The 71,806-nt window shown below is 41.7% G+C and overlaps 3 protein-coding genes across 5 annotated transcripts in view; 2 read left to right on the top strand and 1 right to left on the bottom strand.

Moving 5' to 3' along the window:
* Positions 1 to 33,927: 33,927 nt before the first annotated feature.
* THNSL1 (threonine synthase like 1) lies at positions 33,928 to 44,733 on the bottom strand. 2 transcript variants are annotated; one of them, XM_075143941.1, is made up of 4 exons: positions 44,657 to 44,733; positions 41,052 to 41,139; positions 37,428 to 40,582; positions 33,928 to 37,386 (listed from the first exon to the last, which is right to left on the bottom strand). In XM_075143941.1, the coding sequence occupies exon 3, from the start codon at positions 40,524 to 40,526 to the stop codon at positions 38,304 to 38,306; it is 2,223 nt and encodes a 740-aa protein (XP_075000042.1). In that variant the 5' UTR covers positions 40,527 to 40,582; positions 41,052 to 41,139; positions 44,657 to 44,733; the 3' UTR covers positions 33,928 to 37,386; positions 37,428 to 38,303. The 2 variants fall into 2 exon arrangements, with proteins under 2 accessions (XP_075000042.1, XP_075000041.1); XM_075143940.1 differs by lacking the exon at positions 44,657 to 44,733 and adding an exon at positions 41,697 to 41,729.
* A 364-nt stretch (positions 44,734 to 45,097) lies between these two features.
* On the top strand, positions 45,098 to 57,885 carry ENKUR (enkurin, TRPC channel interacting protein). Its single transcript, XM_075143939.1, has 6 exons — positions 45,098 to 45,130; positions 45,167 to 45,282; positions 47,823 to 47,968; positions 51,147 to 51,373; positions 53,220 to 53,366; positions 57,471 to 57,885. The coding sequence occupies exons 2-6, from the start codon at positions 45,206 to 45,208 to the stop codon at positions 57,642 to 57,644; spliced, it is 771 nt and encodes a 256-aa protein (XP_075000040.1). The 5' UTR covers positions 45,098 to 45,130; positions 45,167 to 45,205; the 3' UTR covers positions 57,645 to 57,885.
* Positions 57,886 to 68,585: 10,700 nt separating this feature from the next.
* Positions 68,586 to 71,806, top strand: part of PRTFDC1 (phosphoribosyl transferase domain containing 1) — a 47,003-nt gene continuing 43,782 nt past the window's right edge. For both annotated transcript variants that reach the window (XM_075140802.1, XM_075140801.1), the window contains exon 1: positions 68,586 to 68,657. In XM_075140802.1, the coding sequence (XP_074996903.1) occupies positions 68,598 to 68,657 (60 nt within the window). In that variant the 5' untranslated portion in view covers positions 68,586 to 68,597. The remainder of the gene's footprint in view (positions 68,658 to 71,806) is intronic.

Here is a 71,806-nt window from a genome sequence, read left to right as displayed (position 1 = left end):
ATGCCAATGCTGATGACAAAAGACAAATTTCAAGATTTGCCAAAGCTTATGTGCCTCCTACTCAAACAGAAACCTTCTTCAGCAGAGAAGGTGGCCAGGTGAATAAAACTAGCTGGTGTCTACTCCACAGATCCCCCGTTGTGAAGACTTTAAACATCTGGTGACGTTGATCAGGGGTTAGATGATAGGCGAAAGTGATACCCCAAAGCCCTAAAACTGTGAAGCCTTATTACTGTATCTGTGCAAATGAAGTAGTGGTGTGCTTGAGCGTATGACAGGCAAGCCATTAGATGTTACGCCTGTCTGTGATCCCTCAAAGAGCTGACAAAGGTTGAGGCAAGACAGCTGTGGTACTGCCTTGAGCAGGACACGCAAACCAGGGAATGGCTACGTGTGGCATTAAAAGGCATGCAGCATGAACTGCACACGCTGTGGTATAAACTTCTTGAATAATCTTAATTATTCAATGTATTTCAATATGCAATATTATTGTGGGCCTTGGCATGTCAAATCGTGTAAAATAACCTAGAAGTAGTTTAAAGCAAAAGAGGTAGAAGAACATGACCGAATGTTACCACAAGCCTCAGCCTGGCTTCAATCATGCGAATTTAGGTTAATAGGAAATAAAGTAACAGGAAAGCATTAGAGGCAAAGAGTGTCAGACGTGAGAGATAAGCTGTGACATCCTATCCGCTGGATTAACAGAAAGAAACTGGACTGCAAACAGCAAGGAGGTATATCTGTTGGCCTTAAAAAGACAGATAATTTCATATTAGAGATAAGCTATTAAATGAAGAACTCAACCCGTATCTGAGCTCATGTTCAAGGAAAGATTCCTATCTGCTCATGGCTTGGGAGCTTCCTTAGAGCTCAGGTAAGTTTAGGTAAGATTTCTCCCCTGCCAGAGAACTGTCCCCCCATCAGTGAGTGATCTTTAAGGCAGGGCTCAGAGCTTTCAGCTGTAATTCCCACTCCTGTACCTGTCATCAGAAATTTAGTACTGAAGCCTTGTAGAAACTCTTTTGCCTTAGCAATATTGCATTGTCCTTTTTCTACTCTTTTTATCATGTGTTCAAAAATAAAAGTAAAACTCTCTTCCATCCACAACAGTGAGCGCATCATTTCAGTGGAGTGCATTCCTTGGACTTTCTTCCTTTCAGCTCAGGTTTACAGATCAACAGCTGCTAATGACAGGATCCCACTTAGCACATGCTTAGCGTATGAATAATATAATTAAGCCATTAGAAAAATGCATCGTAGGAATAGGAAAACTAATAAAAGGATGTGTGCTGCAATGTATAGGGAAGCAACTGAATTGTATGAAGGATGATCACCGGCTGCACCTCCTGGCTGATCAGCTTTCTGTTCACACCAGGTAAAGAAATCTGCATAACAAATCTGAAGGAAGGCAGAGGCAGTTTGGTCCTAGAAAGAGGTGGCTTTAGCGCAGGCTCCAGCGCAGCTGCTCGTGCCCGTGGGTGAGCAGTGCTAATGGTGACCAGGGCTCACTGTCACCAGCGGCTGATAGGGGACTCAGCCCTGGAAGCGGCATTCGACGCTCAAGATGATGAGAGGAGGCTCCTTCACCTCCTCAGCTGGTACCTGGCAGCCAGGTAAGCGTTTCCATTGACACTGTGAAGACAAACTAAACCACCCAGAAGTTGGAGCTCTGGGAAGAGATGCGCCATGAAATGTGTGAGGTGGAGAGTTTGTCCCCTGGAAACCTGCAGCCAGGCCAAGCAGACATCAGGCTGGGGCTGCCCTGCTGCTGCAAGGAAGGCAAATCTCATTATGAAACGCAGCCGTCAGGTCAGCGTCTGCGCAGGGCGCTGAGAGAGGACCACCTGACGGTGTGCAAACCTCTGGTGGGTGCAGGAGTGCAGGGGCGTTGCTCCAGCGTGCCCTGGGGAGCACTGCAGAAATCCCTGCGCCTATCAAGATCTGAGCAAGCGTTTCCAGCAGCTTGCACAGTGCGGGTTGGGCCAGGGTGGCTTGATCCCATTTATGTTGTGCTCCATTTGAGCAAGGAAACTAATATGTCTCTCAGTGGAATTTATTAGCTCAGATGAAGCCTGATGTCTGTGTTGGGGGGACGGGGAGCAGGAGTTTGTCATGGAACACTGCTGTAGCGCCCATCTAAAGGTGCATGCGCTGCATTAAGCTGCTTCCCCCATAACTGCTTTGGCCTGTCTGCAGTTGCGTGGCACAGCCCGGCCACAGCTCGCCAACTGTCATGTCCTTGTCATTGCAGGGAAAAGCTTTAGCATACGAATTGGGTGAATCCACAGCTTGCAAGACAAACAAAAATGAACATATATTACATAGAAAATCTTGTGATTTTAAGTCAATCTGTTCCCTGGGGATCAGGGCCAGTGGTATAAATACAGCTACATTAATTTTACCTATCCTGATTCTGGTCTATACAGCATCTACCCACTTTTCACTGCATGGCCTAAAAATCCAAGCAAGAAATTTTCCCCAGCCACTGGCACTGGCCACCTCTCTGGCCAACTGCATGTTGCCGTGCTCATGGAGCCACTGCCTTCTCCACAGTCACTCTCACGGCAATGGCCTCCCGTGATTTTTACCCATCCTTTTTTTTTTGTCTTTCCCAACCTCCCCTCTCTTCCTCATCTTTCTCAACATCTCTGTCATGCTGGCATTATCAGTCTCACTGTCTTGCTTGATTAGAAACCAGTTCGGTTAGGTTGCATGAAGGGTGTTATACAAAGTAGAGCCATGACAGATAGGTCTTCTTTCCTTCTCCTGGAGTCTGCCTACATACCACACCAAGCATCCAGCTTCCAGGCCCAACGTGCAGCTGGGCGTCCCAGCTGCTGACAGTCACATTTCGTTCACTTGAAGTGGGGCTAGTTTCTGGCAACATTGGAGCTAATTAAAACCCTTCACAAGATCAGCTGATTAATCGAGACAACAGAAACATTGATCAGCAGGAACCAGCACATCATGAATATTCAGGAGGCCCTAGAGTAAAATTTCTTTAATAAACGACACCCCCTCTTTTCATGACGTCTGGAAGTGCCTCATTCATGACTACTGAGCTAGCAGCTTCCCCTCCGGCCTCCTTGCACAGCAGAGTCTGTTCACTATCGTGCTCAGGAAATACGCTGAAAATACTCAAAAAGAGTGACAGAGATTTGTCATGCACTGATTACCTGTCCCAAGAGAAAGGAATAAGCTAACTGTAGTAGAAGAAAGAAATTTTTTTACAGTGAGAACAACCATTCACTGGAACAATCTTCCCAAGGACGTGGTGGAGTCCCCATCGCTGGAGGTTTTCAAGATGGGCCAATCCCAGGGTGCTAGATAATGAGCTCCCTTTCCCACAAAAGGTTGGACCAGATGATCTTTGGAGGTCCCTTCCAACCTGGGCTGTTCTATGATTCTGTAATAAAAGTGAACGTGAGCTCCTGAAAATATAAAGCAAGTGATCACGCTCTGCAGGTCTCTGTTTCTCTGTTGGCTTTGACCAACTGTACCTCTGAACCCACTGCAGCCTGGGAGAGCGGGCAAGGGCAACCTCGGAGTCCCCTTGGCCACAGCGTCTCTCTTTCCCAGGCAGCAGCAGCAGCAGCCAGGATTTTGCAGGAGCTGGGAGTTTTGCAGCGTGCCGGCACCCCAGCCCCGTGCAGAGCAGCTCTGCAGAGACGGGGGTGACATCTCTAAGGCTGAAGTCCTCTTCTCTCCCATTATCGTGAGGTTAGATACAGGTATATGGCATATTTCTGTATACAGAGAAATCTAATTGGATTCATTATAGCAGCATTTGCATACATTAGCATCACCGCTGACACAGAGCAGAGTTATTATTATATAACTGTCCCCATTTGGAAGGGCCGTCCGTCAGCCACCTACGGCGCTGGCTGGAGGCGCTTTGTTGGCGGAGAGACTGCTGCAACCCGCTTTCCGTGCCATTTGTTTGACAAACAGTATTGTATCTGCCAGGAGACTTGGCTATCTGTCACCATGATGACACATCTCCGGTCTATCATTAAAAGGGAAATCTCTCTAAATTTATATATGTGTAAATTAAAAAGGTATTGTTTCAGCAACTTCTTAAACAAACTAAATTCTGAGCAAAGTGAAATTTTCCATTAGACTTTTTGTCATGTTTTATACATCATAACAGAAACTGTGAGCCCTTTCATATATGACTTTAACCGGAAGCACATGCTCAAGCAAAATTTCTTACATCATCAGTTATTCACAACTTTTTGTAATGTATAGAAAATTATAAGCTCTGTAGCACAGTCAATAAGTAGTTGGTGTATTCTGAACTAGAAGACCCTTCATAGAATCATTCAGGTTGGAAAAGACCTTTAAAATCATCAAGTCCACTGTTAACCTAACACTGCCAAGTCCACCACTAAACCATGTCCCTAAGCACCACGTCTACATGTCTTTCAAATACCTCCAGGGATGATCGCACAACCAATTGCCTGTTCCAATGCTGGATAACCCTTTCCGTGAAGAAATTTTTCCTAATGTCCAATCTAAACCTCCCCTGGCGCAACTTGAGACCATTTCTTCTCGTCCTATCACTAGTTGAACATGAGCCAGCAGTGTGCTCAGGTGGCCAAGCAGGCCAACGGCATCCTGGCCTGTATCAGAAATAGTGTGGCCAGCAGGAGCAGGGAGGTGATCGTGCCCCTGTACTCGGCACTGGTGAGGCCGCACCTTGAATACTGTGTTCAGTTTTGGGCCCCTCACTACAAGAAGGACATGGAGGTGCTGGAGCGTGTCCAGAGGAGGGCAACGAAGCTGGTGAAGGGCCTGGAGCACAAGTCTTGTGAGGAGCGGCTGAGGGAACTGGGGTTGTTTAGCCTGGAGAAGAGGAGGCTCAGGGGAGACCTCATCGCGCTCTACAACTACCTGAAAGGAGGTTGTAGCGAGGTGGGTGTTGGTCTCTTCTGCCAAGTAACTAGCGATAGGACGAGAGGAAATGGCCTCAAGTTGCACCAAGGGAGGTTTAGATTGGACATTAGGAGAAATTTCTTTACTGAAAGAGTGGTCAGGCCTTGGAACAGGCTGCCCAGGGAAGTGGTGGAGTCACCATCCCTGGAGGTATTTAAAAGACGTGTAGATGAGGCCCTTAGGGACATGGTGTAGAGGGCATGGTGGTGTTGGGTTGACGGTTGGACACGATGATCTTAGAGGTCTTTTCCAACCTGTATGATTCTATGATTCTATGATTCTAGTTACTTGGCAGAAGAGACCAACACCCACCTCACTACAACCTCCTTTCAGGTAGTTGGAGAGCGCGATGAGGTCTCCCCTCAGCCTCCTCTTCTCCAGACTAAACAACCCCAGTTCCCTCAGCCGCTCCTCATAAGACTTGTGCTCCAGGCCCTTCACCAGCTTCGTTGTCCTCCTCTGGACATGCTCCAGCACCTCCATGTCCTTCTTGTAGTGAGGGGCTTGATGGGATTGGAGTAAATACTCTGATTTCTAAAAGGTTTTAATGCACTTTTTTCTGTTTGTCTTTCACTGGAAAACAAACATACAGGACGACACTCTTAGGAACCTGATGTTAATCTCAGCCCCTGATAATGACATCATCCCCTCTGTGTGCCCATATGAGGTCAATTCTGTTGACGGAAGAAGAAACAGAAAATTTCTGAAACAAAAATTGTAATTACTTTTTTGATACAGAATTTGCCTGGAATGTTTTAGAAACAAGACAGATACTAAATTTAAAATCATTTTTATTTTTGCAAGTAATGCTATGTATTTAGTATGCGAATACATGTCTCATGAAAAAAAAAAGTTATCAGCCTGGGAGGTGCACTCTTTTATCACGTAAGTGTCCTAACAAACAGGACTGAAGATCACAGAAAAGGAGCAAAACCTGAGCCATTAATGCCTGTGTGGATAATACAGCTAATGAAAATAACAGAGCAGCTCTTCAACCTGCAGAAGCCAGGGCTTTGCAGAGACGCATCTTCCTGCTGCACTGGAGGACTTTGCTGATGATTAGAGTCCCACGGTGCTAGAGAGACTAATCAGTGACAGACACGTAAATTGGGTGCTGATGGGTCCCTTCCAAGAAGCTGGGGATAAGTATATTTGTGACAATCTCTGTGATAAGTGCAAAGCAGCCCCTATTCTCAGCCTCATTACGGATAAAACTTGTGAGGGGGAAATAATGGGAAAGGTGGTGAGATACTGTCAAACGCCTGTCAAGGCAAAAGCCAAATGTCATTTCCTAGACAATGCTGCTGTATTAAAGAGGTGCTGTAACAGAGTGCATTATGCAAAGGAGGTGCAAGACCGACAGTTTGGCAGCAATTCAGTTACTTCGGACGGGCAGATCACTGCCAGTTTTTCTGGAGGACAAGTATTTTGCTAATTGGTAGGAAATGCCAATGAAGGAACCTATGAACCACAGACCAAACTCAAAACTTTGTTTGATTGAAGAGATCTACCTGTTACACTGAAATACAAGATGACACTATACTTCTTGCTAGGAGAGGTTTGGAGCAAGGCTGTTTCCTTCTTTTTGCAGATATATGAGGATTAAAGAGAGAAGGCAGAGTGATGTTCTCACATTCCCATTTAGGACACCTCTTCTGACAAGACCGGTTTGGTACAGCCCCAGCCGTTTCCCAACACCGGATTGTGTTACATATAACGTGTTCAATACGCTCTCTGGAGACTCGCTCATCGCCACAGAAAAGGAGCCACAACACAGTCAAGTTTCGAAAGAATGTGAGAAACCATATTAAAACCTGAGAGGAAGTGCTTCCAAGGGTGAAATGCAGCTACCAAAGCAAATTCGACCATGATGTTCTTCAAAATGTGTTCTGGGCACTGTCATGCCCACAAACAGAGAGGACCACGCTTTTGCAGAGCGAGGATAACTCCTGCCAGACATCTGGAGTCTGCTGCAAAGCTCTCTCACACACAGAGCCAGGTCATCTGTCAGGGGAAACACTGAGCTCCATCTATTTGCCAAAAAAAAAAAAAAAAATCCATGTCAGACTTCATTAGAAAAATACAGGGGCGTTTATTAGTCACAACTTGTTAAAAATAAATAGCTTTTAAAAACAAAGCTGTGATTTGGAGAGCGTAGAGCTCGCACTTTAGAAACAAACCGTTCCGCCCTTTGCTCTCCTTGAAGGAAGGTGGGTGGCAGGTCCCTACCACACAGCGTCCCCACAGCCCTCCCGGAGAACATGGCGCCACAGAGATAACGAAGCTGTTAGAGCAGCCGTCGCTTCCCTCCCAGATAAGGATGACTAATAACTCACTCAGCAGGCCCCTCTTTTTTGGGAGTGCCATTCTTAAAGGCTTACAATTAGTCAAGTCTGACTGAAGAAAATAATGTTTCCCGGGGAGCGGGAACCAGCTGAGAAAGCTGGTGGCCCAAGATGAATCAATTAATCCTCGTCAGCCAGTCCCCAGAGCAGCAGATCGGCGGAGGTCACCGTGGCTCTGCACAAAAGCCCGCTTCTACTGAAGTGGGGCCGGCGTGCACTGGTACCCCGGGCATTTTTAGAGAATGGGTACCCACCCATCCACCAGCATAAAATCCCGGTATGACTAACCCACCTGCAGGAGAGACCCCCGAGCTTGCTGAGCCCTGATGTGAGACTGTTTTGACGGGTGCCTCAGTCACATTTTTGCTCAAAGCTGAACCTGCCATTCGCGGGACTGGACCGGAGGAACGCCGGCTGGCGCCTGCCGGAGCCAGCGTGCTCTGGGAGAAGGGGGGGCAAAAGCATCTTCACCCCAGGGGCTGCTGCCTGGAGCCGCACGTTCACGGGTACTAAAGAGCGGCAGCATCTCAGCGGCTCTCACTGATGTTTCCCCAAATGTGTGCCCCATACAGCGACATAGCGGCACTTTTTAACCCCCTGGTGCCTTCAGCTGCTGTTCCCCAGCGCTGCCGCTAACGCACATAGAGGAGGTTCGAGTGCCCAGAGAAATCTCAGCAGCAACGGCTGGGGCTGGGGATGCCTGTTAGGAGGAAAGCAGTGCTTTTCCCATTGCTGCAGAGAGCTCTTGCTGCGAGCAAATTCCTCAGGGAAGCGATGCCAAAATCTAAAGGCACGAAAGCAAAGAGGGTTTGTGCAACCATAAGGCAGCGTTGGATGCATCTGATTGATAAAGAAAGCAGGACGGTACGGCTGCAGGTGTGATATCGAGGGGCCTCAGCTCCCCCACTGCAATGATCCAGGCACAGTCACTGCCGTGCAAGAAGAGAGAGGAGCAAGCACACCGTTTCCCGCCCGTCAGCAAAGGGAAACAACGGTCGGATTAAACCCTGCAGACTTCAGTCAGCAACTGCTGCTTACACTGAGAATTTCGGGCTGCAGATAGAGGTCGTGTAGATGTTTCCATACAACACTTTAAATCCCTTCCTGTGACTCATCATAATACAAATATTTTCCTCACTGAATGTAGGCATATAAAGATTACCTGTGGAACTGCAGCTGCATTTAACTACTGCCATGTTGTAAATATCAATAATGGAATAGTAACCGTTCTGAAGATTGCAGGAGGAGACAACGGTCTAAACTTACGATGCTGTGAGAAAAGGATATTTTCCTATAATAACTCTGAGAATATCTTAAAAAACCATCTCGTGAGACTGCGTATTTTCCATAATGTATCTAGCAACTCTTCAGCTTTCGAGTGAAAGCAATATAAAGGATTAAACCAACTGTAATTTTAAAAATTCAATTAAGATAAAAAACCTCATGGAACGGCACTTTAATTCTGCAAGTACATGCTCTCTCCTGCTTTACCCAGCCACATTTCCCACCCAAAACAATTGATTTGCCAGCCCCATGAAGGCACTAAAGCACACGAGAGCAGCAGAGTCTGTCTGCCCTTTGCACCATCGGGAAAACTGAATGCTGCCTTCTACCTTTCAGCTACCGATGTGCGCGCACTGCAGAAAACCAGGCTGGCTTTCCAGCATACAGGTTATGTCTAAAAGAACTGGGATGAAAAAATGTCAATTATAAGCCAAGCAAATAGTCTATGGTGTTTATTAAAAAGATAATAGGCCGCCCCACAATTGATAACTACCGTTATGGCTCTAATACTGCTTGTTTTACAGGACAGAAGGAGGATTGGAGAATGGTCCTGAAACACAAAACCAGGCAGGCCACCATTTCAAGGCAGATTAGGCAGCTACATAATGATCTGTATGAAAAGAGCTGGTAATATCACCCCACTTTTGGAGGCAGTAGATACTCCCATTAGAAAAATCGTCATCAAAGCTATCATCTTTCTTACCGGAGGCAGATAATTCAGTCCCAGGCCTCCGTCCGTTCCCAGAAATGGTCCTTCTGCGCAGCATACGGACAGGCAGGGGTGCAGATGCCCAGGCTGCGCTGCTCGGGCGCCGTCCCTGTGCCTCCCAGCAGGCAGGCGCAGGCATTTGCCTTCCCGGGGTCTCAGGGCGGCACTTCTGCCCAGGCAGCAGCTCTTGTGGGTGGGAGAGCTGTACCAGCACATGCTAACCTGGCACTGCAAACCGCTACAGCCATGTCAGTAAAACTCCCCCAGACATAGTCTTATTCCAGGATCAAGGTCTTTTTTCTTAACTTTAACACTGTGGACTAGAAATCAAAAATCCCCTGTTATTCTAGAGGTGGGGTTTCCCCCTGGGGATTTATACCCGTGCATCTATATTGGCTTACGTGTACTAGAATAAACATACTGGTAAATAACCCTAAGCTGTTTGGAAGTCTAATGGAGACAAAAAAGCCTGGGGAAAGGGGAGAGAAAGGGAAGGAGGGAGAAGGAGAGGAGGCAAAGGGCTGGTCTGTTTAACTGCTCTCCAAACTAAGAAATCTTGGAGCTACATCTTTAAAGTGAGGTTTTCAGGGGATGCAGACATCCCTTTCACATGTGCTTTATCAATTCTGGGAAAGCTGATGAGACTCTCTTTCTGAGAAAGCAGGTGGCTCTGCTCCATCCAGCTCTTTGAAGTCACCTAATGAGATCATCGCATCCAGGAGACAACGCAAGATCCCGCGCTGCACAGCAGCCCCCGAGCGGCAGAGCAGTCTGAGAGTGAAGGGCGTTCAAGGTTTCAAAACCACATCCTCCCTCATCTCAACATGATCAAATCAGTGATGAGATGGTGCCTGCAACAGCCCTTGTCAGCTGTGAAGACAGAGTGACCGGTCCGTCAGTCAGCGATCGGCGGGTGAAGCGGAGAGCACCCCGGTCCCGGGGAGAAAGTAATGAACCTTCATTTCCACTGCCGTCTGCTCCATGACAGATAAAAACTAGATTTTGCTGCTGAGTTTGTCAGGTGATAAATTCAGATTCGTTTAAGGCAGGAAATCTGGAAAACGCTTATGAATGTTGTCGGCTGTGAGTGCACGGCGGGGACCCTGGCAATGCCCTCCTGTCCACAGGAGCGACCTGAGCAACCACCACGCTGTAGAAGTGTAAAAGCCAAGCCGAGACCTCACACTTAATTACCTTAAAGTTCACGTAATGTCATACGGCAAATGTCATCCCTATCGTGTCAGGAGATCTGTTCTTTCAGCCACTGATCTTTTTATGCCCTTAAAGGAACAGCCCGTCTGCCTCCCCAGTCCGGCAGGATTTCTCCAGTGCATCTCCCTGGCTCTCGGGAAGCCAGCTGGAGTCCAAACCCTTTGCCTAGTTCGTCACTTGCCTAGTTCGTCACTTCAGGAAGGAGAGAGTGCCATGGCTGGTAAAACAAGCTCAAAATTCAGGTTCTGGATTTACAGCCCTTCCTTGGGGTCAGTCTTTGGCCGGGCAGGAGAGGGGGGAAATGTCTTCTGCTCTTATTCCTTAGTAGATGACTTATGCCATAAGCAGTGCTCTTGACGTAGCCCTCTTTTCTCTCCTCAGCTCTACAGCAGGACTTTGGGGGTTGGAGAGCTGGTTTCTGTCCTCAGCTACCGCTTCTCCTGGCTGCCCACAAGTGATCATCCAGGGCATGGAGAAGGTTGAGGTGGGAAGTGTGTCCCTGAGGCACTGGCGAGCATCTTCAAAGCATGAGATCCTGTGTTCGATAGAAGAGGCTTAATACAGTAGCTGTTTCCCTCTGAGCTACAAAAGACCAAGATAACACAAATACCAACTGTCTAAGTCAGTTGTCTTAGGTTGCTGTGCTGCAGCGAAATACTAATTTACTTGTTTTTGATGAGGATAATGCTTTTGCTTGTTATACAGATAGTGAGGATTTACACTCACTTGAGGATAAGCAAGTTTAGAAGTGCTGAGTATTTGAAAATGTGTTACTGGGGGGGGCAGAGAGGGAAGCTTTCCTTGAAGGCAGAGAAGAACAGAGACCCAGAGCAGACAGCCAGGTCACTAAGTCCCGTCCCCGGCTGTCACACAGCCCAGATTGTGTCATCCCCTCCAGACGCTGGCCACTTTGGCAAAATAGCAAAGCATTTGCTCTGTGAATAGCTTGGAGGGCTTATTACAAAACCTCAGTGTCTAGGGGGGTAGAAACTTTCTAATCTTAAATATATTCTATGTCCTCTCTGCATGCTGGTTTGTGGGCTAATACCGTCCTTTCAATAGATGCGTCTCTTCTTTCCCAATGTTTCCCCTTTGCTGTATCGGCAGGCAGGGACAGTGGTTTGCTGGACTTGTCCTGCAGCCACGCAGGACGCTGACAACCCGTAGGCAGGCTGGACACTGAGATCTAGTGCCAGAGCTCTGCAAGAAGCCCATGCAGTCATCCCTCAAATGGCAGAGCATCCTTGCTCTCCAGTCCCTGCCGCTGGGACCAAGTCTCCTGGGTCTCCCTGATGAAATTGCCCCAATGTAAAAGAGAGGAGAGCAGGAGCCAGAAGAGGGTCAGGACAGGGCCTGTGAGCCTGCATGGTGGCTGAGGCACCCTTTCCTTCTGCCCATCACTAAGCCTAATGGTGAGAAATGAGTAAGTTTTCTATTATGATTTCTTTTGTTGCCATTGTCATCTCCAAAATGTGCGGTGTTTAAAAGAGGTTCATACAAATACTTAGTTAACGTGCTTTAAACATCACTGCATGTTGTCCCAGTATGAAGAAATAATGTCAGGGCTCTGTTTTGATCAGGCTGTTCCCTTGTGGCACACCTTCTACTGTTCACTTGGGTCCTGTGTAGAATCCATCCCAATTAAAACCACACTGTAGAGCTTTGTGGCTATTCCTTCCCCTTCGAGAACAGCACCTGAGCCATCTTGAAAGGGGTGCAGTGACTCCATCCCTGTAACGTGTCCCCATGTCATTGCGCCCGGGGGAGGACCCCGCCGTGGCAGCAGGCGGGTGCAAACGGGGCAGCCTCGCTGGGGGGCACCCAGGCTTGGCACAAGTTTTTGTTGTTCCTGGTCTGCAAAGCTCCCCAAAGGCTCAAGGACATTCTTTAAATTCCTTTCTCCCAGCCCGTTGTTTGATAGCCCATAAATAGCTCCTCTTCAAACACAATGCTGAAAGCCCCAAGTAATGAGCCAAGAGTGAAAATGTTTCAGTATTTAAGCACTTTATTGTATTTGTGGAGGCCAAGAGCTTCAGTGCTCTGTTCAGCTTTAAATAAAAAAGAAAACATATTCAAGAAATGCTATCTCGTTCGTGAGATTCCCATAAAACAGGGCTGTGTTCCTTCAATCATCACAAATATATCTACCGAGCACAGAAGGTTGTGAAAATAGGAAGGGTGAGCTGAGCTGCAGCCGCTCTGCGTGCTTTCATGAAGTCGGCTTGGAGATCATGGCCGGGTTTTTCACATTCAGATACCTAAATATAGAGCTGTGCATACTCACCATGGCTGAATTGCCAGGAGCCTTTGTGTTCAGAGCTGGAACATGATCAACAATTTCTAAAAAATTCTCTGTGATGTCTAATTTTGGGTACCAAAAAGCAAATCTATTTCAGAACACAAGTTACTTATGGAAATATTGAGATTTTTTTTCTTTCATGTGTCATTCATGGGATTATTTTGTTCCATGACTGTGAAGGCAAGACCAGGGAGCAGCGACCTGAGCTTTCTTAGTATTAATGTCATATGATATTACTTTATAAATATCATACCAATACATACCAATAATAACCTGGTTATCCTGTCCTGTTCATTCAGCACTTTCTCATAGCAACATGAAGTCAATTTTCTGGCTTTAAGGCAAAGCAGCGCTTTTGGAGAAAGCACTTTCCAAAGGGAAAGAAAAATGTTTTGCCTTCCTGAAGACTTTTTGCCTGTGCCACCGTGCGTTGTGTTAACTGCCCCATTCAGCAGTCCTGCAGCCGTCGCTGGGGTGCACTTCTGCTGTACATGCATGCGCAATGCAGCGTTCTTGAACTCCGTGCTGCTGGTTAGCATTACCGGGAGTAATTTGATGTCATTAGATGATAATCCATAGATTATAACAGAGTAAAATATCTGTTATCAGCTTGCCTCTGGAATCTAGAAATGCTGGCTAGTCTTTTTTATCCTGCCAAATCTGACCTCTCTGTAACACAATTAACATTTCACATTAAGCAGCCCTTAGTATCAGGGATGTTTATTTAGCCCCTAACCTAGCCTTACTCTGAAGATGTGTTTACCTTTCCACCTGGGAGTATTCTTTTTAAATGATAGGACCTCTGTGATTAGTTTCAGTGCATGCTAAATTGCCGCAGTAGACGAGGGTCTCCAGGAGAAACACCCTCCCCTTCCCTGCTTCGCTGCTGAAGACCTCTGCATCCCATCCATCCTGGAGCAGACTAAGAGACTGAAGACGTATTGCACTCATTTTGGTGATAGCTGCTATAAATGTTAAGTGGACTGTGAGGCTGGGAATATCCTGCGGAAAGCATCCATGATGATAAGTCATGATAAAAGTATTAGAAATGCCTCACAGTCTGTCAGCTAATGTGTCTTTGCAGAGGAAATAAGCATGAGGAGCAGAAAACTCACCTCCAGTCCGGTCACTCTCAAATAATGTTCTTGCATTGCCAGAGGTGGTTGAAGGTGCAGTTAGGTCTCCTTGTGACCGTTTGGCTCCCTGCCCTGGACATGGTACTGACCTCTGCAGTCCACTGAAACGCAGCCCGGGAATTCAGAGGTGGGACAGTCCCATCCCCACTTTGTTGAAAAAATACCATCTGTCTCCCCTGCTTAGGATGCTGCCGTCACTCCTGCTTCCCGGCCCGGGAGAGACTTGTGCCTCCCCGAGGTCTCCGCTCCCGCCTGCCCCAGCAGTGCTGCGTGGTCATGGACCGATGGATGGAGGAGCTTGTTCTTCTCCCGGACTGGCTCTGCCTCCTGGTTCTCCCCTAATAAAATGACTTGCTGGTTTAAGATGAAGCTGTCTCTCAAGTTCTCTTCCAATTTTAGGAAATTAGAGGATTTGTTTTTCAACTTGATCTGTAACTCTGACAGTTTGGCCAGTTACTCAATCAAATGCAAGACCAAACATTATGACATTATTCTTCCTCCTGTAGGGTGTGGATTCAACTTCTTCCAAACATCTTGCTACTTTTATCTAATCATTCACTCCCACATGATTTAGGAAACAAAAATGGGCAGGAGCTGTGGAAGATGTGGCCCCTAAAGATTGGAAGGAAGACCTTCCTCTGGTACAAATGGCATTTCTGCAGCTGGACAGTGGAGTGCTGCAGCTGTAGAGCAGCCGAGCAGCCAACCCTCGTGGTGCCTGGGCCACGGGGACCTGGCACGGTGCATATCACAGCGCCCGGGCTGGAGAGGGAGGCGGTGGAGGCATCCTCAGCCAGAGGAATCCAGTGGCAAGACAAACCCAGGCTTTGAAGGAATGCCAAAAACTACTCCTAAACCTACAGAAAAATGGATGCACCTTAATGCACTTTGAACATTAGGTCCCTAAACACAAGAAAACTGCAGGCCCTTTTATAAGCCGCAGGACAGACAAACTCCATAAAGACCACTAGGCGCTTCCCTGTTGCTGAGCTGGTTGCTCAGGGGGTGACCTCTGGTGACAGTGGTGGGGATCTGTCAAGTATCGAATCACGGTTTCACACATTCTTAAGTAATGCAAATGAGAGTGGTTTTGGTTTAACGTATAGAACTACTTCTGCCTCCTTCTCCCAAACTGTATCTGGTGATACCCAAACCTAAAAGCCAAATAGGGATTTGGATTCATTTATAGAATAATATTAAGGAGTCAGAGATAAAAGATATGTTTTGCCGTTTGGGGGGATAAAATCTAATATATGACAGTCTCATCCTCAGCAGTAAGATTGCTCCAGGAGAGCAGCCATAAAGCCCCAGCTGTACCGAAAGGGGAAAGTGATGCTGGCAACCATTTGACTATCAGTTCAAGAAAGGGAATCCCCTCCAGGCTAATGTGGAAATGATGGGTGAAGAGGAAGTATCTTTGCTGTGGTGATATTAATAGCTCGTTTGCAAATTTTTACTCAAATCTATTCGCTTCAAAAGCTCAGCTTGGGGACTGAGAGAGAGATTTTTCAACAAAACATTAGTCTCAATTAACTAAATGTAATTAAGATAAACGAGCTGAAAAAAAAAATGAAGCCGATAAAACTGGTGAGGCCATTAAATCCAAAAAGGGAAGATGCTGAAACTTGGAAGGCACCTGAATACAACCCTGCAAGTATTCCAAGGCAGGGTCAGAAAGGGCTACGGGGCCCTCCCAGGCCGGAGATGCTGAGCGGCCAGACGGTATTGACACAGACAGTCAAATAACAGTGGAGCCCACAGCAAACACTGTGCACTAAGGTGGGAAGGAATTTTAATGAGCAATTTCAGTCTCATAGATGGCATAAAAAAACGACTTGGCGTCGTTCCCAGTGACAGTGCCCTCCAGATTAGAGTCTAAGTCACAGCATCCGCAAGGGAGGATGAAAAGAGACAGCAACAGAGTTTCTTTCTTTCTTTCTTTGGTCCTGATATACTAATAGTAACATGTGTGCATAAGAGGTATGTTGGAGCAAAAAGTAAAAGAATAGAATAGAATAGAATAGAATAGAATAGAATAGAATAAACCACAATAAAATGTTAACTGATTTTAAGGCATTAATCCAAAGTTTCATGAACACCTATAGCAGGTCATGCACTCTTAGGTAAACAGTAATTTATTTAACCAATAGCGCCCCTTTAAAGGCTGATTTTCTGATGTCTTCAGAAGGAGCAACATCCCAATTCTCTCAGACGAGGCAGATGTACAAAAGCAGGCAATATCTTCTGGGATGACGGGTTCTGCCCTCAGAAACACAATGGAGGAACCACCGTGTGCAGTGAAGGCAAAAGGAACAAAACGCTCTTCAGGCATCAGGGGGCATCAAAAAGCTCAGCTGTCTTCTGCAAAATATCTGCAATATGTTATTAGCCCGGGGTAAATGAGTCAGATGCTTCCCCCAGGAGCCATTACACCCCGGCCGGGCCGGGGGCGGGGGGCCAGCAGATGGCTGCTGGGGATGCCTTTCTGTCCGGAAAACTGGGAATGAAAAGAGCCCCTGAGCACAGCTGATCTCTTAATGACAGACTCATTGCTGCTCCGTCCCCAAGCCCGGCGTGCCGCGGGAGCTCTCTCACCCCGGGCAGTGTCAACACTAGGGTTGTCTTTGCTCTCCCAAGCAGAACGCAGGCTGCTGAGGCGTCTTCGTGGCCTTGATCCTGCTTTAGGCTAAAAAGGTATGATATGATAAGTCAGCAAAACTCATGAAAAAGCCTACTAATACCATTGTAAGGCTGAAAGAGCAACGTGCATGTTATTTCCCCAGCTCTGCACCATGATGTGCCATGCAAGCCCTCCAGGAAAGCAGCATTTTTAGTTTTTTGAGCGATTGTGCTGCCACGCTATTGTGGGCTCGGCCCCCTCGTGAGAGCAATTTCCCAGCCAAGCCGCGGAGCCAGGGAAGGCCAGTTTGCTTCATCTGTTACTGCCACCGCTTGTTAAAAGGACGGATCCTCTCACTGCCATGCCATTCATTTCCATTTGATCCTGTTCATTATTTCTAACCAGCTTTTTATAAATCAGTGTCCTGCAAAAAACCCCAAAATTGAGCATAATGGAGACCTAGGCACGTATGGTGCTTATATCCAGATAAAGAAATACCGGTTAAACTGTGGATGGCTCTGTGTGCCGCTGAATGTGCAACCTCGTTGCTATTGACGTGGCTTCAAATGTAGGTCTTCAGCAATCCTGAGCCAGCGCACGCAGCCAGGACCACCCTGAGCGTCACCTGGACGTTGGAGAGACACATTCATCCTTTCCAACTTTCCCTTTGAAAAAAATCAGGAACTAGAACACTTGAAAGCAAATAAAAGGAAAGATATGCAAACTCTTTGTTCCCCCACAAACTTGTGAGTAGTGCCATTTTTCTATCTATTTGGAGAGGTTAACATTACTTTTGAAAACATAAGGCAAATCTTCTACAGAAAAGGCTTTAAACTATTGGGTTTTTTCCTTTTCTTTTTCCCCAGGTAGAGCCAAAAATCTTCAGTGTTTTCTACATCAGTGCTTCCCTCAGGTTTTTCCACTTAAAAATCAGAAAGGTACAATTTTGCCTCAGTAGATTATTTCTATTATTTATTTGTGCATTTTCCTGTAAACAAGACTGACTGCTTAATGGAAAGTCATCTCCTGTGTTTCTCAAATAAGAAAGTAGCTGCTGTCCCAGAGGCAGACATGAGTAATTGCTTGGTAACAGCCAGTGCAGGGCTTTGCTTTTCACCACGAGCCTATTCCCTACGCAGAGACTCATTAGCTACTGCCGAAAGGAAAAGGGAGACTTGCAGAGCTGCTCGGCCGCTCTCGTTCCCAGCGATTTGCAAGGTGTTTCTTACACCTCCTGGTCTCAGACCAGCCACGGCCCAAGTCCAAACCCCTCCTTAGCATGCTTGGCCACCTGCTCTGTACCCTTCCTCTGTGATAGGATTTAAAACCACGCTGCATTTTTCCTGTCTCTGGAGCGAAATAAAATCCTCAACCCTCAGGTAGCAAGGATGAGCTCTTCCAACCGGGCAAGGGGCTTTTGGTTACTCAGGGGGCGGTGGGGCAGCATTGCTGGGGAGGCACTGGGCCGTCACTTTAGCCACTGTATTTCCAGCGAAATATAAGGGAGAAGCGGATGGGACAAACAGACACGTGGCTCCACTCTCTCCTCTGTGGGGCCCCCACAGCTATCCTCACCCGGCTGTCATGCCAGGTTGACTTCGCCTTTGAAACTTCAGGAAATCAAGAGTTTAGATCAAATCTCTTTCTGTTGGGTTCTAATGCAATGCCCTCTGTGAGACATGAAGACCCAGCTTATAGGGCTACATAAATACATGTATGCTCAGAGTAGATATTAGAGGAAATTTCAGGAGGAAATTATCTGTGACAATGTAATTAAATACTGTATTGTAAAGGGTATATGTGGGGACACTGAGGTAAGACTGCCTGGGAAGTTATGACATGGTTACGTCCTAGCAGCTGAATGTTTGACCTTGGAACTGTAGCATTTCTTTACCCAAGTTTTCACATGTCATACTAATAGGGAACTTCAGTAGCTTCAGTCACAGCCTTGACAAGTATCTCCAGTGACCATGTCCCTTGTTGTCTTTCAGCTTCATTACACACGGCAAGCATGAAGGAGATGGAAAAAGTGAATGAGATTTTTAATTGCTTTGGAAAGAATATGTCTGCTCATGTCCAAATTTATAGAGAGTCACTTGTTGGGGTATCTGGCTTTTAGCCTGTGTAAAACAATAATGAAAAGGTTAACAGGGAACATCACGGGTAATTATTTTAAAGTTAATAAATATGTAACTAATTTCCAGTTTGCATTTTGCAGTAATTCAATCTTGCTCCCACTGAACACCATGGTAGTTTTGTTATTCACTTTAAATTAATCAGGCTGCAGAGCTATCATGTAAGGTAAAATCCAGCACTTAAATAAACCCTTTATTCTGAAATTCCAGGGACTTCTTCAAAGATGCATAGTACTGTTACTCCCATTATACAGATGTAGATGCTGATATTACATAGAGTCACCCAGATGGTCAGGTGATGGACAAGAAAAGAATAATTCATAGCCTGCTTAAATAAATGAGCTTCAGTGAAGCTACAGATTGTATTTCCAATGGATAACTTATCATTTTTATTATTTACAAGGAAAATTCAGCTGCTTCTTGCAATCCATTTTTAAATGCAGTTTGGAAATTGTATTCCAAATATTTATTCCAAAGTAAAATATTACCTTATCTATTAACTGTTAAGAAATTTGTTCCTGTCTTCCCTAAATACACAAATCAGCTCAAGGGCTCTCAGCAGAGCAGGTAAAACCACTCACCGTGGGGGAGGACAGTGGCACCAGGCAGCTGCAGTACCGCAGTGAGGGGAGAGGGCGAAGGGAGCCGGGACAGGATGGGGCAGCCGGGATGGGGCAGCCGGCACTGGCAGCGCTGGGAAGCAGGACCCAGCCCTGCGCTCGCCCCAGGCTCCCCACAGCAGGGCAGTGACATTCCCCAATTCCCGCATCGGCGATGCTCTTAGGAGGCCACATTAGTTCTGCTGCTGCAACAGTCTCCACGGGCAGCATGTGGCCTCCCCTAGACCTCAAAGTCAGGCTTGGCATCTGCAGATTTGCAAAAGCCTTGGTGAATCAGGAGTGAATCTTCCCAGTTTTCTCTAAAAGTGCCTGGCAAACACAGAGAGTGCATTCACAGCTGCATCTTCCAACACAGCCTCCAAGCTACTGTTTGTTGGGTCTTTTTCCCATCAGGGCACTCATACCAGCAGTTTGAGTTTAGGCATCTTCCCAGCCCTCTAACACACTCTTATTCCCCTTGGACAGGCTGTATAAAGCAATGGGCATTTGCTTTGCATCATTGTTCTGTGTCCTGGTTCCCAGCTGAACATTGTTTGGACTTTTTGTGGCATAAAGGCACCTGGACTGCTTCCGAGAGCAAGATGCAGATTTCTGGTAGTCACTCCGTAGTAGGGACTGCTGATTTTGTCTCACAGAAATGCGTTATTGTCTGATAATTCAAAGTGTTTCTCTTGGAAATTATGTATTAAAAGACTCAGCAAATTGAAAATTAGCAGTGATTTTCTTTTTTTTTAATAATGAAAGCAACCAGCGTTTCCAAAAATACTCTTCTCGTTTATGTATCAATCACAAGGCAGAAACTGCTCTTGAATTATCATTGCTTGTAGGAAACTGCCTTAACTTTACAGATACCAGAACAAAGTGCTTATTTTTGTTATCATGAAACAAAAACTCATACGTCCTTCAGCTTACCTGTATTTCAAAGCCCAGATGAAGCAGAGCAGCAGGTGTAGCAGTTTCTCCCAGTCAGTTGAAAATACTGATGATGAATTGCATATATGCGCCCAGATCTCTGCCCCTCCTCCCAAAGCCAATCTCTCGGACCAGGCTGAATGCAAACAGGGCTGCACAGGACCACCTGCTCTCCCTTGTGCTACATAATACGTTCTCCAAGCCCAGACGCGTCTGGAAATGTAGTGAATCCAAGCTCAGAGGAGGCAACTAAGGATAGTGGGGTACAATGGAGTGGGCTGCAGAAGAGGATCATTTATTTTCCAGTTGCTGGATTGCTGCGAGTCTCTCTACAAAATGTGCCTTTTGCCTGTTCAGCAAATGCCCAGAAGTAAATGCTATTGTACACTGTGCAACAACCTTCCTGGCTTCAGCCTACACCAAACACAGACTGATTTGCTTAGAAGAGCTTGGGCAGCAGCAGTGCAACTACGAAGCCTTTCTTCCTGGACGCCTTCATCTCTTCCTTCTGTATGAAGTCCCACTTCTCCAGGTTCCCGAGTCATTTAATCAAGTCGGCAGGTTAGTTCATGGGATATCAAAAGATATCCCATCTTTTGCCTAAATCTACTTCACACTTTGTAGCTCTGGAGACCTCTCACCAGTATCACGTTTCACTGCTACTTTGCAGTTAACATTCATGGGTTTTTGTTGTACGGCTGCAGCGGGAAAATCATCCAAAACCAAAGTTTATAGGCCCAAATTGAGGTCACGTCTTTCTCTGTAATAAACAGCCTTCCAACATGACTGCTTAATTTCTTCCCAGATAAAAAAAGCTCCTTTTTACAGCTACCTTTTGTTTCCTGCTTTTTGCCCAATTATCAACCTAATGAGCCAACTTTCCACTTATTCCATTACTCTGCATCACAGACATTGTACTCTGATCTGAAATTTTGCCAAATGCTCTAAAAAGCTATTGCACTCCCCTTGTATACCATAACATTAATATCTTCAAACAATTCCACTACATTAATGAGTTATGACCTTTCTTCCTAACACTACAATCACTTTCCCGTCTTCTGCCTCTGCCTCTTGGTTGGTTTTCTATCACTTGTTTATTCTTCTCTTCAGTTAAAAATACACTGAAGAAATTTCTTAACCACTTCAAATACCAATTCATATCTCTAATTTCCTTGAATGTTTCTATTTTTAAACCTTTAAGTTTTTTCTTTAAATATCAGTTGGCAAGTAGCAAGCATTGTTCATGCATTTGAAGTTACAGCTGAAATCCACACAATGTCATTATATACTACAATAAAAATGTATCGATTGGTCTCATTGAAACAAGTGAATCACATGTCACTTTCACTATATGCCAAAATGAATACTCTCAGCAAAATAATTTCAAATCTGGTCTTCAGAACTGACATTTCGGGGGCAGCTAAATTGCCAACCATTTTGTGTTTGCATCTTAATTTAAAAAAAAAAACAAAACCAACCAAACAAAAAAAACCCCAAAATTAAAATGGATGGAACCATTGTATACTTTCAGTCCAGCTTAAATTATCCAGGTAGTCCTTTTTAGTCCAATGCCCTTCTGCTTGCTCAATCACCTGGTTTGAGAAGTGAGATGAAGAGATTGGCAATAAGAAATATGGTGCTGGCTGGAAGGAGCCTGTTATGAAAGACGTGCAGAGACACAGCATCTCCAGTTAGGTTTGAGGAGCTGCAGAGCACGTGCCAGGTGGCACGCACATTTCTTCTTTGTCCGAACCAAGTGAAAACCAACACAAGTTCAATAAGGCTTTGCTGCATCTGAATGCCATCTATTTATACATAGTACATCCAAACATTAAGCCTATAAAGGCTACTAGACACTCCCAAAATGAGATGATTTCTTTAATCAGAGAGCTCCAAAGGCAGCTGAGAGCCTACTTCTGCCATATATGAAACATGGTGTGCCTCTGGAGACAGCTGCTGGCTTTGGCTGTGGCAGCAAGGGTGGACCTATGCGAGGGCCCAGCAGCCCAGTGACCCCTGTGAACGGAAGATGAAGTTATTTTCACCTGGGCAGTTCCATGAGCAATAGTGCAGAGTCTCTTTTGCCCTTAGTCCCTACCCCAACCCTGGATACCCGCATCAGGTATGTTGTTCTTGCTCCTCCAGCCCTGATGCCAAGCTGGGTGCCCACATGGGTGGCCAGGGAGCTGGCTGGTCACCATAGCGCTCCAGGGCCACCACACCGTGCCCGCATGGACAGTGGGGTCAAGAGCAGTGAGAGCACAGTACCACTGCCACGTGTGCCTTGGGGGTTATATGATTCAAGCAATTTCGCTGAGTGAAATGAGAGCAAAGAGGTAAAGGGTATCAAGAGGCAGTTTTGACCAGAAGTTGATTGGAGAAGCATCGCTCAGACAGGTTGGGAGGGAGCAGACAAGAGGAAATGAGAAATAGTGCAGAAAAGATGTGGAAAAGGAAAAGGGAGAGGGGGAAAGAAGAGAAAAGCACATGAGGTGGTTTCTGTCGCTTTTTATTAGTGTTGCAGACTTATATTTCATAAGAAAAGCATATGAGGTGGTTTCTGTTGCTTTTTATTAGTGTAGCAGACTTCATATTTCATAAGAAAAGTATCTCAGTCATCTTACAATACCCCAGTAAATCAGTACATGTCCTCACAGTTGCAGAGATGCCATCTTCTAAGTCTCTGCTTTCTCCCTCAGGTTTTATAGATTCCATGTCAGTATTTTGTCCCTGATCCCCAATCCCCAGTCTTACCAGTTCAGCACTTTCAGTTCTGCCTGTTTTTACTCTTCTTACCTTGCACGGTTTCAGTTACATACTCTCACAGCTCAGCGACAGTTTTCTCAGTGACAGTGAACCAAGGTCAGGCAGTGATGCTGCACAAAACCAGCCAAGGGTCACGGCCAGCCGGAGTCCTGGGCCGCAGACCACGCTGCGTTCCTGAGCCTGACTGTACTGGCTCAGGAAGGTCGTGTGGTCCCTCTGTGACATCTCACACATGTTGTGTAGGAGGGACAACTGCATGGGCCAGATCCCACCTGGACCTGCTGGTATGGCAGACTGGTACCCACGGGGATGCACATCCCTTTCTACACATGATCTGAGATGCATCAATCAAGATGACTTTCACAATGATCCTATGAGCATGATATTCCGTGCACACAATAAACTGAAATACATATACAATCTATATGCATATACTTTATATATACATGTGCATATATGTAAATTCTCTCACGTTTTCTGTCTCTCAAAACATATAGTAAACTGAACAAGATACCCTGGGGACCTTCATAATCAGGAAGAAGTCATACAGCTTCAGTTAAACAGACTGCTAAAGTATAAATGCTCATCCCATGTTAAACACAATTTTTGAGGTTTAAAAAAAAAAATCAATGCTTTTTTCTTCCTTCACCTCAGAATTATTGTCAGACAAAAAGTAGAAACACACACTCCCCCATCCCCAAAAAGCTGTTTCCCTGGTATCTAGCCTCACTGCAGCAGGAATTTGTACAAATCTCTCAAGAAAACCACAGCTCCACTTTTATTGTAAGATTATTTTTGCCTCAGTCTTTAATAGTCAGAGCAGTTATCCTCAGGATACTCAGCCCCCTGAGCTGGAAGACAGGGATGGCGAGCAGGATAAACCCCCCATGATCCAAGAGGAAGCAGTTAATGACCACCTACACCACCTGGACGCTCACAAGTCTATGGGGCCGGATGGGATCCATCCGAGGGTACTGAGGGAGCTGGCGGAGGAGCTTGCTGAGCCGCTCTCCATCATTTACCAGCAGTCCTGGTTAACTGGGGAGGTCCCGGACAACTGGAGGCTTGCCAATGCAACGCTTATCTACAAGAAGGGGCGGAAAGAGGATCCGGGGAACTACAGGCTGGTCAGCCTGACCTCGGTGCCGAGGAAGATTATGGAGCGGTTCGTCTTGAGGGCGCTCACGAGCCATGCCCGGGACAACCAGGGGATCAGGCCCAGCCAGCACGGGTTCATGGAAGGCAGGTCCTGCTTGACCAACCTGATCTCCTTCTATGACCAGGTGACCCGCCTCGTGGATGAGGGAAAGGCTGTGGATGTGGTCTACCTGGACTTCAGTAAAACCTTTGACACTGTCTCCCACAGCATTCTCCTAGAGAAGCTGGCGGCTCACAGCTTAGACAGGTGCCCTCTTCGCTGGGTAAAACACTGGCTGGACGGCCGAGCCCAGAGAGTTGTGGTGAATGGAGTTAAATCCAGTTGGTGGCCGGTCACGAGTAGTGTTCCCCAGGGCTCAGTACTGAGGCCGGTCCTGTTCAACATCTCTATCAACGATCGAGTGCTCCCTCAGTAAGTTTGCAGATGACACCAAGCTGGGTGGGAGCGTTGATCTGCTGGAGGGTAGGAAGGCTCTGCAGAGGGACCTGGACAGGCTGGATCGATGGGCCGACGCCAACTGTATGAGGTTCAACAAGGCCAAGTGCCGGGTCCTGCACTTTGGCCACAACAACCCCAGGCTACGCTACAGGCTTGGGGAAGAGTGGCTGGAAAGCTGCCAGGAGGAAAAGGACCTGGGGGTGCTGGTTGACAGCCGGCTGAACATGAGCCGGCTGTGTGCCCAGGTGGCCAAGAAGGCCAATGGCATCCTGGCCTGTATCAGAAATAGTGTGGCCAGCAGGAGTAGGGATGTGATCGTGGCCCTGTACTCGGCACTGGTGAGGCCACACCTCGAATCCTGTGTTCAGTTTTGGGCCCCTCACTACAAGAAGGACATGGAGGTGCTGGAGCGTGTCCAGAGAAGGGCAACGAAGCTGGTGAAGGGCCTGGAGCCCAAGTCTTATGAGGAGCGGCTGAGGGAACTGGGGTTGTTTAGCCTGGAGAAGAGGAGGCTGAGGGGAGACCTCATCGCGCTCTACAACTACCTGAAAGGAGGTTGTAGCGAGGTGGGTGTTGGTCTCTTCTGCCAAGTAACTAGCGATAGGACGAGAGGAAATGGCCTCAAGTTGCGCCAAGGGAGGTTTAGGTTGGACATTAGGAGAAATTTCTTTACTGAAAGAGTGGTCAGGCCTTGGAACAGGCTGCCCAGGGAAGTGGTTGAGTCACCATCCCTGGAAGTATTTAAAAGACGTGTGGATGAGGCGCTTAGGGACATGGTGTAGTGGGTATGGTGGTGTTGGGTTGATGGTTGGACTTGATGATCTTAGAGGTCTTTTCCAACCTGTATGATTCTATGATTCTATGATTTTAAGGCTAGAGGTGGCCGGTTTTAGTCATGGCCATGTTTAAAGGAATTGTTTAAGGGGTCAGAATTTCAATCTTGGACATTAATTCACAGACACTCAGTGGAATTGTGTCCAGTTTCTGATTTTTGCTGCTGGTTTTCCCCCTTTTTTACTTTCTACATATTGAAGTCTGATTTTAAAAATAGCTCTTCATTTTTGTGTCGTTCATTTATGAATTTGGGGAGGAGGAACGCAGGAAAAACCCCCAACATCTAATTGATTTGAACAAAAGAAATGTTGCAAAAATCACCACTTTCAAGCTTTCTGAGAAAGAGATCAGCTTATCAAATATCAGCGCACTTGTGCATGTATGCCTCTTCCCCTCTTAGGTCAAGTTACAATAACAAAATAATGTCTTCTGGTTTTCCTCTCCACTGAAAATTGTTGCATACATACACTTTTCCTTCTGTTCAGAACTCATGGCAATTTGTAAAATCCTGCTGTCTGATAGAAGTAGAGTTAATGACAACACAGTTCACAGAACTTAAATATGAACATTTCAAAGGGTACCTGATTCCAGAAGGGAAATAAAACTCTTTATTTGCAGTCCAAGCATCAGCCTGAAAATGCTTATTACAAGATTATTATTTTTTTAATTTTACGATTCTGGTATTTTGAGTTGTAATATAGAGTTAAATTTAATTTATATATAGAGTTATATATATAGAGTTATATAGAGTTTATATATAGAGTTAAATTTAATTTAAAAGGATTAGAAAATTTAAAAATAGTTATGCTAAAAGGACTTTATGATAATGGGTGATGGTGAAAAATTTGAGTGCATTACACAGACATCTGCTTTGCAAACAAAAAAAAAATTATCAAGGTGGTCTCAATGACACTCCAAATGCTACTGTTATGTGGCTTTTTTCTTCTGTTTACCCTGTAAAAACAGATCTACAAACCGCATCATCACTAACAACATCTATTGCAGCTGTCAAAAAAGGAAAAAAAAGGAAAGGCAAAGGAAACACGGTGCATACAGAAGGGAATTTAGGAGCACGGGACTGGGCAATTGTTTCTGGGGAATTGGAGACAACCGCATAAAAAAATGGCTTTCATAAGCTGATCAAAAAACATCTTAAATTAAAGTGACAGGAAACTCATCAGGGGAAAGTTAAGGGACATTGGAGGTTAAAGAGACCAATTTTTGTCTTTTTGGTCCTTACCCCACAGCCACAGTAGCCATAAGGCACAATAACTCATCAGCTTCTCAGCTGCACAATTACTTTTAAGCTGTTCCATTTATATGTAATTTGATTTATGAAGCAGATCATGCAATTAATACAAAGAACAAAAACTCATCACTAAAGAAGATGATGCTTCTGCTGCCCCTGAACTGACTGAAGAGCCACCACCGTGGGAGGTGGGAGATCCACTCTTCACCCGTAGGCTTAGCACAACAAGCTAAGTGCTCACAGAAGGCAAATTTTATTTTGGATGGATTTAAAAAAAAAAGAAATGTAGTTTATTTTTCTTCATTTCCCCCTGTCAGCTGTCAGCTGTGCCTTGCGGAAATGAGTAACAATCTGTGATGTTGGGCACTACAGAGATCTTAGTAGTTTGTGAAGTAGTTTTCCATCTAGCTTTTGTTCCGGCTCTATACAGCATTGGAAAGTTCACTTTGCACTCAAGTTCTTCCGGCTCAGCTTCGCCACTCGGCGTTTTGAAAAGGGGTTGACTGTGTATTAGGTTTGATTCATCTTTAGTAAAGTAATTCTAGCATCAGGCAAAAGTAACACAGTGGATAATTCTGTCTGTTTTATATTCAGATGCCTTTGAGAAGGAAGGGACCTGTACTTATTAACCATTTTTTTTTCACAATAATATAATGAATAAGAAAGTAAGAGCTTTACCATCAGTGACCTAGGAGCACAAGGAATAGAGATGTTGGCAATTCAGATGCTGCACACATCCTGGAATCCGGACTTAAAAGCTAATTTTAATAGTTTGAAAATGTAACATCTTTTTGCTTTTTGTAAAGGAAGTGAGAGCTGGTTTTCTGTTTTCAGCAATCATCAGTGTATCTTCAGCATCCAATATGAATTCAGAGAATCCAACATGTTTTGATCACAGATGAAGTACAATCATACAATTTGGAAGTATATTAAATATTTAAGTATCTGATGATTTTCTAACATGCATATTTCTAGATTTCTGAGGCTGAGGAAATGAAAGCAAGAGAGTAAAAGATTATGTTACTAGCTTGGGGAAGCAAATCTCTATGTTGCATAATGACCCTTTGTATCCCACTTATTTAAAAACCTCATGGAAGTGCTTTATAAATCTAACTTCTTTTCAATAGGCAAACCTGGTCATCTATTGAAGGCAAACAACTCATTTCCTTTGAAGTACAATTATTCCAGAAAAATCTTTCATCAAAAAATGTAATCCGGAGTGATAAATCATTTAGAACAATAAAATCACTTGCATGAACAAACACAGCTTCTGTCAGTAATTGTGCTTGCTTGCCCTAGGCATAAGTTTGTTACATATGGGAAGTGATAATACTTGTGGTTACAGTTCCCAGTAACACATTTTCTTTTCCCAGTTCACACTTACTCATAGCTATGCTTATCCAGCAGCAGTTACATAAGATGCAATTCCAAACATTTATAATCCACCTCTTGCAAACAGTAAACCGCATCAAATTAGCCCCTGACGTGCCTTGTACTAGGAAAGCAATTTGCAGATCCGTCATAAAGTATCAGTACTGTTATTTGTCAGCAGTCAGTGTGGCCATCTTTTCTGACAGTGTTACCTGCAAGGGCTTGGTTCTGTGAACTTATAGTGGCTGTCAAGTAACCTCAGGCGAAAGGACAAATTCAGTCTCGTTTATTTCCCCCATTTCTGGGAGTTGGAGTACATATCCATCTGATTCGACATCATAAGATGTCCCAGAAGCAACATCAGCAATGGTTGAGACCGCTGATTTCCTCTGGTGGTGTCCATTGCACCCTACTCATTATGGCATTTTGGGGGACCCTGAACCCTGCCGTTGCCTTGACTAACCTGTTTCACTTGTTTAGCTGTGTATATATCTACTTACAGACTATCCTTCAGGATAAGACCTCCACATGCCAGCCATCAGCCCTTGAGGGCAGAGAATGCTTTTTTCCTCAGTACATTTGTTTTTCCTTTTTTTAAAAACTCCACCGTGGGACAGGCTTCTTGCTCTTCTCAGTGGAATCCTGTCCCCATCTACTCACCTAGTGCTATGCCTAATTACTACAAAGAAAATTCAGTGTGTAACTTAACTTGAAAGGTAACAGCAACAAATCATTTACTTCCTCATCAACATTTTGTAATTACTATGTATAACTTTCTTTGTACTGCCATTTCCACATCCTTGAAACAGTCATTTTCACTTCACCACATTTCTTTAAAATTTGCAGCAAGTGGGAGATGTTCAGGCCTTCAAATTTTACTGGTAGTCAACACGAGATACTATTAACTCAGGTTTGCCTCTGCAGTCCTTGTGCTAGATTCAACCAGCAGGTAGGTTTTACCAACCTGGTCATTCTGAAATGCCATTTTTTTGAATGGCAATTGCTTTCAGCGAACACAAATGCATAGCCACCTCTGAGAGATGGTAGAGGTCTAACAGCATGTTAGCAAAAAGAACATCTGCTTAATGTCAAAGTACTATCCGCTCACTCAGCAAAGACTGTCATCAGTGTCAGCGGCGGATGCAGGCCCTACTCCGTCCTCTCAGCTGTGTTAAATGATAGGAACCAAAACCAGAGTGTCCTGGTTTCGGCTGGGATAGAGTTAATTTTCTTCCTAGTAGCTGGTATAGTGCTGTGTTTTGGATTTAGTATGAGAGTAATGTTGATAACACACTGATGTTTCAGTTGTTGCTAAGTAGTGCTTACGCTAGTCAAGGACTTTTCAGCTTCCCATGCTCTGCCAGGTGCACAAGAAGCTGGGAGGGAGCACAGCCAGGGACCCAACTGACCAAAGGGATATTCCATACCATATGACATCATGCCCAGCCTATAAAGCTGGGGGAAGAAGAAGGAAGGGGGGACATTTGGAGTGATGCCGTTTGTCTTTCCAGGTAACCTTTACACGTGATGGAGCCCTGCTTTCCTGGAGATGGCTGAACACCTGCCTGCCCACGGGAAGTAGTGAACGAATTCCTTGTTTTGCTTTGCTTGCATGCGCGGCTTTACCTGTTCAACTGTCTTCATCTCAACCCACGAGTTTTCTCACTTTTACCCTTCCGATTCTCTCCCCTATCCCTCTGGGGGGTAGTGAGCAAGCGGCTGTGTGGGGCTTGGTTGCTGGCTGGGGTTAAACCACGACACTGAGGCATCAGCGGGGGGCGGCACATGGAACAGAAGGATTAGCAGGAAATGCACGCATGCATTAAAAAAGATGCCATGGAATTTCGCTACCACAAAACAATCAGGAAAAAAAAAAGAAAATTAGTCTATCATAAACCTTTCTGTTGATTTGAAATAGACCTGAAAAAAATTCCACAACTTACATTGGATTCCAGTTTAAGCACAAACTTAAGGTAATGTCTGTTTTTCCAAACCAAAATGCAACTAGGGCACTAGCTACAATGAAAATATAAACGATTACTTAGCTTAGGTCTGATCTTACAGAGTCAGCAAAAATAAGCAAAGTAAGATCCAGGACCTTAACCATGGGGAAAAAAAGCAAGTATAATATGCACATCTCTATGTTATATAAAATCTAGCACACTTGCATTGGTTTAGCAGGTTCTATTATGCTCCCTTCATGCTTGTATTTAAGGAAAAAGAATAACAAGATTTTAGCATGCAAAGATTACAAGAAACTGAAAAAGATATAAAGCCTGAAAGAAAGCAGGGCTGCCTGTGGGCTCTGTAACAACCTGGATAACAGGCATTTGAAAATATATTGCTTCGTCATTTTAACATTAAGCTATGAAAAATCCTCCCCTGCACAGCAAGACATATTATTTATCCTGTTTTTTCCTGCGAATATGTTATCTGCTTTTCTTTATCCCAAAACTCACTACATCATATGCTGCATCATATTCAAAACCCCAAAAACTTGGGTTTTGTATATAAGACCATGATATTATTTGTGCTTTTGATTTAAATATTAAAGACTTGAGGTTTTTATTTTAGATTCTTATATTAAAGCAAAATTGATTCAAGATTTACAGTTGAAAAGTCTGTAGCAGCATATAATGCCATGAATTAATGTGGTGTTTCTCTGACCTGGAACCATCACATATTTCTGGGTATTCCACATATCAATGAGTATTAACCTAATAATCATTAAGGTTTCTTACTTAAGTTTATGTTAATTACATTTTATAAAAATGAAAATATAAAAAGCTCATATAACATTACAAATGCTTACGATAGCCTTTCATTTAGAGCCCTTCAAAAACTGCAAGAAATTATCATGTCTAGCAAACTTCTGTTAGGAATGCCATCTTGTGGTTAAAAGCTGTATATAACAACGATTCGAGGTAATTTTAACTAAATTTTTACTTGCAAAATACCATTTTTGCAGAAATTAGCTATTCATATATGACCTTTCAGAATTGTATAGTATTCTTTTATTAACCATTCTGGATGAAAACAACTTAATATGGCTTTCCCATCCTCATCTGTATACAATGCTAATTAATTATGCAGGGAGCACTAGTTTCATTAGGAGATGGGATGCATTTATTAGCATTTTAAACAGAGCCAGATTGACACACATACTTAGTAAAAAAGTCCACTAAATGCCTACTCTATTTAGATATAATTTAGTGAATTAGTCTAGAATGTATTTTTCTCAAAATGTTTCTAGAGCAGAACCCTATGAGCACACTTTATGGAGCACCTTTGGTTGGTATACAAAAGGTCAAGTTTAACTGTAAAAAGGAAACATCGGATTTTTCAATTTATCTTATATAGATCTTATCGTGTGCTGAAAATGAATTGAAAATGGCCATTGGATCACATCTTGCTCATGAAAGCAGAGAGAAATGACAGGTAAACAAGAATGGAAAGAATGGGTCCAAAAGCACCTAATAAACTTTAAAAGATCTCTAACTTTTAAAAGCTTAGAAAAATGAATAATTAGCTGCATTCAATACAGCTGACATTTGCATAGGCACTTTCCTACTATGTTCACCTCATTTTCATAATTAAAGTATATCTTGCCCAAACCATCACAATATACATCGTATAATGAAATTTAAAACTAATGAGCCATATCCTAATAGCCATGAGTCAAGTCAGGGTGTGCATTAGTAGTCCATTTGCAATTCTCTAGAGACAGAAAGAACAAGGCTAAACATATCCAGTAGCCTATTTAGCGCACAACTTGTTCTGCGTACTGATAACACTATAGAAGAACTGAAATGAGTTCACAACCTCTAGCACTCAAACCTCTGTGAAATACTGCTCATACTTTTGTTAGCACGCAAGTTACTCCTGGGGCAGCCAAACAGGACTGCTGTGATTATTTAGTCTGACCTCTTGCATAACATGGATCTGACTTGCCTGAATTAGCCCTGTATCGAATCACATCTTTTCAGGAAATCATCTAACACATCCAGACTAGAGAAACCTTTACATTCTGCTATGTGCCTTTATCTGTTCTTGTAACGTGTCCAACTTCTACAGAAAATCACTGGATCACTCTTTCTCTGCTAGATGGAACAGATCTTTATTTTATTGTCAAATTTTTGCTCCAAAGATGGTTCTTCTAGGCTAACTCTCCTTTCACTAAACTAAGTAGATTCTGCGTATTGAGACTCTCATGCCAGTGCATCTCTTTAATCCTTCTATTGTTCTCATGACTGTTTTCTGTCTAATTTACCAGCATTACTGGAAATTGTGACTATTGGAGTTGGGCATAGCACTCTTCTAAAAGGTTACGCCAAAGTCAAATATAGACAGCAATATTAATTCCCTGACAGTATTTCCATTTCTAAACCTGAGGATCTCACTTATATCAGCATTTCCTACAGCAAATTGTTCTATTTAGTAAGTATGTCCTCAAACCTCTGCTCCTAGAGACACAAGTCCACTTTAGGCCACAGTGAAATGCGGATTGCTTACAGCTCCCAACCAAGTAATTCATCTTACTCTGTTTAAGTGGCTCCTTAGTATTTAAGTTTTGTGGCATCCATAGATTTGAGCAGTCATTGTATTTCTTTCTGTGTTCTTAACAAACTCATGGTTAAGAGCCAAATCCTCTGTGAACTCACGTAACAAATCTGTTCAGTCACAGCCATCCTTTCAGATTTACATTCTGAGATCTTTCAGGTTTGGAGTCAATTAGTGTTATGATGAATTTTAAATTTGGGGGTGATACTTTGCATGTTTCTATAGCAGTAACTTATTTAAAATAAAAGAAACTATTTGACAATCTAAGGGTATTCCAAATACCAGTCATGAAATATCTAAACAAAATGCTAGAGCAACAATTCATGTGCTATGTAACTGGTTTTGTAAAGTCTGAGATACAGCTTTTATAAAAAATGTGTTCCTCTGTTGCACAGGGAAAACACTGTGGTTTCTCTACTTGGTTAAATTTTATAAGGTATTGTACGTAAGCAAGTAAATCAGGTGTTTTCTTAATTCTGCTAAACAATTTTCCTATTAAACATTTTATTTCCTGTGCTGTCAAGAAAGTAGGCAGAGACCATCTTAAACAGCTACCAGGGAATAAAGTCTTCTCGAGTAAAAGGCACACAGAGATCTACCTCCATGTCAGGAGACCTTCAAAAGTTATACCTAAGTAGGAGAGCAAGACCAAGACTGATGTCTTTTAGATTGCTGCATTCTGAAAAATTGTTGAAGCAACAGCTTCCCAGTTCTGATAAGCATGCTGAGCACATTTATGACTACTATGAAAAAACACAGTAACATTTAAATCCTCCTCAAGCTGCTAATATATGTTCAGAATTAACTGCTTGTTCACATTAAGTCACTGAAATTAACTATTAATTTCTTATTGCTATTTTAACCATTCAAGTAATTTTTAAGCCCATGATGCTGAAATCATATTCCAAGCGAACCAAAGTTGCTCTGCAACTGTTAACAACCAGTTCATCCCTCCACTGAACTAAGCGTGAATAAGAAAGATTAAGCTGTCATAGATTTCCTTTTCCCTATTAATTCCTCAGAATACAGACTTTCCATGCAGCACCAGACAAGTCTGTGGTGCAACGTAAACAGAGTGTTTAGACATTTGCTATTTTTGATGTGGGTTTATTTTTTTATGCATACTTTCCCTACAGGATGATGCAAATTCTCTCACTAACATCTGTCAGTCTCAGCAAAGTGAATTACTAGATCATTTCCTATACACCTAACCTTCTAAAGGACAGAACATGTCTTTTAAGATTTAAGAATATCAAATTCTGAAATCACTTATTTTAGTGAATTTTCTTTACATCACATTGATAATGTTTTAAGAACATATTTGCAAAGAAAATGCTACAGAGTGGATCCCGCAGTATTTATTTAGAAAAAATATAGTGGATATAAATTACTAATGCATATTTCAGGCATGCCAAACACTATATACTTAATAACAATGTCTGTTCTTGATGTCCTTGAAGAGCAATAATAATAACAATGTCTGTTCTTGATGTCCTTGAAGACGTCTTGAAAAACAAGAATCTTCCCTTTGGAGTTCCATCTGATAAAATATTCCATCACCTCATAAACATAAATAGCAATTCTTTCTAAATCATAAGATACTAAGAAAACAGAATTGTCTTCTGAAGTCATCCCTATCTGCTCTATTCACCCTTTACCTCAAATCACTCTCTGTCACCCTGAGAAGCAGAACTGTGACTAAAGGCAAGTAATGAGCAGCTGGTAAGTCTGTAAGCCAAACAAAGTATTTTCCATATAAATATTCTTATAATAAAAAGTGTAAATATAGACATTACATTTGTCCTTACATTTGTTACATTTGTCCTTAAGATTTTTCATGTAGTATCAGTGTTCAGCAAAGATTTATCTATACAGAACAATAATAGCTTAACTAAAGCTATACTATTACTCCAGGTCAACAAAGCTAATGGAAGTGTGTATATATGCATGCTCACACTCTCTGTAAACCTGTCTTATATCGATTTAGACTGCAACGTCCAATCTTTAGACAAATAGGAGCAAACTGTGTATACACCAAGCCTAAATGGCTTAAAGAATCCTGCTAACCATCACAATGTAGATTTGCTTTTGTGCATCATTAGCATACCATTTTTGCCTTAAGACATTAATAGAAAATACTGCATGACAACATTCAGTGCGCACAATGTCTGCAAAAGCCAAAAAACCGGCACTTGTGTCCATTCTTAATCATTAATGCCCTTTGAATCTTTTATAATACTGACAGTGGAGAAAAAAAAAGTGCAATAACAGTTGCACAATGTTTGTTGAACCACAGTATTTTGCTGACTGATGTTTAGAAAAGCTGGGCTGGGAAAGCAGAAGGATTGCTTCCCTCACTATCCTATCCCCCGCAGTCAGCTATAGCAATGAGTACGCTGGAAATTCTTTCTCTTCCATTCCTCCAGGCCCAGCAGGACAAGGCAAGCCAGAAGACTGTACAGTACAGCTACCACAACACAGCATCAGCACCTGGTCACAAATACTGTGTACATCCGGGATCACAACACTACTGCAGCATTTTATAGTGCCCATTACTAGGGTCCACAAGCAGTTGAGGTGCACAAAAATAGTTCACTGAAGTTATAAGAAAGTCTAAAAATTAATTCATTATTTTAAAAAATGAGTAAATACTATCTTGTAAAAGCCTTTAGAAATTCTGAGAAATGTACTAATACCATACGTGCTCTTTAACCACTGCCTTTATACACCTTAACTTCACATTGAAAGCCCGTAACTAAGTACAACTGCTCATTTTTTTACTTATTCAATTCATGTAACCATATCAACTGTTATAATGGCTCATGTGATGTGAAAATAGCAACTAGGAATTTTACTTTGAAATATTAATTGAATCCTGCCAAAAAAAATCCTCTGTTAGTTTAGTTCTGACTGTTTTATCTAATAATCAGCTAATTTAAGGTAGGATGTCGGCTTCTAGCCTAATCTTGTTTAGAATCTCAGCTTTTCTCTTTTAGGTGCTTTCTATGAAAACAAGCTCTTCTTTGTAGACATTTCTATATCGTAACAGCATGTAACAAATTGCCCTATGATGTCAAATGGCATTAAGCCCCATGGAACCAGGTACTGCAGGATTTCCACAGAGTCCTTATGCTGAAACCAATTTCCGTTCTAGTAATTCAATCCAGGCAGTTGGGTTTGTTTGGGGGTTTTGGGGTTTTTTTAAGACTTAGAATTCTGGTTTTGTACTGAGCACATCCAGTGAAAGCGTTACATTTTTTCCACTTGGAACTACTGTGAGAATCAGACTGAAACATACAGAAATAGAAGGTGGATGTGCACTTACCACCTACACAAGCAATGCTTCTTTTTTGGCAATATGCTTATGCAGCTTTTGTTACAGAACTTGGCCTATTTTTTTACATTACGTATTTATGGTCTTTCTCATGCTGTGTCTGGAAAATGACAAAAATTCCTCTGCCCTATGAGAAGAGACTAAATGAGTTAGCTCTTTTCACCCTGGAGAAGAGGAGGCTCAGGGGGCACCTCATCACAGCTTTCCAGTACTTAAATGGCAGCTAGAAAGAGGACAGAGCCTCTCTCTTCACATGGAACGACGACAAGGGGAAATATGTACAAGTTGCACCACAAGAAGTTTCATCTTGATATAAGAAAGAAATTTTTCATAGTGAGAACACTGAATCACTGGAACAGCCTCCCCAGGGATGTGGTAGAGTTCCCATCGCTGGAGGTTTTAAGATGTGACTGGCCGGGGTGCTAGATAATCTCATCTAGGCTCCCCTTCCCATGAAAGGCTGGACCAGATGATGTTTTGAGGTCTTTTCCAACCTGGGCTGTTCTATGATTCTATGAAAATAAAAATAAAAAATTACTTTCCAAAGTTACTGCAGAAATCGTGAACGAGGACTGAGCAGAAAAAAGAACTAGAAAGCTTCTAAAAAGGCATCCAAGAATGGCAGAATCTAGAAAGCTAATGTGTTGTACCTTTGTTATCAGCTACATTTAATTTTATTGTATAATGTATTCACTGTGGCAAATGCACATTATGCTTGGGTCTTTTACCTTGCACTGGAAGAAATGACATTTTTTTAAAATAGTTTTCTAGTTCTTCACCTCTAATGTGGCAAAAAATACAAGCAGATACACAGAGGAAGCTGGGGGATATGGGAACAGTTCAAAGCCCCAAGAGAGTCCTGACATCTAGGAGATGTCGATTGTTGAAGAGGAAAAAAATGTTATCAATTACTACCTCTCCTGCCAATACCTTCCCTATTTGAATCTTGGTGCGAACCACAACCTCCCATAGCTATACATCCTCACATCCAATGACTCTTAGCTCTTTACCTGTAACTGCATACCACTCAAAACTTGCCAGTACATCATTTTACCATTTCTCTTAGTGTGAAATGTGGTTATAATTTACACCCTTGCCAAATATATTCTACAGTTAGCAGAATAAGTTTGTCCATAACCACATGATCTCCTAGGACAACCTGCTCTATTTTTTTTTTGATGCAAAAAACCAATAAATAGCCTGTCATTAGCAAAAACAGATTGCTAACATAGATCTATTTTAGGTTACACAATGAATACCTCTGATGCTATCACACTTTCCAGACACTGCAATTCATCCTTCACTTTCCTTGATGAGATGCCAAGCACCCTGGGAAGCTTCTTTCTTATACTAATTCATGCAAAGCATGAATTGAATAGAATGTCAAGGAAATTAATTTAAGAAAAATATGAAAACAGAAGTAATTAGAACAAGAAAGCTATATGACCTCTAAGATAAAACTTATAGTCTGAAACTTAGAATACAAGAAATGTAAATAGAATACATTACAATAAATGTAAATAGAATACATGTAAATGTAAATAAATGGTGAAGTCTGGTTCTTATTTACGGAGACTGCTGCTACTACTAGCAAATTCTTCTATAGCATTAAAAAAGGATTCTATAGTTGAAAGTTCAAATAGAAAAGATCTAGGAAAGAGACTACAACACACTGGAGGAAGAGTCACATCTCAAAAATTATTAAAAATATCAAATGAAAGATTCTATTTTACACAGGAAAATATCTGGGAGGAAAAAAACACCTGAAAAACAAAATAACCAGATTTTTTTACATAAATGCTGGCCTCACGATACAGAAAAAATATTATACAAGAAGATAACATACCACCAAACTGAATGGTTCAAGGATTAACAATACAAGTATACTTCAATCTTTGTAATGAAATCAACCCTCATTAGTAACATACGAACATCATTACAATATCTTATTATGTTTCAGTGCCGTAACTGAAGCGAGTTAAAATTTAACTAATCACCTACTGACCAAATGATCACAGAATTCTTGCAACTAAACAAGAGCTGTTAGTTTTGGAAAGGTCAGACTTCATTATCTTCCTCCCTCCATTGAGAACGCTTCAGGCTTGTGAAGGAGACAGCACTGCCCAGGAAAGCCGGCACTACTGCTATCTCTACTTATGTATGACCTGCAAAAAAGTATTCCAATCTTTTATACTCTCAATTCACAATCTTTCACCACTACTAGAAATCTCACATGTGTTGCAAATACTGTTGAAAACTTGACAACTGAGTATAAAACTGTGGATGCTATGCTGTGGACTGGACACAGGCCAGATGAACTTCATTAAAACATGCAGCTTGTTAAGAAGATATCACAATTGACACAGTGGACATGTGATCAGTTACTCAGAAAACTTTCATAAAATGATTTTGAATTAAGGTTTCTATTCGGGACATCAGCATACTCATATCAGCAGCACAGACCTGGTGGTCCTCATTCCCTTTCTTTTTCAGGGTCTCTAATAGGCCCCAGTGGACTGGAGGCAGAGGGCTGTAAGAACTCAGCAAGTGAAGCTGACTTAATGGATTCTGTTTTATTTCTGCAATCCTCAAGGCCCTCAAGATAGCAGGTGCAAACTTAGAATAATGAGCTGTAGATGAAATAATAACTGGGCAAGTTCTATCTTGTACTCGATCTGCAACTACTTTAGCAACAGCTGTGTGTGTATCCAAAATATATCCTGTAGTACTGTATACAGAGTGAATGGCAGCCAGGCAGTCCTCCTCAGAGCACCATCCAGCCACCAAGTCCTGCTGAAGCTTTTCAAGCAGATCTTTCCGTAGCTGGAAGTGACCCTGATTTTCCAGCTGGTTATATAATTGTGTCACCAGTTGTCCATCCTCATTAGCAATCAGGTGCAAGTATCGCTCAAGATTGGAGGACTTCAGAATATCTACTGCTGGTGAAAAAGTGGGAATTAATTTTCTTCCCCTCAAATCATAAACACCTGTTCTTATGAAGTCAGTCAAAACATTGTTTTCATTGGAAGCACAAATACATTTTCTAATAGGAATTCCCATCATTTTAGCATACAAAGCAGCTAATATGTTGCCGAAGTTTCCTGTAGGAATGCAAACATCTACAGGGCTTCCAAAAGGAAAAATATCTTGATGAACAAGATCAAGGTATGCAGAGGCATGATAAACTATCTGAGGAAGCAGTCGTGCCCAGTTTATGGAGTTTGCTGCAGCTAAAGCTGTTCCATATTCTACTGTAAGAAAGCCTGTATAATCAGAATTAGTTAATATTTGCTTTATAGCTGTCTGGCAAAAATCAAAATCAGATTTGACACCTACTGACCAGGCATTTTCTTTCTGACAGCCAATCATCTGTGATTTTTGAATTGGGCTTACTCCATCCTCAGGAAAAAAATTCATCACAGCAATTCTCTGTTTGTCAGTGTCATGGAGACGACTAAAGCCATCTAGGACAGCACTCCCTGTGTCACCAGAAGTAGCTACCAGAACCAAGTAATTGCAGCTTCTGGGAATGCAGTATGCAAATACATGTGGCACCATCTGTAATGCAAAATCTTTAAATGATGCTGTTGGTCCATGAAATAACTCAAGGAGAAACTGATTGCCTGCCAGATGCCTAACTGGGGCAATTTTAGAACAAGTAAAGTTTTCTCCATAAGCAGTTCCAATAATTTCTGCCAGCTTAGAAGCAGGAATATCAGCAGGATGTATGCATCTTTCTAGTATCACCTGGGCTCTTTCAATGTAAGTTGCTTCTATTAGGCTTTGCCATTCTCCAGCAGTGAATTTTGGAAGTCCTCTCTCAGGAACAAAGAGTCCTCCATCAGGGGCTAAGCCCTCAGTAACAACGTCACTGAAATATTTATGAGAGTAATTTTCCGTATTCCTTCCAGACCTACTAGACCTAGTAGAAATGAAAGTTTCCAGTTCTGAGTTTTGGTATCTCTTCACAGCATCAAGTACCTTTTCTGCTACAACGTCTGCTGCGATATCCCCTCCACAAAGAACACGGATGTCATACCACCTTTTGTAGAACTGCTTCCTAAACTGAAGTATGTCCTTGAGAGAAATACCAGGAGACTGGCCCATGATGCGATCCACTTTCATTGATTTCAGCCTGTTCATAATGACTGTTGTGGGCACATCCAGATATACAACTATTCCATTTTTCTGCATATGCTGCATGCCAGCAGAATGCATTGGATTGGACCCAGTAAGGGAAATGACACTTCCAGATGCTGAAAAGTTCAACAGGGCTTTTCCTTCCTCCTCTAAAAATTGTTCATTACCAACATCCTGCAGTTTTTCCGACACACTCATATTCCAGGTTGTTTCAAGGACATCGTCATCTATGTCTATGAAAGGGCAATCTAGTTTCTGACCTACTATTCTCCCAACCGTTGTTTTCCCAGCACCCGGAGGTCCCATCAGGATAATATTTTTGTTTCCAACAAGAGAATGGCTTGAGAACCATGACTTCCATAGCTGTGCAAGTGCAACAGGTCTTGAAAGCATGAGTTTAAAACACATGCTAGAAAGACTGTTTTGGGTTATTAGTCTTAAAGGCCGATACTGAACAACGTGAAACATCTTCTGCTGGGTTGTTGTTTCTTTTTTCCAAGCCAACTTGACAGTCCACTTAACGGCTTCAAAAAGAAAAAAACAGTAATTAATCCTTCAGCAAACATCTAGGAAAAAACCTAAAGGATATGAAATTCAGAACAGCAAGAATTCAAACATAAATCCAGTTATGACTTCATCAGTGCCAGGGAGGTACTTTTCCCCTCTCCTGCATAGCTCCAGCTCACTTCCACTGACAAGCCAACTTCAAACAGTCCACGTCCTCAGGGTGAACAAAGACATCCAAACCTAACACTACAATACTATTTGCAAATAATATTGTTTATAGGAATTCAAAACCAATTAGTTTTTCCACTAGTAGACTTACTTTTAAGTACGCATTTACAATAATGAAATTAACTAAATTACCGTCTTGTAATCAAAATGTTAACAAAATACGCATTTTTCCCACCTCCCAAGATGCCTTTGATTTCCTATATTGTCTTTCAAAAAAAAAAAAAAAGCAAGACCAACTTAAATACACAGAAAACTCACAGACTTGTGCAACAGCAAGGCTGGAAGAGTTGCATCCAATTCTCTTCTGAAGGGATGGCAAACCAAGCAAGTGATTTGTGAAGAACTCCTATAACAGAATTGTATTAAGTGTAGTTTGTGTAAACTAAGAGAGAGAGAAAACACGCCCTGAAGACACTCTACCCTCGGAAAAAAAAAAAATCACTAGGAAAGTTGGATCTCAGACCAAGATTAAGCAAGAAGCTCTCAACATAGTATTTTGTTTCCTTAGAGAAATCAACACCAGTATCAGGATGAATTGCAGCACATGATTTGTGCTTAGGGCGTGCTTAGGGCAAAGGGGGAAGAACTCTCAAAATCTCCATAAAGGGGCAATGAAGGGGCAGAAATCAGCATAAATTTGCACAGAAAATCCCTACAGAGTAACTTTTCATTTTAGGTAGGTGTCCTGGTTTCGGCTAGGATAGAGTTAAATTTCTTCCTAGGGCTGTTTTTTGGATTTAGTATGAGAAGAATGTTGATAACACACTGATGTTTTCAGTTGTTGTTAAGTATCCTGCTAGTTAAGGATATTCAGCTTAAAAAAAAAACCAAAAAAACCCACAAGCATTGGGAGGGAGCATAGCCAGGACAGCTGGCCCAGCTGGCCAACGGGGTATTCCATACCATGTGACGTCATGCTCAGTATATGAATGGTAGGCGTGTTCCAGGAAGTAGCGATCACTACTTGGTTATCGGTCAGCGCGGGTGGTGAGCAATTGCATTGTGCATCACTCATTTTGTATATTCTATCATTATTACTATTATTTTCCCTTTTCTGTTCTATTAAACTGTCTTTATCTCAACCCACGAGTTTTCCTCACTCTTACCCTTCCGATTCTCTCCCCATCCCGCTGCAGGGGGGGATGGGGGGGAGTGAGCAAGCTGCCTGCTGGAGTGTTTGGCTGCCTGCCAGGTTAAACCAGGACAGTAGGCAAACAAGTATCACTTTGTTATTGTTATTTATTCATTGTTCATGACTAAAAATGCTTAAAGAAAAGCAACACTGAACTTCCTTTTAGGAAATTAATGAAATTTTACTCATCAACTGTAAAAAAAAAATATTTTTTATATTTTTTTTTTATATATATATTTGCAATATATATAAAACCAGCATTTTTTAGAAATTATTACTTTTAGTTGCTATAGTATGCAGTACAAAGAGATGGTTGACTAAGCTGCAAGTTGTACTTTTTTTTTTTCTCCTGGCACTGCAACATGTAACCAAAATGGCAATCAGCAACTTCTAATAACTACATTTTAAAGACTCAATCTAGCTGCTAGCACCCCAGCATTTGCTTTGCAATGTTTATTAATTTTTTTTAGTTTATATGCTAGCTACTTTTACTAGTGGAAAAAAATTTAATGAGAAAGTGTTTTCCTACATTAATTAAGACAGACTAAACAAAACAATTAAAGGAATTCACTAAAGACTAAGTTTCCAAATCCTTCAATTGTTCAATGCCTTTTCTCTAGATGCTCTCCAGTCCAACAGCTTTTTATCACTGTGGAGAGCAAAAGAAGGCCTGGAATTGCAGTAAAAGGCAGCAAATGGGAACTGCATCATCTTCCAAAGACGTACTCATGATTAACCCATGTTTACAGTTATCACACCAGTCCTTTAAGACCCTGCTGTTCCCCATCAATGTGCATCATATCAAACGACACCAGAGACACAGGTCACAAACTTCAAAAGTTACACAGAAGCTCAAGTTTTGTAAGAGCAAACTGCAAAAACAAAGACTCTTCACTTCCAGATGCTCCTTGATCTAGATTCTGCTCTGTGTTCCCCGGTCTGTCTTTTACACTCTACTTTCTTTACCAAACTATTAGCATACCTCACAAAGTCAAAGTACTTCTAATTATTTAAATCTTTGCATTTGCTCACTTCTGTAAGGAGAGATGAGCTTGCAAACAGTAAGTCCCTGTATTTGCACCCAGTGCTGTGACATGATGAACATGCTGTAATTACAAGGCATAGATCAGAGTAAAGATGGGCATATCATACTGTACAGTTTTTTCCGTATCCTTGTAAAGTAGAAGGGAATGGTCATGCGTAGACGCAATATAAGGTTTTTGTAATAGTTCTTAAAAAGAAGAAAACTGTGAAGAGTAGTTGTAATATTGAGTATCATTATAAAGCTGTACCGTACTAGTAATGTACTCTAGTGAATACAAACATAACAGAGCTACAGGGCCAGAAAGAGGTATTAAACACCCAGATGTAAATAAGTTATGTTCAGGATTTTAAAAAATTTAGAGATTGAACATTCTTCCTGAACATAAGAATCACTTCAAGTGTTATGTATGAACTGAGGAAGTACAAACCATGCCAAGCATAGCAGCCTGCTCACCATGTCTAGTTGCACTACAGATTCACTTCGAGGTGCAGTCACTCAGTACACACTACACAGCTGCTGGACATAACATCTGGATTGCTTTATGAATCTAGGCCACAGGGACTTAAATCCCCCCAAATTACAGGTATAGGTAAGGAAAGAACTAGACCGAGATTTCTCTAGCTATAAGCTTACCATGTTTACATGAAGTTATAAGCAGTCTATGCTATCGTTTGAAATCATCTTGGTTAATCTGGTACAAAAATTTGCAAGGAATTTCTTTATTTAGCTGCTCAGTTGGTTTTATCTATTCCAGTGTAATTCAATTTTGCACCCATATAAAGTACATTTACACAGAAGCTTGCAACCACTGAATTCAGCTGTTTCTTTGAAACCATTTTTTACTCCATTGGCAAAACCTTACTGTAAAACCAGCTCAAATTAGTCTTTATATCTCGTAGAGCTTACCAGTCTAGTTAGAACACCAAACAATCCAACTTTAGATATAGCTAATTCTCCCAAAAGAGTGGGGTTTTTTTTGAAGCAGAGCTTACATCCATACCTACAATCAAATTTTAAGTTTTGACAATACACCTCGACCCTTCACTTGGACAGTTGACAGCACCTGCATACCATCAGCAAGTATCCACAGTTTTAACAACCACTGCTGACGACAAGAGTTATAGTGAAAACTGAACTCTCTTACTGGTATAGACACAAAGTTTGCAACAACATAACCTGCCATTAAAATTCAGTAACCAAACAAGTCAGTGGCAGTTTGCAGCTGTGAAAGATCTCAAGGCAGGTCAAGACTGCTAATTATCGTATTTCAAAACTGTTAACCAGGGCAACCTCCATTTGACTTTTCTCAGAGCTTTTACGCAGAGAAAAAAAAAATAATCCCAAAGTAAACCATTCAACTTCAACCGTCCCACGATCATCCCACAGACCAAGATCCTGCAAAGGTTCCCGCCTCACCGCCGCGCTCCCGCCTCACCGTTTCGACGCCCCGAAGGTGTCAAAGCGCGGGTGGGAGGAGGGGGCCGGCCGGCCCGCGCCGCGGCAACGCCACACCACAGAGCCGGGTCAGTCGCACCCGCCCGTCCACTCGGCCAGCGCAGCCCCGGGCTCCCACCTCCCCTCGGGCGCGGCGGCGCCGCTGCCCTGTTCCCGCGGCGCGGCGCGGCGCGGCTCCCCTCGCCCTCAGGCGCTCCCAGGCGCCCCCCAGCGCGGCGCGCGCTCACGTACCGGCGGGGGCGGGGACAGCTGCCACAGGTACCGCGCGCACCCCACGCGCCCCCCGCCTCACCCACACACCGCCCACCGCGCACCCGGAGACACCTGCCCGCCCCGCCCCCGCGCGACTCCGCCCAGAGCCGCGACGCACGCGCAGTCAAGCCGCCCGGCGCGCCCTGACTCGGCCCGGCCGGCTTCACCTCCGCGAAGCGCGCCTGCGCGGCTCCGGGCGTTGCTTGGCGCGATTGCGCCTGCGCTGCCGCTCCCGGCCCTAGCGCCTGCCGACAGCTGCCTTCCGCCGGAGGGAGGCGGAAGCGGGATGGCGCAGGTTCCGCCCTCTCATGGCGCTGTTACCTAGCAACGGGAGACAACAGTGCGCCAGCCCGCGCCTGCCTCGGCGGCCTGAGGGGGCGGGCGGCGGGAGGGAGCGGTTCGCTGAAGCGGCCGAGGGCGAGGAGGGAGGAAACGGGAGGCTCCCTCAGCGAGGTGGGCGCTTCCCCGTGTCCAGGGCCCCTCAGGGAGGTGGGTGCTTCCCCGTGTCCGGGGCCCCTCGGCCGGAGGATGGCGGCGCAGTGTGCCCAGGAGAGCATCTATAACCTCCTGCCCCGCCTGGAGGAGAAGCCTGTCAAACCTCCCAGGTACGTGGGTGTGACTGCACCGCTTGCAGACACGGTGAGTGGTTCTGGCAAGGCAATACATCTTACGTGTAACAGGTATTAAAAAAAAAATCTAGTTTTTGCGTAGTTACTGTCCCTCCTAATGAGTCACTGACTATCCGAGGGTTTACAGCCTGCTCCATGAACTGATGATTCAGTTTGGTATCTTCAACGCCATCTTGTTCATTGACAAAGAATTTACAAAGCACTCTTTCCTCACAGCAGAATTACATGACATCTTTTTTTATTTGCACTTACAACAATTTTTCAGTGAGCAGCTGAAAAGTTGGGGCTTTTTAAAATTTTTCTCAGTGCCACACTTCCATTCTTTTCATGTATCAAGTGTGTCTTCTGACATTGTTTCTTTTGCCTTTCTTTCTCACCCCTTACCTTAAAAACATTAAAAATGCCTTTTGCCCCCCTACCATTAATTCCTCTGAGAGTTTTTGTAAAGTTCTTATTTGATAATTGTGCAAACATATGTTGTTTTTCCTTATTATTTTATATGAAAGAAAATTCTTACAGTTAGCATTGACAGTGAAAGGTTAACGTAGGTCATAACGCAATAGCTTTAAAATGTATAGAAATATTAGTGACACTCCTTGGAACAAAGATAGTTATCCCTTTTCAGGTGAAAAGGTTCAGACTTGTGAGATTCCTAGTTCTGAACCTTTTCCATGTAAAAATAGATAATACATCTTTTTTTTGTTTCCAATGTGAATGAAGGATACTTTTGGCAGACAGAGGAAAGTGAAATGACGGTATGGCAAGGCACGCAGCACACTAAATCCATTCCTGTCTTAATACCATTTGGGGATTTGGATACTGCATGACCATCAGGTTCAGTTTAGGCAAGGGATTCCTCAGGTTGGATGCAATCTGACTGCATCACCTTCTGATCTCATTGACTTCTGTTGTCACCCCACTTGCTTTGGTTTGCAATGTGCCAAATATCCAGCTGGAAACAACAGTGTCGAACCTGGTTAATAGCGTGATCTGACCAGTTTTAACTAATGCATACAAAATCTAGGGTCTTTTTTTTTTTCAAATTAAATCATACATATATTTCACTGTCAACTGACCAAGTTGCGTTATATGTAATCTTTTTGTTCTTTTTTTCCTTACCTGAAAACATGGTATAGTTTTTTCTGTGAAAGAAAAGCGCAACTGTTTGTCAGCTTTTGTCTACCAGAAATTAATATGACATGTTTCCTAAAGATGGACATATTTTAAAAGGTACAATGAGGTAGCCTTAACTTCAGGAGCAGGGAGTTCTGCTCCTTCAGGAAAACATCTCTGACAGCTCAGTCCTTCAGATAGAGGCAAGATGCTGCTAATCAGCTAATGATTGGCGAACATATTTGCATACTTTTGATTAAAGCAGAAGTTACAGTGCCATATGCAACATTACACCAAAACAGCAGTGTGTGCATACAGCTTTTCATATCTGAGCCCTTACTGATCTTCACATTAGCCGTTTCAGCTAGTGCCAAAGCCACCACTGATTACAATAGTTCAAGATCATCGTTTGGATCTGTGTAATGTAAGAAACATACAGTTTGCTGTGCTATTCCAGAGCAGCCATCCGTCTCATCTAATCTCTTATAACAGTCTGTACTAGATGGTTCAACAGGAACATTGAGACAATGATACAGTGGACAGTAATAAGATAAACTGATGATCAAGGACATTCTGTCCAACTGTCGACTATGTTTGACATGTTTTCTGAAGCATGAGGTTTTATACACCTCTAAAATAATGTTTCATCCCATAGAATGAGGCAGCGAATGTTCTCATCAATACAGGTCTCGTCTTTTTTGAAGCCAGCTGAGCTTTTCCTGAGATATGTTTGATTGCTGTGTTATGTAAGGTCCTACAATATACTGCAACTGCAGCTTCTGAAATGGCCAAGATACATTGGCATTTGCATCTTTCCCATACTACAGACTTTCAAATACAGAAAATCCAACAAACAGGTTCATGATTACTATTTTCCTGTAGATGCACAACAGCTGCATATTTCGGATGCATTTTGAAAAAAAAGAAATACCCCTAAAAAAACCTTTTCAAAATGGAGTTAGTTAAAAAATAAAGACAAAAGTGTGTAACCGCAAAAAAAAAAAAATCACATTTCTGTCAAACTTTCAGTATGCAACACTCAAAGCAGTTTATTTCCAAAATTTAGGTTTTGTCGAGTTTCAAAATACCTGTTTTCAGTATTTATATGAACAGTGCATACAGGAATCATCTCCGATAGTGTGATAATACTGACCTTGAGACACAAGAGAAGAAGGAAGAAGCACGCTAACTTCAGAATCAGAAGTACAATCTGTCAGTGCAGTGCTGCCCTTAGCCTTAGTATGGAGGTTTTATGAATGATGGCCTTTATTTGGGAGAGAGTACAAAACAAAATAGCTTAGGCTTTTGGCATGAACTACTGCAAAAATGTATATTCTTTGAAGACGTATTTTTAATAATTTTCTGACCTTTAACTTTTTTATCGCTATTTTTTAATGTCTAAGGTATATATCCACATTTAGACCATCAGTGAAATGTGAAGTAGCAAAAAATAAAGCTCAGTGGAAAACTATGGGACCAGCAAAAGTTGCAGTGCCATCTCCAAAAAACTTTCTGCAGAAACATTCAAAGGAACCCAAGCTACCAGCAAGTAAGTGTAGACATGAAAGATATGAAATGTAATGTATTTTTTTAATTTTAAAATTGATAATATTAATGTTGAAAGTAACAGTTATGGAGAATCAAATTTTTTTTATATTTAAAATCATTTTTGTATGCTGGGGCAGTTTCCATTGTTCCTTTTATAGTATCTATGATACAAAAATTATTTCTCTATTTTACAAAAATGTTTCTTATTTGTTGTGTAAAATACTGAAACAAGCAACAAGGAAATTATATATTCGATTAGAAAATACAGTAAGCATTTACTGTCATGTGGTACAAAACCAGCTGAAACATAAAGAAAAATTATATCTCTTTTGGCTGCAGCTATTCAGATGTTGAAGATGTGTTGATGATATGTTCTATCCTGCTGATATTTCAATTTGTAATTATGTAGTTTAGATTTGCACGCCATTCTTTTCTGCAACTGATCACTAATATTAAAGTAAATAATACAAATGGGGGTATTAAAAGTGAACTAATTGTTTTCCGTGCTTGAAGAGATATGGGAAAAGTATGTGTGCCTTTCTTGATGTTATAACCAACATACAGCTTTTACTCTTCAGCACTCATCGTCGGCTCTTAATCCCCTAGCATTAAATTGGCTGGCCGTGTTCAAAGCACAGAATTTTTTTGAGAGCTGCATGTCACAGAAATAAGAAAATTGGAATATTTTGTTGCAAAATGCATCCTATCTTTGGGCACAAACCATAATTCTGGGTATAAGGAGTTGACAGTTCTAATGTTCAGCCTCATGGCCAGTTCTGCAAGGGTGGAGTGACCTTCTTAGTGCTGTTGGAGTTCAAAGTATATTGTTGTAGAATTTGTGATTGACTTCTAAATTTTCAGCTTGAAATTGTTTTTAGCCTGGAAAAATAGAAAATCTTAATGTACAGTATAAAAAAAAACCAGCTGTCTAAGAGAATGTAGGAGTCCAGCACCCAAATTTGCGTGGCACATGCAAATGGCTTTAGCACTGAAAATACAGGCTGTCCCAGGAAGCTTTGGAGGCTTAACACTTCAGGCAGTATGGATTATTAGAACCTTAAGATAAGCTTTGGTTCCAGAGGTCCTGTAGGCATCCTAGGTCATTTTTGAATGAAGTCTTTACTTTTGCAGGAAATCTGAACAGCGTTCAGTGTACTGGAATGTAATACTACATGACATCTGATCATGATTGCTTCCAAGCTCAAGACCTTGTTAAATTACCACACTAGTGTTTTAGATGGGCATAGGAAAGAAGGTTGAATCACCAATAATTTGGAGCAGTTCATAAGATTCCTTTTAAGTACTTGTATTATAAAATTAGTGTTATCTACTTCAAATTTGCTATATATTAAGATACAGCACTCTGACTCATTTTTCTCAGACAAGCAGCTCACAATATTTCTATTTCAACTTGTTGATTCAGGACTTCATAATAGCAGTGTGTGCTTGGGTGTTTGCATTTGGAGTCAATGTACCAGAGCCTCAAAATGACTATGACACATCATAGCTTCGATCCAGACTAGTAATTTCATTGCCATGCCTAACAGATCTTGAGAAGGAACTGTATCATTAACTCAGAAAGTTCTTGTACCTTTGTTGGATGGAATTTCATACCTACCTCAGTTACACTGCTTAATCACCTCTTTTAAAGCATGGCATTTTCATCACTTGGAATTTAACCAGTTATCAGTTGTCTAAATGGGATTATGGCATTGTCTTTATGGTATCTGTCCCGCCTTCAAAACGGGTTTTGATCCAACTAGTTAAAAAATAGATTGCAAGGACAGAACAGAAAGATTTTTTTTTCTCCCTAAAGTCTGGGATAGTGTCATTCTTTTAGAGTCTGATTACTCACCACTTCCTCACAAAAGGTGTGTTTCTTAACCTTCAGCTGAATCTTGCTGTATTACCGGACTCTGGCATTCATTTTAACCAAGCTCGGTTGCTGGCTCCAGAAGAACTGGGGGCTCCCAAAACAGCAAATGTGCACCAGTGTACTGCAGATAAGGGTGAGCGAGTGCTCACTGAGAAGCTTCAGAGATCTTGTTTCCAAAAGGAATCCTAAGAGAAACAGAGATTTAAGTCTGTGTGTCCTACAGTACTAAGTTGTGGCAAGCTATCAGGTTGTAAAAACAAAACCCAGGAAAGCACTGGTTCGTGGGGTCAGTATCAGGAAACCAGCTGTTGTAGGAATGAGCTCTGTCACATGTGACATTACAGTTATTTTCTGCCAAAGAAGAACATGAACTCAGGCAACCTGAATCAAATCATTATCTCTGATAATGACTGTGAGTTAGAGTTATATCTAGTGGGAAATATGGTGGGAAATGAATTGTCTTTCATCACTCACCTGAAGTCAGACTGCTCGGAAGACTACTGACTTTCTGTTGATGCCTTGGAGAAAAGATTACACTAAAAAGGAAGAGCTTCTATATTCTCTGGAGAAAGGATTGTGAGAAGTTGTTTACGAGTGTTGGGGAGCAGCAAGAGCAGGGCTTTTCCCTAAGGGGAGGTGAGGCAGAAATTGAGGGCAACCACAGTGAAGACTGGGCAATGACCTCACCAACAGGATGCAGTCCCACCACACCAGAGCCAGGCAAGCAGAGCGAGTGGTGATGAAAATGTGTCCTGTCAATGGCCTAGTGACCATCAGAAAAGATGGGGTAACGGGCCAAGTCCATCCACTGATTCCACACAGCTCTTCAGGAATAGGACCAGGGGCAGGCATGGCTGAGAGAGCTCAGCCAGGCACTGACAGCCCAGGGCTGAGCTGAAATGGGGTTCCTGAGCACAACGGTGTGGGGTGGATGCCGCAGGTGAGGCTGGGCAGGGCCATTAATGCCTAAGGGCCCTGACAACGAGCATCTCTAGTAAAGGTAGTTCTAATTACATTTGAAAGAAGTCACGTACCACTGCAGTTAAAAGGAAATGAGTGGCATAAGGCAAACCCATTTAAAACAACATAGTATTCCCTAGGTTATGAAACTTCTGTTATGCCAAACAAGCATACTCATTTTCATCATAGTACATTCCCAGTCAATTCTTTCATTGTAGATACAGTTGGTTTCTATTTTTATGTAATTTTGTACATAATTTTTCCCTTTTGGAAAATGTAATAACATTAAATTGCAAAGCTCTTCATGGTTATTGCTGAGAATGTTTACATGCTCAATTTGCAGGAAAAAAAGAACAGGATAGTAAGAAATTGCCTGCATTATCAGTGCCACGGAGAACAGATCACCCAGTTATGGGAATTCAGAGTAAAAAGAATTTTATAAATACAAATGCAGTTGCTGCTATCACAGGATTGCCTAAAAAGCCTCAACCTATTTATGTTGATAGAAGACAGGGAGATAAATACCTGCTTGAAACTTCAGGACTTGTTCCAAGATATATTAAAAAAAAGGTAAGTTTCATTAAATTATAGTGGAAATACTAGTAGCAATGCCTATTTTAGGTTCTCTATTGCATTCTCCTATGAAATGTTATGATTCTTTTTGAGATGTTTAGATACCACTGCTGTTTGTAGTAGACCTTTGAAATTCATCACGGAGAAATCACTGGCACTAGAGTTGTGCCTTGCCTTTGTTCTGTATTCACTTCCTTATGCTGTCAGCAAAAAATTGGCAGAATGATGCTCCTAAAGCGATAGCATATGTGTTGCATTGGGAACCCAGGGAGAAATGGGGAGACAAACAGAGTTCTGTGATGAATGAATGCTGGCTTTTTAGGAAAGACAAGCAGGGAAGAAGAGGAGGGGTTGCCCTTTGGATGAAGGAGCTCTTCAAATATATGGGGCTCTTCTATGGAATTGGCAACAGGCTGGTTGAGCTTGTGGGTCAGGATCAGAGGAGAGGCCACTAAGTGTCAAAAGTGTGTTTGTTATGGACTATCCAACCAGGTGAGGAACTGGATGAAATCTCTTAAGGAACTCAAGGAAATCTTCAGATCACAGTGCAGCTTCTTATAGAAGACTTCACCCTCCTTGATATCTGCTGAAAGGACAACACAATGGGATGAAAGCAATCAAAAAATGTTGCTGGAGCATGTCAGCAACAGCTTTTTAACACAGATTGTGGATGAGCCAACCAGTGGTCATGCTCTTCTGATTCTGCTACTTACAAATGAGAAAGAACTGGTCAGAGGTGTGATAATCAATAGTAGTCTTGGTTGCACAGGCCATGAAGTAGTTCAAGATCCCCTCCTTCTCGGGGAGGCAAGTGGTAGTGTACAGACCCTGTACTTCAGGAGAGCAAACATCAGCTTATTCAGGGAACTAGTAGGTAGGACCCCGTGGGAGACAGCTCTGAAAAGCAAAGGAGCTTGAGAGAGCTGGCATGCCTTTAAGGACAACCTCCTCCAAGCTCAAGAACAGTCCATTCCACTACTCAGGAAAACAAGATGTATCAGGAGTCTGGCTTATCTAAACAGGTAACTCACAACAGAGCATTATGCAAAAAGAGACATGACGTATGACATAACTCATGACAGAGAAAATGCAAAAAACCCCTTGCAGTACCTTTGCATGGCTAAACAGATATATATAAACAATGTTAGTCATAGTGCTACCCAACATTAAAAGATTTGTGAATCATTTAGCATTTGGTAGAAAGAAGGTGGAGTCTGGTACCTTCTGGCAGAGCTAGATACGCTTCATTTTACAAAGGATAAGGCAAAATAGATGTGTTCCCTCAAGTACATCTGGGATATTGAGAAATCATTTTTCCTCCCAGAAACACAATTCTGCCACATCGAGTATGGGATAGTTTATCATTCCTAACTAGTCCAATTTTCATGTATGTGTAAACACTATTCACTCTCTTCTATGGCATGCAATGTTCAGCAAAAATCAGAGTACAGGAAGACCTTTCAAAAAAAGTATCTAAGGAATATGTTTCAGAACATAAAATCTGACCCCGTATAAAAATGTAAAATAGCTTGCTGTCATTAGTGGGTTTCAAACTCCTCACTTAACCATCAGTTCTTGTAAATAGATGTTTTGGTTTCTGGGTTCTCTTGTCCTCCAAGGTTGCAAAAATACATTGAAGGGAATTGTTTGTACGTTTTGCTCAGGCTACAAAGATAATCACGTTTGATACTTCTAAGAACACAGTGATTTAAGATTTTATTGCTCGGTGGCACAAAATCGCATTTCAAGCTGTCTTTGTACATGTAATGTACTATGGATGACACATATGTCTTTTTTTCCTTCTTAAAAGCACATGTAAGAAACTTCTTCCTTACCCTTACAGGATTATGGTGTTACACCAAAATATGTAACACAGAGAAATGAAGAAATGAAGAGAGCTCAGAAAGAATATGAGGCCGGTATCTTGGAGCATCTCAAGAAAAGAGCCATGAAACGGCTATCTGACGAAGAAAGGAGAAGTCTTCTGCAGGTGCGTATTTTGATTTAGTGTAATTAGTAACATGTACAAAAGATTAATAAGGTCCATATGAATAATAAAAGTATACTAGATTTTTTAAGCGAGGCAAATGAGTTAGTTATTTTTTCACTAGATGGAGCTGTAGAACAGTTGTAAACTGAACTAAAGGGAGCTGATTTAGGTACAGTTTTAGTCCAGTTTGAGAAGTACTTCAATTCTGTTAGGTTTCTGTCCCCCTTAATGACTTGGAATTTCATTGAAACTTCAAAGGATGCAGAAAATCACCTATATGGATTTAGTGACAATTCTGACTCTCTAATTGTGAATCATGGAAAAATACAAATTGTTTTGGGTTTTTTTTCCTGCTGCATAACATTGCCACTTTTATTGGCAGTTTCTATCTTCACATTGTGACCTCACTGACTAAAGCATAAGGTCATGCTTCAAAATGTGGCAAAACCAGAAAACAGGATTAAATTGCAATGTATTTGTAGAACTATGACTGGAAAAATTGTATTTTGTCAAGCTGTTTTGCATACTGTCTTTCATACAGTTTTTATTGCACAAGATTTTCTAACGAGAAATAATACCATAAAAGAAGTAGAGCGGAAAAAAGACATTTTAAAAGTATATCCAGTCCTTGAACTGGAATTTCCCGTGACCACATTTTAGCCAAATTTCCTATGAAAATGAGGCTTACATTACTGTGATATCTGTTTATCAGTCTGTCCCTTAATAACTTGATCTTAGCAGCCACCTGAAACAAATTAGCAGATGGATGGACATCTCCAAGATGCTAAATTCCCACAAAAAAACCCAGCAGAATATCTAGAGAGAAAACAGTGTGTCTAACTCACTTGCAAAGATTAACTGGCTAATTAGCAAGATCCAAAATAGCTAGCACAATGGTGTCTCTTGCTTATGCAGCAAGCAGTAGAAGCTAGGAAAGAGTATGGGAGAGAGGTGAGGGTATTGCATTGACAGCAATATAAAGAACATAACAGCGAGGGTGAAGATTAAAATATTTTTATGGTGGGAAAGGCATGGGACAAGTTGTTAACTCTGCAGCAAAAATATATGTGCAAAAAGGCATGCGAGTTCAGTTGCTCACAGTTCTGCATTTAGTTTGATTAAAATTATGTTCTATATTTTTAAAATACAAAAGTGCACTGCAATATTTTTAATTGAAAAGTTTTTAGATTTTTTTTATTAACTCAGTATTTTCTTTTAAATTTTTCAAAAGTTGCTCTTTCATGGGCCAGATTACTTGTACAGTTATATTGTCAGGAGGAATTAGTGTCCCCAGGGTATGTGGCTTCTGCCCAGTCCTCAGCTGTAGACATACGGGAATTCCTGTCTTTTAAAATAATTGACATTGCTAGTGAACACGTGCACTATCTGATTTGAAAGAATATGTGGCAATAGATGTCTGAGAACAAAATCAAGCCTCATGAACTTACAAAAATAAAGGGAAATAATTTGTGCCAACATTTTTTTGAACTCTCTCTCTCCTTTATGCTTACTTCAGTTGAGATTTTGTGAGAATAAAAGAGTATGTTGATAAATGCAGTACATATTTCTGACTGATCCAGCATGTATTAGAATTCCTTATATAGAGTTACTCAGTTTGTGATCTAGCCCATAGCAATAGTCGTCAGCATATTACATTGCTGTCAGAGGAGCTGTGAGGGAGATTTTTACGTAGGGAGTCATGATCTGCTTTTGATCTCTCCACTCTGTAGGCATAGAGTAAATTGTGATGAGTGCATTCCCTAATGTGTTTTAAAACTCACTGTTTTCAGTTATTTCCAAACCATTTTTTACTAATGTACACAAAGAAGAATTATTTAAAAGAAGCTATGAATGACTATTATATGAAAGTTTTGGAAATACTGTATTTATTTTCATGGCTATATATTTGTAAACTATACCTTAGCCTGGTAGACTAGGAGCTTTATTTAAGTACTTTACAGCCTTGGATTGCAAAGACAGGTAGCATTACAAGACAGTAAATAAATAGGCTTGTTGCTCTTAGTTTCACATGTTGAGAAAGGGGTTTTAAATTTATGTAGATATTTGTGTTTGAAGATTTTTGGAATAACCTTTATGGACAACACTTAGATGCTTAATATGAATATGCAAAAAGCACAAATTGCTATGCAATAAATACACTGCTTTGAGTCAGTAAAATATTAGTTCATATTAAAAAGTATGTTTTTCTTAGTCAGTATTGGCAGGGACAGGTAATTTTTTTCTGTTAGACCAATTCATACAGTGGACAAAATCAGACAAGTTTTTAAGCACAAGAGTCCTTGAGTTCTGAAATAGAAGCAACAATCTTCAAAGCTAAATATGTATTAGGAATAATTCCTCTAAATTTAGCTTCAGTATGTTAATCAATTAGCCAATCCGAGGGAAAAGGTGCTTAACAATAATGGAGAAAAAGGACATGAGGCTGGAAATCACAACATGCCATAAAATCAGTGTGTCAGCTGAATCTGGTTTTAGTTATGGAGGAGAGCTGAAAACTTTAGTTCCCAAGAGAGTAACTTCAGTTCTTCATTTTTGAAGATACTTTGTGATCTCCTCTAAGGAAACAAAACTGAGAGCCAAAAACATTTTGGAAAAGTGTTTTCTCACTGATAGCCATATTGTATTATTTACTGATTATTGTATGAGTTCCTTTTAGTAGGTGTGATTATTAAGTTCACCCATATAATTTTCATGAGGACATTTGACGCACTGAATAAACTCTACTAAATCCTCATATGTGCATGTATAGGATGTGTAGATTTTGATTATCCTCTTGAGGCAAGAAAGTAAGAGCAATTGTTGCAGTAATTGTGAGGATATAAAGGCAAGTTTTAAATTTTATTTTTCCACCACAGTCTGGTTCCATTCAGCATATATTGGTGGATAAAAGATTGTCTCTGATGGTGAATTAACAGGTTTATGAGCACGTTTCAGATGATTGCATGGGTTTTTTTAGGCAGGGTTTTGGTCTTTTATATATGGAAGATACAGTTCACTTTATCTAGTAAGGTAATCTTTTGCATAGCAGTATTCAAGAGAGGTAGCAGTTATTGAAATTATTGTTGATAGGGTCAGTGACAGCTAGGTTTTTTAGTCCAAATGATAATAAATTGCCTATAGATGTTATTGTAAGTGTAGATTGGGAAGGGAATGCAATTATTTAGAATTTTTTCCAAGTAGTTCATAGAAGTTAAAATATTGTGGGATCAGTTTGATGTCCATGGACTGAGCAAAGTCTCAATTATGGAAAATGAAGCTGGTGGTGAGATGAACGGAAACTGCCACTGACTTTTGGCTGGAGTTCCAAGTATCAGTACTCTTGTGATTACTTAAGGTACGTAACACCACTGTGTGTGACGTGATATCTGTGGTAGCCAGGTTGCTGTTTATGGGGAAGTGGTTTCTACAGTGCCATTTGTAAGATATTTCCTGTTGCATTTTGGAGAAGAGAAAGCATTAGAGCGATATGAGTTTTGAGGCAGCTTTTATGAATCCTAGTAGTTCTTCAGTGAGCATGCTAGCATTAGATACAATGGAGTAAAGTTGCCTACCTGTAGATCATTGAAAGCATAGAACGTCTCTTACATAGAATAAGGAAGAGTCACTCTTCATTTACCTTGTGCAGTTTTTCTTGAAGATACTGAGGACTGGAAAGGAAGTGTACAGTCTTCCTTGAGTTCCTGGTAGGCTATAGAGTTGACTGTTAGTCACATTGACATACTTTTTTTCAGTATAGCATTTTTGTGGCTCGTCCTTCATTGGCTATTTAATTATTGTTTTGTTGCCTCTTAAAGACTGTATTTTTTTCTCCCCAAGGCACAGAGTTTTTTAAAGACCATTCCTTATATTGTATCAGAGTGAGTCAAAATTATTTCTGTTGCAACTACTTTGACTTTTAAGCATTTAATTAATTTGGTCCAATTAAGATGATTAAACATTATCCATATATTTATCTATTATTTTAACATTGCAGTGACACTTATCAAATGCAATATTAACAAAAAACCCTAAGTAAGTAGTTTATGTGCATATTATTCTTAATGAAGTAAGTTTTTCTCATACATTTCCTTTTCATGGCACTAGGGGCTAAAAAAGAACTGGGAGGAAGTGTACCGTGAATTTCAGGGTCTTTCAGTAGAAATAGACACCATACCCAAGAAGCTATATAAAGAAAAGCTGGAATCACAGATGAAACAACTGGAGCATGACATAGAAGTAATTGAGAAGCACAAAGTTATCTACATTGCAGATGAGTAAGGACTGCTTTTCAGATATTGCCTCTTTCCTCCTTTTCTTCTTCTCTATCCCTACATCTCCAAGAACGGCCCCCCTAAATTCTCAGAAGAAATCAACACCGCCAACTATTCAGAAGGAAATATTCAACTAATAGAAGTATGTAGCTTCTTAGAAAAGTTGTTACATATAGCTCTCATCTGTATAATTCACAAAATGTTTTGACATAAAATTATTAATTAAATTTTGAGTATAAATCCGTGAATTTAATCTGTTATTCTTTGTAATTTTTATTAACTACTAAGATTTCTATAAACGTCATACAAAGAGCATAAAAAATACTGTTTCATATGTTTGGAGCACTCCATTCCTTGCATAGCCAAAACAAAGTGAAATAATTGGCTGCTGAAGACAGCTTGGTAAATATAACTTCAGGGTAGGATGGCTTCTTGACTAGTTATTAAAGAGCAGTTGCGCTTTAATTAAAAGCTTGAGCGATTGTATTTCTAAACAGCTTGGCTTCTGCATAACATTTTGTGTACTCATTTTTTGTTACCAAAACCAATTTTTATAGTGGAAGCCCATAATAACATAGACTTCATGCAATACTGATACCACATGTCGCTTGCTGTGTGTCTTTACGTATAAATAATTCTGTAATACTATAGTAAATCTATAACTAAAGTAGAAAAGTGTATTTTGATTGCTATTAGGTGTGTAATGTTAGAATGAAAGAAATATACTAGCATGTGAGTCAAGACCTAGGCAGAAATTATATCAGCACACTATATGCCAATTATTTGTATAAAAAGAAAAATTGTTTTGCCTTCCTGCTGCTTAACCTTTGCTTCAGAACATGGCTTTTTCTGTATGGTATCAATCATTGCCACCAGCAGCTGTTGTGACATCATAGTATCTGACATCAGCAGAGGATGAAGTAAAAAATTTCAAATTAACTATTAAAAGCCAAATTTTCACATACATTAAGTTCCTTTCATAAATCTGTCAGGGAATGGCTTTGAAGACTTCACAGTGATTCTAGGCTATATTTCTTGTTCATCTTAAACTTGTCTATGACATACACTAGGAAAGTGTGGGAGAGCAGGAATGTGTATTTTGTTCTTTGTAACTTATTGTTAAGCAATCATGTTTATTTTTGAAAGATACAAGCTGGAATAAAGCTGTGGTTTTGTAAAATACTAATTTCATTTACTGTTTACTGAAAAGAATGACTTATGCTGATATTTTAACAAAACCACACCAATTATAAGCACTTAATAACATGTCACATTATCTCCTAGTGAAGTACAAGATGCCTTTCTTAAGAAATGCAATATAATCAAACATGGCTGTTTCTTGTGGCTTAAAATAAAAAACTAGATTTGACTCCAAAACAGCGTGCATTCCCACTGCCTCACTCTCAGCTTTTAGTTACTCATAGACCGTTGGGCTGAGTTAGGCTGAGGATCTGGATTTGGTTCTTCCATTTATCATCGGTGCTAACTTTATGGAAATGCAAAGTAGGTGATGGCCTATCCCAAAATTTGAGACGAGCAAGTAGGCCACACTTGGAAACATTCATCATTCACCAGTAATAGCGACTCCTTTTTAAAATTGTCAGAAGGATATTAGTATATTATTGGGAAGTTAGGAAGTGAACGGCAAGGGATGCAAAAAGTATTCCTGCTTAACAGGAGAGGGAGAGACTAAAGCCAGTGCACTTCTGTAGCTGAGTGGGCTGTCACTAGTGTCTTCCAACAGTAGTGTGGGGGTTTTTTTTGCATAAACCTCATATAGCACTTTGCAGGTAGCTCCGCAGCCACATGGGATGTTCCCCTCTTGATAGATGTGAATAGCTTCTGTCACCCTGTAGGGAAGTTATAACTCCTTCCATCTATTTTGATGTGTATTCCCTGCGACCTACCAACACTTTTGATTATGGAAAAAGTAAATTATAATGAAAACCATTGAAAATACACACAGAAGGATAACATTCTTACCCTTTAACTCTGTCTGCGAAGTTTGACAAAATAAACTTACAGAATCCAAAGAATGTAACTCTGTATTTATATGTTCAGCAAATGCCAATAATTGAAGGTGTAATGTTCAGGAATCAACTAATATGTACCATCAGTATAAAGTAAAAAGGTGAGTAAACTCAATTGTTCTGATAGAATTCTTTCTTCATAATAGATATTAAATATTAACAGAAACAAGTCTCAAATTGTTTTTATTGGGCAGCTTTCCTCCAACCTGTATCTTCAGAACTGTGAGTCCGGAATATGATAATCTGTTTCTGGAACTCCCTAGAGTCAAGTCAGGTTGAGACCTAGTGTGCAGACCTGAGAGCAGAACTTTTGCTGTGATATTTTGAAACAAAAGGAAATTATAATGTTCTTTAGTCTAAAAAATGTTTTAAGCTGTCTTCTTGGTTAAAAAAAACCACTAATGTATAAAAACATAGCATCGTGAACATTTCTTAACATCGCAATTTAACATTAAGATGTGTCTTGTGACTTCGATTTTACTTACAGATTAATTAGTTTTCATCAGCAGAAGCTTCCAACCTCCCCCATCTTTACTATGGCATTTTTACTGTGACACAAGCTGCTAGAAGTTTTCCTGGGGTTTTCAAATATTCTGAGCACTTGCTGAGGGTGCAAGTTGTGTAACTAAGCAAATGTGTTAAGTGTATAATTCAAAGTTAGTGGTGCCAATGGTAACCTTTCTACTGACTGCGACCAGCTGCACGTGAGTAAAGAAAAGTAAAAAAAATCAAGATTGATCAAACACTTTCCTACAAACAACTGCATTTAGAATAGATGGAAATCTTTTATTTTTCCACACTTGGTCTTTCCAAATCATAATTTCTGGGTGTTTCACCTTCATGGATAGACCATAGAATTATACCAGCCCTAGCTGGAGTAGGGTTTAGTCTTCAGAAATTCAATACATTTTTGCAAATATAAAAGTGAAATTTCAATAAAATTGTTTATTGTGGGCTATCACTAAAACAGATCCAAATCACACAAGCTGTGGGACTTAACACTTTTCTGTAGTGAAGTTTGAACTTCACTCTACAAAACCAGCCATTGCTATGGGAGTTCTGTCCACAGGCTAAAAAGTAGCATTAGCAGTGGAAACGTTCTCTAAATTCACTAGTCAATTAGAAATAATGAGAAAGAAAATCCTCAAAATGCTTCTAGTACTTCGTAATGGTTTTATCAAGATGGTATTTTTAAATGGTCAATATTAAATTGGATAACCATCACAAAACACATGCTAAACACGGGATGAATGCTCTATTGGTCAGTAGGAGTTGTGTTGCCACAAACTGAGAATATTTCCTGTTGGAAGTTGTGCATGACAAAACTGTGTGTCTATTTTTTAAAAATAGCAACATGCAATTATGATAAATATCCCGCTGGCTGTTCTTCAGAATGAAACTATTTATATCCAGGAAGGAAGGGATCAGATACGGCATCGTCACAAACACAGGGAGTTCCTGATTGCGTGGCTCCGATAGAGCTGCCTCAAGCGCGAGCATCAGATCCGAGAGGAGCATATGGGCTCCATGTGGCTGGTCTCAAAGCACGGAGGTTTCTTGGGCTCTGCATGCATTCCTGGGGACTAAGTCTGGGACAGTTCCTCAAAATCTTCCTTGCTGAGGGGTAACCTCATTCCCCTCACAAAACAGTTAGGGCAAAATTCTGTGGGAGAAATAATATGGGAGAAATTCCTCACCGATTTCATTTTCCTTAGTCTCTGTAGATGGGTTTTATTATAGGAGGGCATGTTCTGGCCCTTCGTATGTTTTTGTGAAAAATTGGCGTCACAAACTGCTGCTGTGATCACTCTGCCCCAAAGCTAAAATCTAGCCCTTTCACTGGCACGTGTTTCAGGGAAAACAACATATCTAACAATTTCAGCCCTAATGAAGGCAGACATCTTTCAGATAAGAAAACTTCAGATATATGCAGATTAATGGGAATCCTAGATAAATGTTAGTCCTAGTCAATGCTTTCATCCTCAGCTTTATGGTGCTTATAATATTAATAATATAATTACCGGAGAGACAGGTGGCAAAACCTATTATTAAGGTTGCCTGACATTTCCCATAGCCAGGGAAGCCAGCTGCTGAGCTCTGCAGCTGATGGGGATCACCCACCCCAGTAACTAGAGGCGTATTGAGCCTGACCAAGCTAAGGAGGACCAGCCATTTCTCCCCAGGAGTGGACATCTGAGGTAGTGATGTATACTTGACTGCTCAATGCCTAGACTGTAATTTTTTTTCATTCTGACTTCCTCTTGCTCCAGCTCCTTTTTGTTCTGTAATGTTATGCAAACAAAATGTGAGTAAATTCAGGGTTTTTATCCTCCAGGCTAAGCACTGGCATTATGGTAGGAATCCAAGGTGAAATGAGTTTCTCATTTGTGTTTTATTCTTTACCGTTTAAAGGATGGTGAGGTAAATGTGACTTCCATTTCACCAAGTTATAAAAAACATACTTTTTTTTTCTAGACTGTACCTCCCAACAAATGGTTGTAGATGAGCAGGCATAGCCAAATAGTAGATTTTATTTATGTCAGCTGGTCTTGTGGATGTTGCTGTGAGGATGAATTTCTGTTCAGTCACAGTAGTGGCCTGTGTTATTAATTCATTATTCCATGCCTGCCTCACACTGACTCCACAGCATGTGGAAATTCATACAAACATGCAACACTGTAATAACTGTCTTAAAATCCTTCCTCAAATATTCTTTGCAACAGTGCCCACCAAAAATTTAACAACATGAGCTGCTGGTGAGCTGACATTAGGGCTTATCTCGCTGACCTGTGCAGTTTCCTTGAAATCCCCTGGCACTGTAGCCAGTTGTTTCTTGTCTTAGGCTTAGATTGAAAGTTATGTGTCATGTGGATCATCTTTTTCTCTCTTTGCTTAGTGACTGACACAATAAAATTTTTGTCTGTAAGTAGAGCTCCTACGTGCTTATAATAATAATAAATATGATCATCTGGGGATGAATTAAGACCATGCAGTAAAGGGAATGGATTCAAGTTGTTGACTAAAAGGATCTGTTTTCCAAGAACCCTCATCTCATTTGTTTCTGCAACTGGAAAGTAGGAGTTGAAGGAAGAGAAATGAGATTTAAAGCACTTAAATTATTCCCTGGAGCAATATGATTTATTCATGTCTTTGTCATAGAATGTTTTTGAAATGCAATGGTAAATGACTTATACCTGGCTTTTTCACTGGTAGCCATTAATACTGCATTTGTCATTCTTGGGGTTCCTGACTTCTGCAATTTGAGCCCATATGTTTTAAATACAGGATATGTGTGCCTAAAGTTAGAAGCTATGCTTTGAACCTAGACAGCGCTATATAATAGTTTGAAAACTATTGTCTCAAACCGGTCACTCAAAATTAATGAAATCAATGTTTAATTTGCTCTTGCTAGGTGAGAGCCCCCATACGGAAAATTCAGGTGACTCAATCCTCTAATTCCCAGAGCTGCTGTAAAGATAGACAAGTACCTCTAGAACCGTTCCCGTATTGCTTCGAGGGCTGTATTACAGCTGAGGAAGCAATGTAATAATTCTCTCTTCAGAGGAAAAAAATTCAATAGTGTTCAACATGTGGCCCCAAGCACTGCACAATGAAGAAACAACCACGTTTTGCTGTTTGCAGAGAATGGTCTGTCTTTTCCACAAACGATAAAATTAGCAAATGGTCTAAATCTAGCATTCCAGCGCCCTCAGGGAGTGGGTCATTCTGTGCAGCAACAGAGCTCAGGGGTTGGCCGGCCATGAACATTGAGCTGCCTATGCTACAGGGGATCTGGACCAGATGCTGCTTTTCAATGCACTTTCGTTACTGCACTGTTTATTATAGGCAAGCTGTGAAGTATACAAAATTACATCAAAGACTACTGAGCTATTTTGGGGGGAAAAAAGAAAAAGTCCTTAAACTGTTATTTGTTTACTTGTTTAAAACACTCAGGATTCTTTTGTTTTGCAGATTTTCGCAAATTTGCTGTAGTTTATTAAAAAAAAAAGAAAAAAGAGGGATGAAGCCAAGTGAACAACCTCCTTTAAAAAGACGACAAACTCAAACAGTTAAATTAATTACATTGGGTGTGACTCACTATGTATTTACAATTCCCTGACTAGTTTTCATGGCCATGCATGATGAATTTGTCATTGGATATGATATAAGCAGCATTTCTTGAAAATAATGCTTTATCATTCAAACGTCAATACTTCTCAATAGTTGGTTAGGGGAAATATTTGCATAATATTATGAGGGAGATAAAGTTTATTCTAGTATTAAAGGACAAAAGGAAATTTTTGTTTGCGTTTATTTCAGCTATAAAGAACTCTATATTAATAACATGAACCTGAAAAGCAGGAAGAGTATCTTCAGGAGCCAGGAAATTGCAAAGTGAAGCTCTCGCTGCTCTAGTCTGGCACAGTGAGATTAATAACAAACAAAAATGTAGTTTTGTATTAAAGATACTTATCATGGACCAAGTAAGTCAAAGCCCAGAATTCTGTCAAGCAGTGCCTAACACTGATTTAAATATCACAAAAAATTAAAAACCAGACTAACATCTTGAATGCCAGCTTTTAGGCATTTTCTTGACATCAAAATTATTGTAGTTAATTTTCAAAGCCCAAGTCAGTCTCATAGACTCAGTACAGGTTAACTGCGATAGCTAAATGCTCTGAGTTTCCCTCGTGGATCTTAGATGCTGCAATTGCTTTAAAGCTGAAGTTTCCAATTCCCCAAGGTGCTAATTCTGCTGAAATTGAAGGCAGACAGAAGCTAGATTCCAGCTTGCAGTGCCACTCCATCACCTGCACAGTACAGTAGTCGCAAAAGGGAAGTATAGCATCTATACTCCTGTACATCGTAGGATGTTACCTAGCCCTGCCTAACTGGACAGCTTTTCCCACAGTCTCCCTAGGTTCTTGAATGTAGGGGAATGGTTTGAAAAACTGCTTCATGTTCTCTCACGTCTGTAACGCTGTCTGGCAAATATGTTCTGCTGCACGCAGGGCCTTCAGCAGCCACCGTATGGACTGGGTAACTGCCTCAGGTGATGCAAAAGAATGCAAAATTCTGCAATACATTAAAGCTGGATATGAAAGCAATTTAGAATTGTTTTCAATATGCCCTAAAGTACTGTCTCTGCTAGACTTTTGTTTTTAATATTTTCTTCAGTGACCATTTTACCCAAAAATGTCTTTTTCTGCAACAACTGGGGGGGGGTTTGCTTACCTTGTAACCACTAAGAAATGCAGGTTTATGCTTGATAAGATTGTTTACAGTTCTGCTGTTCACATAACAGCTGCAGCAACAGGCAGAACCAGAATAAGAGCTCTTACTTCATTCTCTAATTGGCAAGCTTCTACCTAGGTAAGCCATACCTCTTTAAATATTCTGGATTTTCATGCTTTTCTTGTCTATTTTTGGTGTTTAAACTGAGTTGTCAAATGTTTGTTATAACTTCTTGGGAGGAGAATACATAATGGAGTTGGAAAGGCTAACAGGTAGCTCCATGATAATGTTTGTCTTGCACTGCTTTATTGATATATCCTTGCCCCCAACCTTCTATTTTCAATATTTCTTTACATCAGAGTTGTGAAACAGTGGATACTACATGTCCTGCTTTTATTAGTAACAGGGTAAGAGAGGAAAAGATATGTAACTGAAATCATGAAGTTCGTTCTGTAAAGGCCCAAGATATAAATACATTCACAAGGGATTTGCATATAAGTCTTAACTCTGCTTTGTTTCTCTGTGTGTCACTTCTTCCATCTGCTCCTTTATGTCTTTTGGCTATGTGTCCAGACCTACCCGGACCTACTTGTAAGTATGACCTACCCTATTTTCTTTGTTCTTTCCCCCTTTGATCATTTCCCATGGTTGTATATCTAAAAGTGTTTATTCTTTTCGTCCTATTTTTAGTTTGTAAACAAACAGCTAAACAAAGATAATAGGAAAGTTTTTCAGAATGCTTACAGTCTTTTTCACAGTTAAGAAAAAGATATCTGATATCATATTTTAAATAATCATATTTTGACCCTAATTAAAAAAGACTTCGAAAATCTATTCTAAATTCATTCATTCATTCTATACCAGTTCATACTGTAAAAAACCAATGTAAACATTGTAAACGATGTAAGTGCATGTATCTCCACAGCAAAATCCTTAGCAGCTTAATTTCCATCATGCACAAGGAATCTCTGTAATTCTAGTTTCTTTTAATTCTGTGGGTTTGCAGAACCATGAATTTGTCTCACTTGCAACAAAACTAAAAAAAAAAGTATTACATTTTATTCCACTGAAAAAATCTTACATGGAGAAGAGCAACTTTGTGGATTGGACCGGTGGCTGCTGATAGCAGCACTACCCCTCAAATTGTACCCCAGCTAAATTTATCTAGTTTTTCACTTTCATATTCTTATTTATTGTTATTAGCAAGACACGACACTTCATTACACTTCTTAAGTGAGCCCTGTAAAATTGTTGAAAGAGAAGAATACCAAAAGGAAGGCTTGACAGTCGTCCAACCTCGACGGGAAGAACAAACATTTCCTGCTTAAGTTTTTCAGCACAATGCCAGAGGAATTTATTTTTTAGTGTCTTGTTCATGTTAATCTTTTCCAAATTGTTAAGCTTCTGTCTGTGGTGTAGTTAGAACAATCTCTTGTATTCCAGTGGTCTGATAAAGAATGTCATTAAAAAAGACAGAAAACTCTGTAATAGTAACCCAACTAGTCCAAAAGGTAGAAGAAACCAGTACTTATACAGCAGTGGCAAAATTAATCTGAGTTTCTAGCTGTAATCCAAATAGCTTCAGAACTACAGAGCCCAGTTCTGTGATGTTTATGCAACAACAGCTTTATCTGTAACATGGTGGTAACTAAATCAGATTGCATTAGCTTTAGGGTGAATGTGGGCTTTAGAAGGGGTTCTTGCCCACCTCCAAGCAAGAATAATCTTTAAATTTTCAAAAGTGATTGTGGGTACAAATCAGTAGCATTTAATTCCAAAGTTTAGATTAAACATTAGACTTTCTTTCTCAATAGTTGTATGAAATATTGACATGCAATTGAAATGCAAAAGTATTTAGGGATTTTGCCCATTATGAAAATCTCCTATATATTTTACAAAAATATTTTTATTTACTTTATGTAGGTTTGTACGAATCTGTATGTGCTGTTTATCAAATTCACTACTTTTATTAAGTTTATTTTAAAGCACTGTGAAAAGGAACTATTTTTTTCCAGCATACCTCAGTCTTCATATACAGGCATCACTTCTGGAGTCGGCCTCTGTCACTTTGTAAACCTGGTCTTCTGTTCTTTCAGACATGTTGTCAATTATAGCGATAGCTCTTCTAAGAGTAGTTCCTTAACCCACCAAAAAGCAAACAGATCTGGCTTCATATAAGAAACAAAGCATTTATCACAAGATAATTTTCAATTGCTTTAGTACTTAGCCAGACTTTAATTGGTGATGCATTTATAGAAGCCTTCTTAATGCCAGATTCCTCAGTTATTCATTGTCCTATCAGTTATCAGTAAGTGCACTAACAGAATGCACCTAAAAAACAGTCCACATTGGACACCAAACTCCTACTGTAGACACACCCATGGTGCTCTCTGGATTCATCTGTTATGGCTTGTGACCTACAAGTCTCAATGACTACATGGAGAGAGCAGTGTACCAAATTGAAGTGTCTTCCTACTTGGTCTGTAAGAGCCCCTCAGGTATCACTAAGCGTATTTCATTATGCCCAGGTCTCTCCTAAACCCAAATTTTTCTTCCTCTAATAATTTCTAGTATGGGAATGGCAGAATTCTACCAGTTATATATTTAACAGATAAATACCATAAACTGTTACCAACTTTCACTTCTAGGAAAGTGGAATACTTTCCTAAAGGCTGGAATTTTACCCACACTGGACTGAGAGGTTTGTTAGCATTTTTTGGAAAAGATAGGATACAAAAAGGATAGAGTGAGTCCAAATTTGAACTTCTTATATGGATATATAAAGGCAGACAATGATCAGAGCAATCCAAGAGAAGAAGCTCCTTCTCACCTGTGAGGCTGTGAAAGCAAAATATTAATAATAATTTTTACAAAATTGGAAGGAGGATGGCAGAAAGCAGCATGGTTCCTGATCTGTTCTCCTTCTACTGGACAGACAGCATGAGAAACATGGAGGTGGGCTGAAGGCATTGGGAACACACCACTTGCTCCAGCATGTACACAGTAGTGGGGACAAAGGAGCACCAGTTCAGAAGTCAGCAAAGATGGAAAGCAAGATTAATGAATTATTGGAAGTTTGCTTTCTGGCATCCTATTTCCCCCCCCGGATTATAAGCAAAAACCTGTTAAAATGTCTATTTAAACCACACCAGTTTAACCTAATCTGCTAAACTATGTCCAAACCTTCCCAGCAGGATGCCCCATCCTGCCAGGCTGTCGCTAGCGCTGGCTTCTTCCACCCCCACCTGCGCCTGTAGCTGCTTCCATCTCGCATCCCATTTCGTAGCCGAGGCTAACCCGCCTGCAGACACCGCCGTGCCCTACGCGGTGCTTTCTGGACACCTATCCCGTGGCTTTGCATACAGTTTACCTTATGAGCTACAGTCCGTATTTCCTCTCCTCATTAGAGACCTTTAGCAATTAAGCTTATCTTGTCATGGCATAAGAAAAGCTGATGAGTGCCTGTTTGTGAGCCCCGGCCGCCGGCGGGCACATCGCAGGCGCTGTTCCCCCGGCAGGCGGGGGAACCGGCCCCAAACACAGGGGTGCACCCCCCGCCCCCGCGGGCGCCAGGCTCCTCGCCACCTCCCTCCGCCACAGCCCGCCGCGGAGCAGCTGCCGGCGCAGCGTGCCCCCGCTCCCCCGGCCGGCCCCGCCCCGCCCCGCCGCAGCCCCTCGGGCGGACGCGGAGGAAGATGGCCGGGCAAGGCGGCAGCAGCGCGGAGGCGCGGAGCGGTGGAGGCCGCGGCGTTGTGGTAAATGCAAGCGTCGCCCGGCCCGCCCCGGCCGCTCGCCCCCCGCCGTGCGCGATACCCCCCCCCCCCCCCCCCACTTCCCCGTCGCTCCTTCCCGCCCTCCGCCGCCATGCGCTGCCGCAGACCCCGCGCCGCCCGCCCCTCAGCGCGGCTCCCCCGCGGCTGTCCCTCCCCCGGCGCTTTGTGCTTTTCCCCCCGCGCCTGCCCGGCCCTTCCCTGCCGGGCCCCGGCACCGCGCCGCTCCCTGCCCGGCCCCCACCCCGAGAGGCCGCCGCCGGCCCCCGCCTGTCCCCTCCCGCCCTTCCCGCTCGCGGAGCCGCCCTGTGAGGGTCCCCGCTTGCTCCGGGCTCCCCCGGCCGGCACTTGGGCCGCGTCCCCTCACCCTGCTCTCGTCCCCGCGCTTGCGTTGCCTCACGCCACAGCCCGCCGTCCCCAGCCCTGCTGGGGCTGCCGGGGGGGATGAGACTGTGCCTGGCCCGGCCCGCGGGCTGCGGCGGGAAGGTGCGTGTTGGGCTCCCCGGGCTAGAGGCAGGCAGGCCGGCCGGCTCCCCAGGCTTCACCGGGCTGTTGACTTCCACCGTGGAAATACGGTCCTGAATTATCCCGAGCGGCCGCTGTGGCTGTGGCTGTGGCTGTGCGTTTCACCAGGTTGCTTATGTAATTGAGATCAGGATCCCCAGGGATCCCGGCGCGCCTGGCCCCCACCGAAGTGCTTAGAGGCCTGTGCGGATCTGGGAGCGCTGGAAAAGCACGCGCTTAGGCTGCTCCTTGTTCTTCTGTGGTGGGAAAAAGCCCGAACTTTGGCAGTGAGTTTTGAGTACCTGTGGGGCTGAATAAATTATGCAAAAAATAAACGAATATGCTTGTTAGTCTGAGGGACAAACCAGATTCTCCTGTGAAACAAATACCATCGCTGCCACCACCTTAGGTATGTTCTTATTTTATTGTGGCGCTGGGATTTTAACCGAGTTGCAGAACAGCTGCCCAGACCGTGGCAGAGGGCTCTGTGTAGGCAGTGGTTACAGTCCTGCAGTGGTGTCCACGCCAGCGTCCCCTCCATCCCCCTTCCAAAGAAACCCGTCGCTGTGTGTTCAAGCTCCGTCTGAAACCACCATGCATCAACCACCTCTCCTGACACCTGTGTAATAAATGACATTTTTGAAGTGGGTGACTGTGTTTAGCACCAAAGCAACGTGAGGATATTGCAAAGGAGCAGATGAATGCTCATAACCATGTTCTGCTGTACTGACTTCATTTCTTGTGCTTGGTACACACAAATGTGTGCATGTGCTCCCCAACCCCCAAAAAACCAACCAAAGGCCAGCGCAGTATGATTTAAGTTTGCTTGATACTCGCTCCCTTATTTTATACCAAAGCAGAATACAGATCGTCATTGTTTTGAAGGGAATACTGTGCTTGAGCCTCACGTGTACCCACATTGCCAGACAACAAAACTAGCAGTGTTGCGGTAGAATCTCTCCAGCTTCTCTCTTACACCTCAAAGGAACGTTTTTGGGTATTGTCATGTATTTGTATTCCTTTTTGTATACATTCACATCAACTTTTTAAAGACCTACTGAAGAATTTCTGCTGGGCTGCTGGAACATGCCAAACCTGAACTTTAAAAATAGCTCTTTCTTTCACTGTAGGACTTTTTTTACACACTTGGGTTTCAATATATTTAGTATATACATTATTTATCCAGTCAAATACTGTCTTTTTATTGAAACAATCACAAATATTTCCTTCATATGTTCAAGGGCTAAAGCCAGAAGTAAGTAGAAGTTGAGTTTAACTTGAGGGGGATATTTTTTGATGCTTAGCTATTAGACTGAGGACAATCGCACTTTTTTTTTAAATTCACATGCAGAATACTCATAAAAATTTACAGTTACTTGAAAATTGTCCTATAGCATAATGCTATGAATAGCTTTAGGGTAAATGAGAATTTCTAAGCCTTAGTGTTGGGAAGTGCCTGTTTAAAAGAAAGAAGAACATGAAATAGGCTTGTTATATTAGAAAAATAATGAATTAGAAAATACATGTGAATTTAATCTTATTTGTCAAATGCCAGTGAACACTTGTAAGTGGTAACTTCTATATTATTGCAAAGTGATGCAGTTTATGTTCTTTTATTCAAGAGAACTGGAAGGAGAATCAAAATTTCATCCTGATCCCATTTCATAAAGGACTTACTGTAACCTAAGTAAAAGCTATTGGTTTGTATGAATTCTGAAGCAGTTTCTATCCATTTAGTTTGATCTTCTGCATCACACTATAAACATGCAATCTGACGAGAACGCATGAGTAAGCAATACTGACAAGGGTTTTTGGTGGGTGTTTATAGTACTTATGCAATTTAAAGCACTATCTGAAATTGTTTCATTTTGTGTTAAAACACTTTTGAAGAAAACCATGCCAGACATTTCATTGCTACAAAATGTTTAAAAAGTGTCAGCCATCCCTACGTACTGAAAATGAAGACGGGAACATAGGCTTCCCAGGCCTTGCACAGCAGTGTTTTTGGAGCAAGATTTGCCTCTAATTAAAAACCTCGCCAAGGAGGGTATTTATAATCTCCTGTTTCTATGGAAATGAGGAACATAACTAAGTAACTTTTTTCATTTGTGTAGTTTCAAGGCTTGTTTAAATCAGGGGAGAAGCTTTCATTGATTCCAGTGATCTCCGAGTCATGCTCTTTACAGGCAAATGTTCAGTAGTAGTTACTAACAGATAATGTTTTTTTGATACAGGAACTGTTGGGCAGAGTTAAGAAAAGAGGACAGTCGAGGTGTCTGTAGCTGACAATGAACATGCAGAAAAACCCCAACCAAAAAAAAATCCATGAGGCAGAACACTGTTTCAGTACAGCATGAGGCAGGGCTATGCCTAAGAAGACTAGATGTGGAGGAACAGCTCAACATCAAATATGTTGTGTTAGCCTAGATATTTTTGAGACATGGTTTATTGCTCTACTACATGAAATCATAAGCATGAAATCGTTTCAGTGATGGTCCTTTAAAGGCTATTTTAGCAGAAATGCCATTAAGACGTGCACTTCACAAAGGCAAGTTTCTCACAATTTATCCTTCTACTCAAGGTTCATGTGGCCAAGCTGTAGAAAGAAGAAAGAAAATATATGACTTGAG

The sequence above is a fragment of the Calonectris borealis genome, chromosome 2, assembly GCF_964195595.1.
Source record: "Calonectris borealis chromosome 2, bCalBor7.hap1.2, whole genome shotgun sequence".
Lineage (NCBI taxonomy): Eukaryota > Metazoa > Chordata > Aves > Procellariiformes > Procellariidae > Calonectris > Calonectris borealis.
Note: the sequence above shows the minus strand (reverse complement) of the source record. Positions and strands in the feature narration are given on the sequence as shown.

Bases quoted from the DNA above. Each gene is read 5' to 3' on its own strand.
- THNSL1 (XM_075143940.1), bottom strand. The intron at 40,583-41,051 runs GTGAGTTTTCTG...TTCTTTTTGAAG, and splicing joins CCTTGCTGTTGCACAAGTCT to CCGTTAAGTGGACTGTCAAG.
- ENKUR (XM_075143939.1), top strand. From the start codon at position 45,206: ATGGCGGCGCAGTGTGCCCAGGAGAGCATCTATAACCTCCTGCCCCGC. The intron at 51,374-53,219 runs GTAAGTTTCATT...TTACCCTTACAG, and splicing joins CAAGATATATTAAAAAAAAG to GATTATGGTGTTACACCAAA. The intron at 53,367-57,470 runs GTGCGTATTTTG...TCATGGCACTAG, and splicing joins AAAGGAGAAGTCTTCTGCAG to GGGCTAAAAAAGAACTGGGA.